We start from the raw sequence: 71,413 nt of genomic DNA, 5'->3' as shown, positions 1-71,413 counted from the left end.
GAATTTACGTATCCTTGAAACTGTGATTTTCACTTTATCCACGAAAATTGATGCCCTTGAAAATTAATGAAACCACAGTATACAGTTTTTATATTGATATTTTGAAATTAATATCAAATTATGTAGTAAATATGTAATTGATAGGATTGCAATCAATATCTTACAATTAATGGAAGATCTGCTTCGTGAGCTGGCGATACTGTTGCTTCTACTGCGTTCGGTCTCTCTCTGAAGTACTTCCAATGACCTTGGTCTGTATGGTACATCAGGTTCCGCCGGAGTACTGTCTCTCGACACTCTGGGGGGTGTAGGTACCCAAGATGGTGTTCCATCTCGAGATAAACTGCTAGGTGTAGATGCATTTGAACTTTGTCGAGATTCTTGAGATGTTCCATCTCGAGATATTACGTCAGCTGTTGCTGTCTGTGGGCTCGGTTGAGATGATTGTGGAGAGTTGCTGTGAGATGAATTTGTTTGCGATGAAGCTCGCGGTGCTCTTGACACACTTGACAGGGTGCCACGAATGACATTCTCAAGGCGTCGTCTGAATGCGGTTCCCAGAATACTGGATACCCTCTGCTGTTCAACAAGGCCTTGGATTTCTACCACTACAGTCTCTGGACGTATTTCATCGACATCTTCCACATTTGCTGGAACATTCTCCTTCCCTGATTCTAACTTGGCCTCTTGGACCTGAAGATGCTTGGCAAAGAAGCTGTCAATGGCGTTCTTATGTCCTGTGCTTGTCACTGGTCTCTCCCCATACTGGATCTGGCGCAGCTCATACATACGATCACTAAAATATTGGAGAGCAAATAAATTATAAATAAATGAATGGTTAAGCTTTTTAAAAAGTCTTTATCATATGATCTAATGTTTAGCAACTGAAAATTTAACTTTTTTTTGGTTGGAAGAAGCTATATATATGGTATATATATAGGCCTATATGCCTTCAGCAGCTGTTCAGGCCTTATCAACATGATCAAGCAATCTATATTCAAGTTATCAATTAATTTCACAGTTCAATTAATATCGATATAAAATCATAACGTACGTTTTTGCCTTCTCCAAAAACGCTGACAACTGCAGATCTTTGTCCTCTCTCCCTTCTGCTTGTTCCACAACGGCAGTGGGTTCCAAATCCGGATTCGCGCAATCTCCGGTCTCCATATTCAATAGATCTAATTGTTGTTCACTTTCGCTAAAATCTGTGCAACCACCTTCTGCCATCCTGTTCAACTAGGTCTTCTGACTTTTTATACCTGGGTAAAGGTAAATATAGAGTAATAATCTATTCTTAGACATTACCGCTAGTGACTCACTGTTTTGACAACAATCGCCCGAATTATTTCGGTGTGTATCGTGACTTTTTCTCTTCCGGCTAGGAAAACTCCAAAGAACCTTGACGTCAATCGGTCAGTATTAGCAGACGCGCGAAGTACAAGCAAGAGAAAATGTCAACGAATTTGGACGATCTGTTTAATCAGATTATACATTCTGAACTACATGCACAACAGAAGAAGAAGTATCTTCATGACTGTAAGATTCTTATCCATCCACCCCCCTCACTATTTCTTGCAACAGACATTTTCCTCAATTATATATATTTTTAGGAGAGGAACTTGTAAGTTGCAAGAACTTGTTTCCGATCCTTTTGTGTTACTTACACAATAAAATATGTTCAATTCAATTATATATAGGCCTATATATTAAAATTAGACCGTTTCATCTCGCTCTCTGTAATGTGTGGTTACCGCTCGTTACATTATATATAGAGAGCGAGATCAAAGGTCTAATTTTAATTAGATACATATGAAAATGAAATAATATGGAGTCCACTTTTTGTGAACATGTAATGGAAGTGAATATACATTGTAGGCCTATTGAAATCAACAGAGATATTGAAGCTTAAGAAATACTGCTCTCTCTCTCTCTCTCTCTCTCTCTCTCTCTCTCTCTCTCTCTCTCTCTCCCACGAATTAGGATTTATTTTCATAAACTGGATCGGAGAAGTAGATATAACTGGTTTTTTTCTTTGCTTGTCCAATATTTTTTTCGATAAGGCTGCCCCCTTCAAAAACGATACTACGTGCCTGACAGTTTTATAGTGAGATAGGGTCCCGAAACGTCTAGAATTCTATACGGTAATTGTTTTTTAATTCTTTTTCAGCTGCTCTATACTGACAAAAACTGAAGTATATCATCCTACATCATCCGATACATACTCTGAGTTTGTCTTATTTCAATCTCACCCACTCTGACACTGATGTTTTACTTTTCTTTCGTGTTGAATTTGTGCGGATTTTTTCTTGCTACATGTACATATACATAAAGAACACAAACTTTACGAACGTGCGCGAACCATACCAAGTTTCCAATACCATGTTGGTATAATTTAAGTACCCTTAACGTATTAGATGAATTGACCTTTGCATGAAAAAAAAACGAATCGCCAAAAATATCCCCCACCCCAGTACAGTGAAAAAATTAAACAAAAGATCATGCAGTGTGATTGATGTTTCCAGAGCAAATTATCGATCATTTTTGGGGGGTTGGTGGGTAGGTCTAATTTTTTAAAAATGTGGCGAAAAGAAAGTTAAGACGAACATACTTCACTTCGTTATGATATTAATTTCCACGTTTTCAGTGAAGTGCAGAATTCAATCAACTTTAGCAAGAGGAGATGGGCTACAGAAAAAGTACAATGAACTGAAAAAGGAACTGACGTTTAAAGTAAGTTAATACATTTTGATAGATCATTAAATTAATGGAACGTGACCTTGAACTTTTTTTAATATCATATAATCCCTTTTCTATGTCAGCTGTAGATCGAGTAACAAGCAAAAATAAAGACCTAACAATTCTCTGTCAAGTATTGTGCCATTTTTTTTAATTATTATAAAGTGTGTATACATATTGGCCGAAGACCACGATATGAACGAATCTTTTTTGAGGGGTTTTTTTTGTGTTTCAAATTTAATGTTAACAAATTATTTCAGTTAAATGAGAGTTGAATTGCTTACCTGTTTGAAGACATAAAAGGAATGCAAAATTTTAACAATCACAGTTATACATAACTACGTATAAGGATCCTTAAAGACTGTATTAAAATAGGAAACACCCGTCAGTGCTATAAATGCCGCTAATACCATTGATTGTACTACTGTTGATATCGTGACTTAAAGTCCTGGTGGTGCACTGCATGTCCGATTGGATATGCATCAGAATATATTATTATGATTATTATCTAATCCGCATCGGTGGGGTCGAAAGCAAATGGAAAGTTAGAGGGGGGGGGGGGGGGGGGGGCTAGACTTATCAGAGCTCTTGACAGCAAATATAAAAAAATAAGAAAAAGAAAAAGATTATGGTATGGTTATAGCTAACATTGCAAAAATAGAGGAGAGGGGGCTTAACACCCCCCCCCCCCCCCCCTGGTTCCGACGCTTATGCGCATCATAGAAAAAAATGTCACCATGTTGATTAATAGTTTGTAAAAAAAAAATACAAAATTTAGTTGTTATTATTGCACTCTAACTTACAAGAATTGCACAGAGAGAGAGAGAGAGAGAGAGAGAGAGAGAGAGAGAGAGAGAGAGAGAGAGAGAGAGAGAGAGCGAGAGAGAGAGAGAGAGAGAGAGATATGTGACAACCTTTGAATTTTTTCATAAGCAAATCTATCTGTTAGGGAAAGTGAACCCCTGAACCCCTATACTGTATAAAGAGTTTTATTTTTTTCTTTGGAATCTGTTGAGTTTGGTTTTGTAGAAATTTTCTGTTAAAATTTGTATCTGCAGTAAGTGCCTCTTAATAAATAAATAAATAAATAATGTAAAAAAAAAAAAATAGCCAAGAGGACTGCACTCTTTGTGCATTCCTCATCATCAAATTATCTCCGGTACTGCAATGATTATGGTATTATTATAACACAGGGGATATTCTTAATAGACTGTGGCTCAGAGCAAAGATGAATATCCGGGTACCATACTACATATACGTGTTAATTTTTCGGGTACAAAAATGATCGATGCCAAATAGTATAATGTACATTTCTTAGGTATTTAATCATGAAGTTCGACAGGTTTTCACCTTACATCAAAAAGTAGCTAGAACATCGGTTTATTATATTCACGGTTGGGAAATTGTTTTGAAAAATCCTGGGGAAATTACTTTGACTCGCCCGATATTAGGAATACATAAATAAACGTACGCTTCAAAACTATAGATATAGGTCAAACTTAATTATAGAAAATGTATTAATATGATAGATGAATTGTATTTAAATATCAACATTACAACTCACAGAATTACTGTTAAAAATCTAGGATGTACCAGATCTTAACGACGGAATAAATTAAACTTGTTTTCAATCTCATTATAAAAATTACATTGTATATTCTTAATCATTAGTGAAAAATCAATGTTCTAGAATTTAGATTCTTATAGTTATGTTAAGTTGTAAAATTCAAATTTACCGGGTGGCAGTTGTGTATCTTCTGCCACCTGGTAAATCCAAATATTCAACATGACAGTTAGATACGTCTCGTACCATTCATGCAGTGAAGTACAAGGAATCTTGAGTTGAAACTTTTTGATATGTTCAGTCCATGTTTTTTATGTATGCTTGATCCTTTTAGACAAATTTATTGATTCAAGAAGAGGTCAATTTGAACACTGAGGAAAACAAAGAAAAAATCCTGCAAGAAAAAGTTTCAGCTCTAGAGAAGGAAAAAGACGATATTTCTAAATATGTAGTAAGTGAATTGACTCGCATTTTCACTTTTTACTTTCTCTACAGCTAATCGTTTGATTTCATGTATATTAAAGTTTTGATAATATCAATTTTGAGTCCAGTTTTCAATGAGTGATATCCAGTTAAAAATGTTTATACAATTTTTTCCCTTAACACAGACTGACATGCAAAACCAGGGGGAGAAAGATAGAGAACTGTTTTGTCAAGTTGTAAGGACATTTATACAGAATTATGGGTTACAAAGCGATGGTCATGATCGCAGAAAGGAGGAGCAGAAACAAGCCCTAATGGAGGCTAGGCTCACTGAAGATGACCTCAAAACAGGTAAATTGTTTTTGTTATCTCTTTATTTTCATTCTCTCCCATGGATTGATCGCAACTCTCTTTGCAATTAAGTGCGAGGTAAATACTTATTCGATGATAAAGAAGATGGGGGAACAAAAATAGCGCTAATGCCCATTTGGTTTTATAAAAAAAAAACCAATTTCAAATTAATTTTTTTCCAACCAAATATACTATATGATGTTATATTACAAGTTTACAGAAGCACGATTTCTAACTATATTCAGTTTTGAATATTTTAACAAACGATAAGAAAAAAAAAATGAATTATAAAATTTAGGTGATATCGAACCCACAACCTAAAACCCTAGCTCTATAATGTTACCTAATGTCTGGTGCTCTAACCACTGAGCCATTTCAGTCACAACAAACTTCATTGTTAAATGCTAAATGCAACTTCAAACACGAATTTACGTACTTGTAGTATTTTTTTAAAACGTTCAATTGTTGGGATACAAAATAACATTTTTAAAGTATAGTGGGTCATCTCTCCATGTTTTTGTTGATTGAAATCGGTTTGATTTCCTTTATACCTCATACAGACTACGACAAAAATATGGAGCCCAGACCCACTCTATAAAAGAAAAGGCATTGGAGTTCTGAAAATGACACTATTTGGAGGTTTTGACACGCATACGCCAGTTTAAATCAACCTACTCTAAACATTTTGCATATTTAAAGGTTTTAAATCGATGTCATGGTAAATATACATTCGTTTTTTAATAACTGAGAAAAAAATTATGAGATTTGTTCATATTTTAATTTTATAGTATCTTATATATCCTCATATGGGCAGTTTGCACGACTTATTCACCCATCTTCTTTGTTTAGCCCATTGTACAATTCTTAATGATTCTCCAGGAATCTTAAACGACAATGCTGTATTTTTTCTGTTTTTCAATACTATTCTAGTATCACTTTTTCATTATAACTTTTTTTCGACGAGCATTTTCATTGTAAGATTTTTAAAAAATGCGAATCAATTATTCATGAGAAAAATCCATCCAAAGGAGAACTTGCATCTCTGTGGCATATTGCATGTATGTGGTTTCCCTTTTCTGCAAGAGCTTGAAAGAATCACCGAGAAAAAGAGAGCAGTTCAAGAACTGAGAGCTCAACTTGACAGAGAAAAGCAAACTTCCCAGCGTCTTCAAAAAACAGTGAAAGGTATTACAGACAGAAATACAGCGAAACATTGTTACAGTAAAGGAACACCAGCTGCAGAAGTTATGACAACATATTTCAAGATTCTCACAATTGCAAAAAAATATCATAATGAATTTCTTACACTTACCTATCAAATTCTATTTAAATTGCTTTCAGTGTATAGCAAACGGTAAAATCCATTTTTATACCGTTTAAAATATTGTTAAGATATATAAAAGGAATAACTAGTTATAACTAAGACATATTGTATAGTTAGGGTGTCCGTAACAAAAGATCAGGCACAACCGATGATTGATATACCTTTTTGCAATCTAAAATTTAGAACTTGACCAACAGCTTAGACAACTCAAGGAACAGACTGGTAGCCTCAGTGCAAGGAAGTCGGAACTAAACGCTATTCCTCACAGAGATCCAGAGTTCTTAAGGTACGTGTCAGGATCATGTCTGAAAACAGAACCTTAGAACATTGCGTCCATCAAGCAAAACATTTATAGATTGAGTTTCCCAACGTTTGGGATCGTAATGTCTCAAAACAGTGCCAAATATAAACCATGCATGATTTTTTTCTTATGATTAAATTAAAAAGTTAATTTTTTTGTAAATTAATTTTTGTGTGTTCCTGCAAGTTTGTCCATATATAGTTTTCTTTATTTTCTTCCGTTGAACTATAAACAACCATTTGCAATTGCTTGTAACTTGTCAACCGTAAACTTTACATTAAAAGTTACTCTACATGTATTTTAATTCTTATAATAATTATAAACATCGTGGTAATTTAACTATTCATTTAGCTTGAACAAAGAACTGGAAATTCTGAACGAGGTTAGCATGGAGAACAAGTGTACTGCATTACAGCACGAGCTTCAGCGTCTACAGCAGATCTGGTGGCAGAAGGAGATACGGGAACGTAAGCGGGCCGTGACGTCATCACAACCAAAGGCCTCAGCAAATTTAAAGGTAAAACTGCAGTTTATCGCGTCATCTCAACCACAAGCAGTTTGATTGGTCTCTGGTTTTTTCTTCACATAAACATCTCTTTTAAACTTGGGAAAACATCTAATTTAAAAAAAATAACTTTATAGTATGTTGTCATATTGTATTTCACATAATAGACCTTCAAGACTGACCTTAAAAACAGTTTGGGCTCTTATTCGAATCGAAGGGACCTAAACACGATTTTGAAATCATTTTGTTTTTTGTTTTTATTTATAAATTTGAATGATAGACGAACATTTTAGCTTTAGAAATCAAGGTACAAACGAGATACAGAGTTCAGAATTCATTGTTATGTAAACAAAGCAAGCTTGAGTCTCTCATATTTGTTTTACAAATCTTGTAAAGAAAAGAAATTACCATTTATTTGAATAATGACTCGTGGCAAACTGATTACATTGTAATGTGTTTATAAATACTATTATCAACAAAAGAAAGCAAAATCTGATCGATTCAAACTTTTACGAATGTAACACATATGGAAACAATAACAAGACTCGAGCTTTTTTTTACAAAATAAATTAGTCCAATCTCTTTATCTTACTTGAAACACAATTTCTTTGCATTTGATTTTTGACGTATTATTTAAAATACCCATATTAACCATTCTAGTCATTGAGAATGGAAAAATTAAAATTTACAAATACTGAGCTCAAATAGTGTCCAAGTCCCTTTAACAAATAATGCTAAAAGAAATGTAATGAATAATAGAAAACATTAAATTTAAAAAATAGTTTATCTAAATGTTGTGGGTCTTAAATCGTCACCTCTCAGAAAAATAAGAAATGTAAAATAAAGGAACGAATTTTATAAGTGAAATATTTTTAAGGTGCCATTTTTATAAAAAAGAGAATGCTATCGGTGCTAATTGATTTAAAAGCCTTAAACTAAATTTCATTTCATTAAATATATTTACGTTTCATCTGAATCACTTAACTCGATTCAATTTTTGTTTTGAAAAAATAAATGATTAAATATACAACTTAAAAAAAGATCTGTACTTCCATGTGATAATTGAGGACCCGGCTTACTTTGCTTCAAATGGCTTATAGAACGGTGATTTTTATTCTAAAATAACAAACTTTGTATGTCCGTTTTTGTTCCACCATCGTAATTTCCTGTTTCCTATTTGGGCTCATTAGCTGAATATTGACAAAAATAAATTAAAAATTATTAAGACATATGATTCGGAAACAATTTTTTTTATTTCTGTTTCTAATTTGCCGCTTTGTCAAGTGTCAGTAGATGATGTGAATCTATTTTAAGGGAGTTTGCGGGTTTTATACCATTATTAGTGTTTATTGTAATATTACAAACATAGAAGGTCCTTCATGTTTTTCCCAGTCAGGACTTCCTTTTCTCTATAGGTTGCATAAACATTGACAAAACTATTACGTTTAACTCATGGGTTCGATTCGAATAACATTCTGTTATAAAATAAAATTTAATGTAGTTTTTTGCGTTACAGCTGTCAGTGATGAGAGTGAATTCATGATTAAAGAACACAGGCAATTTTATTGAATCGAGCTCTTAAGTTTTGTCGTAATATTTCAGAGGTGTTGTTATGTACTAAATATAGCAATCATTCTTAAGGGAAGAATAAGACACCACAGAATAAGTTTTCTCCATCTGACGGTTTACTATCAATCAAATATGAAGTGTGTCTCGTTTCATGGTTGCCGTAATTATTTTACGTATACAAAGTTGTGATTTGACAGAGACTGTCAGTGCTTCATCCTAAACTTCAGTTAATCAAGATTAAGCGATTCATATACATTATGCACGTGTTGCATGTAATTATTCTTTCCATGTACTATTAAAAATAAACAGTGTGGTTGGCTCAGCTGAACTCCAACTGTACGGTTGTGAAGGGGCTCTTGAATCTCGTATTTCATATAATTATACATGTATATATACAACTCATTTTGGAACCAGAAATATATTTCCTGTCTTTTTTTTATGCCATTATATGAACTCTAACTTTTGTATTCTTTATACATTGATTGTATTACCTTATATAACTATAAAATACTATTTTTCATCATGACTTATAAAAAATGTTATCATTTATTGTAGTTACCAATGAATGAGGAAGAAGCAGGTGTTAACAAAATGACAGTATCAAACTTTCAAAGAGAATAAAACAAACTCCGAGTTGAATAAGAAACACTGAGAATTAATTGATAGATAAGTCAATTTTTTACTTTATTCATAATGATTACTTAAGTTAAATAATCTTGAGGAACCAAGACAATTTGTCTCACATTAGTATTGAACCATTCTAATGATTTTAGAAGAAAGACAGATGTTGGGACGATTCAAACATCAACCTACATCCTTATTTTGTTAAAAAAAACCACTTTCCATTATTTGCATATTCTTGAAATATTATCATAATTAAATGAGTTGTTTTCTTGTTATAAAAACTATGATGCACAAAATTGTTTCCTCTTCCTTGAGTCGTACGATTTAGGTATAATATATTTGAAAATATTAATTTTATCATCAGTCATACAATATTTTATTTGGAGGGGGGGGGGGGGGGGGTAGTATCCGATTAATCTAAATTTGCATTTTCGATTACCCTTTGAAAAATGAGAGAACATAAAAAACCCAAACAATTGTTATCTTTGTATGACTACGGAAAATACAATTAGATAGATAGATAGATAGATAGATAGATAGATAGATAGATAGATAGATAGACGAATGGATAGATAGATAGATAGATAGATAGATAGATAGATAGATAGATAGATAGATAGACAGATGATAGATAGATAGATAGATAGATAGATAGATAGATAGATAGATAGATATGGTGTCTGATACCGAAAATAATTATATAATAAAATACAATAACTTTCATGGAATCATTAAGGTTTAGAAGTTAGTTCAGTTATGTCCTGCATCCTTTGAGTTTTATAACTCCTGCTTAGTTCCGAAGCGTCCTGAATTTAACAGAGAACGCCCCCTCGCTTTGATCGTAAGCTGCATTGTCTATGGCCATTTTTAACTCTTTTTGATTTCTGTCTATAAAGAAATTGAAACAGCCTTCACCGGTCTCGCATCGCCTTCCTGCTTCCAACATGAAGAGATTCCTGGTGTGAAAGCCATATCGGCGTATGTATTTAAGCGGCCACTTAATCTTGATTTCTTGTCTGTTGAAATCGCCAAGGTCTATTGAATCCTTAGTGACAAAGAGTTTGTAATTTGCACCGTTTTCCAAATTCAGTCTTCTTGAAGTTTCTGTTTCCTGCACGCCAACATCAAACACTTGTGCTGAAAAATAAAGCTCTCGTTAAAGGGCTTATTATATTTGTTTTTACAATTGTGTCTTAATAATTAGACAAGTATCTATTGAATAAATTTAAAACATGGAATTATTAGTTTATTAAAAGCGTTAGTTTATCATTAATATTTGAGTATGGAAAATGAAGGGCATAGAGGCAAAATTATTTATGTTTTTAGCACATAAACTGGACGAAATTAAGCCACCGATTTGGACACCTGGAGTAGTCGAATCTCCTATTGAGATTTTTTTCAAATCTGAAAAGAAACCCCCAATTTACCCCACCCATCTGCTTTATAAAAAATAAGTGGATCTCGAGAGAAAAGTCAACTATTCATAAGGTCAAAAATAGACAGAGCCACCCCACCCAACATCCCACGCCAAGGGGAGGGAGTTTGTTTCATGTTCAAGCACCTGGGGTTTTTTACTTTAATTATGAGTTCTATTTACTGACGACAATTTATGCCAGTTCGAATATTTTTATATTACAAAAACCATATTATTATTGAATCTCGCATTTTAACACAATGGTACATGTATATTATAATTTTGCGTTACCTTCCCACTCGGCAACGAAAATATTTCCGCTGTTCATGCACAGAACACGAGGAAAATGTAGGTCGTTGTGTTTAATATCGCGGAGGAACTGTCCATCTTGATCTATGATGTGAATACACTGGCTGTTACTGTCTGCTGTCAGGATCTGACTCTGGCTATCTGTTGCGATGCCACTTGGAAAAAATAATCCCTTGGTAGTACCCGGAGAACCAGTATATATAAACCGCAGTTTACCGGTCTGATTCACTACAACTATTGCACCTGCTCCATAGTCAGATACACATATATCTAGGTTCTTATTTTCACAAATGAATTTGTTGTAGTACCCGAAGGAATAGAGAGGCTTGCCATTACTGTTAACACGAATGGTTTGTTTTTTGGATGAGTCGGTGTAGCGCACAACTTGTGTTTGTTTTTCATCATAACTGACCTCCAGAACCAAGATGTCACCAGTGTGAGTTCCACATATTGATCGTGGTGTCCAACTTCCTAGTCTTGTCACCACCTGTATCTGATTACTCCTTACTTTATTCACAGTTCTATCTTTTGGGTCAGTATACAAGAGGTCTCCACTCTTTGTGATTGCTATATCCCAAGGCCAGTTTCCTGATTTGGTTTGAATTGACGAAAGTAATTCACCTTGCAAGTTGTAAAGCTTTATGGTGCTGTCTTGACCAGATGTCCAAACTTCATTATCATTCAAGCAAACCAAACTATTCAAGACCCCTTGACCGGCGTTTCTAGCAACTATGATTTTTGGTTCTTTAGGCATCGAGGCTTCTTTTCCTTTTACATCACACACCAGATTTCCCATTGCGAATTCATTCTCGTACATTGAATCAGACATCGATGATAGAGAACCAAATTGTTCTTGAAGCTTTTTTGTATCAATCTTCTGAGAATGGAACCTCGGTAAGGAAACGTTGACTTCAGGCGGCAAGTTCCTAAATTCCGTATTCCTGGATTTGTTACTGAAGACAAAGGACATATCATTTGAGACAAGCACTTTCTTCAAATTAATAATGACTTGCTGTATTTCAAAAATAATTTGATTTATTTCTTCCTGTTGTTTATCTAGCACACCAATTTGATAGGATTCTATCTCGTTAATTTTAGATTTTAGAATCTTGACAACAGCGTCTATTTCTCTGTGCCAGATTTCTCCCTGAGTGTCAATATCTGTTGTCAATACATTTGTCTTTTCTTTAAGGTTGGCCTTTTTTATTTGGATGTTTGATGCAAATTTCTGATGATTAGGGTATATTGATTTTTCTAATTCTTTCAAATCTTCTTGCAAGTCTTTATTTTTTCTTTCAAAAATTGTCATAATGTCAACAAATTCATGGCGCCTGTGATCTTGAGAAGATGCACATTGCACACAAATAGGAATTTTACATTGTTCGCAAAAAAGTTCACAGTGCCTGGTGGTGTGCTGCGTACAAGTAGGATAATTAGGGGTAGAACTCCGCTGTTCGAAGGGCACCACTTTATGAGATTTGGACAAATCTGAAAGATGTTCACCAACACAGCTTTTACACAGACAGATATTACAAACATCACAATGCATCGAGGGGATAGAGATTGCACAGATGGAGCACCGTAAGACATCTTGCGCTCTGCACTGAGGATCCATGGTTTTATGACTTTTCTGGACATAAATATTTTTAAAATTAACCTGTAAGAGACAATGGTGTATTCATTTATCAAGATATGATTAAGATTTTTAAAAGAATAGCGAGCATATATCTAAAACATAAGAAAGAGAATATGAATTCTCACCCTTCACATATTTGTGCATTAAAACATGACATTGGTAGAAGATAAATAATCCGCTTTGTGAATAAGTGAAAACGTTCGGAAATCATTTATCGACCGTATAAGATAATCAATAATACCCGACTGTATAAATGAATGATATTTGATATACAGCAAACCAAATAGTTTTATATCAATCTAAAATTTACAAACCTTTTCACTACATCATGATGAATCACCCTACTCTTCCTGGTGTAGCGACCTACAAAAATAAAATATCACATGATGTAAACACTTAATATAAACAAGTATTTTATCATCCTTTTAAATTAAAAGCCATTATCTGTGTTATACATGTCAAAGCTAACTCTGCCAGTGTTTGTCAATTATGTAACATGAACATTTCAAATTAATAAATCCAAATTAAGGTTAAATTATTCTCTCATTATATAATTATATTGTGTTACATAAGGCACACTAGCTACTATTTTTATTAGAATTTAAAATGACAGGAACAGATAAGTAGAATTGGATTGAATGATAATACATATATATTTTACAGGAAAACCGACTACATTAACATATTTTATTATAAATGCATAGGTTTATCAAAGGCTTGACGCATTTTCTTTTATTGAAAGAAAAAAATGATACAATTTCAAATGGCAAAAACTGAACTTGTAAGAGATTTATGTGATGAAGTGAACTATAAACAATAATTCAAACATCTATGCTACTATAATAAAATAATAGACTCGAATTTTTTAGCTTAAATACCGAGAAATCGGAAGACCACTGTCTTTTGTTTTATATATTTTTAAAATCATTGGTATTTGGAGATTACCAATATGTTTTTATTTTTTCTCAATCAGGCTTCGCTAATTAAAAATCAAAGAGAATTCCTTTAAAAAATCCGGAAATCGTCTAAATTTTTCGGATTTTACAATCTTGCGCATGCGCGTTACATTCAAGCTAAATCACGGGATGCTCTTTAGTTTATGTTTCCACAATATCACATTTGCATGGATAAACTAAAAAACGATACATGTAATACAAATACGTGTAAATTTTCATTCAAAAAGAAATTACGGGAGATAACTCTAACTCAGTGCGTTTAATATGAAAAATTCCAAGATTTCTGAATGTCAACATGGTGTGCAAATTTGATGTATATATTTCGTAAATGCCCGACATAATATGCAATATGCCAACCCGTGCACGCACGGGTCTAAGTCTAGTATTTGTATATTTTCCAAGCAATTTTTACGTTTGACTTGTTTGCCTCTGCACGCAAATGCAATGTGAAAAAAACCGGTTAACGCCTTAACTTATAACGAAGCGGGGCTACTGTCTGTTTGTATGTTCAACTGAACACGTATTGATCACGTAGATTCGATAGCTAACTTGATGCGTCAGTCATGCTATGTATATTGTAAGCACATCAATTTGCCTATATCGAAATCTATATTGCAAGTCTTAACTGCACTCCGATGCAAATGCAGACAATGTGCTTAAACTGAGCCAGCTACTGGAAACTCGATCGTCCTTATAAATAAACCAGAGTGTAGCGTGCACATTTATGTTGCAGTTTGCACATTTGATCCATCAGTTTAGCTCTAATTCTTAACAAAACGATTATCGGTCTGCCAATATATACCAAGAAAAAAAAAACCTTAGATAATTGCACTATTTTATACAGCATATTTAAATGTGCATAAGATACCAGTTAAGATTGGATACAGTATTTGTTAACTGTGTGCCTAAACAGACCAAAAGGATCACGAATTGAAAATAAAACCCACAGTAGCCATTCTACGGAGAAGTGAGCTTAAGAACACTCTTTCTAAATCTAAGTAAGAAGACGTGCAAGAAATTGAATAGAGTATACAGAAGGAACCCAAACAACTGGAAGACAACCAGAGACGTTGTGATTCTTAGGTTTCAAATCTTAAGAAAGGACTATGTGCGGTTTTATGCATTTTTTGCCCCCAAAATCAAAGTTTTAGAAAGAGCTTTAAAGATAAGGCGAAAGATAGTTAAAATCATATTGGAAATATAGGTGTAAAAGGTTATCACCACAATGATGTCATTATGTAGAAATGACGTATTGAAGTTTGCATTATTTTGATATACAATGTAAATTGATGTTTTGTAGCAAAATATGGGTGTTTTCCGACGGTTTTTCGACTTGGAAACATCGAGCGTAGGCTTGCTCATGTACCATTTTTCAGTATAATATGTATAACTATCTGATGAAAATAATATGTTAAAATCGCACTTGAGCAGACCTGCGCTCTATACTTCCGATTGCAATATATGGAACAAAAATGAGAATATTTTCATTTTTTGCAAATTTGCGGGAATTAGGTCATTTAAGTGACGTCATTATGAGTTTCATAGTTAAACAGCGATTGAGCAATAATGACCAAAATTAAGATTAAAGTTATAGGCCTCCTCTATACAATGATTCGTGAAGATTTTATTTTTATACGATACCGTTTAAAATTTGGTTGAAATCGGGGGCAGATATTTGACCATACCGCACATAGTCCTTTTACGAAGCTGTTGTGTCAAAACTTAATGAAATTAAAAAGAGAACTGAAAACCCACAAAAGGAATATATGGAAAGAAAAAATGCTGAAGTGAGAGAGAAAAAAGCAAATCTCGAGAAGAAGTAAATGAATGGTTGTTCGATCTTGTTAAAGTTCTGGAAGAAATACACGGTACTATATCAGATATAGTTTTGATAGACAACCTCAGAGATTTAAAAAGACTCATGCCAATTAGAGAAAGAGATGTTCAGAACAGGGTTCATTCTGTGCAATACAGAAAATGGGAAATTGGGGAAGGATTACTGGATTCCGTTATGGGACGAACTTACAATTTAGATAATTTGAATAAGAAGACCATCGGGCATGGTGCACAATAATGCTATTAAATGAAGTCAATTTAGTAAAGAGATGAATAGAAATGATTTAGGGGCATAAGTATTGGTGTCTTAACTGTCAGTTAATATTATTTGACATATTTTGAACGAGTTCACATAAAAAAGAAAAACGATATAGCTATAATATAAATGGTACGTGTGTATTTATCAACGGGGATGTGTATGTGGCTGATCTTATTGTACCTCTTAATTTCACGTCAGTGCCCGTAAGGCTTACTCTCCTCAGCCCGGTGTACAGTTCCTGATACTCATAGACATATATGCCGATTAACAGAAATGGGAATGATGGTCGCATCAAAGAGATGTCAACCGGACCCACACAGCAGACGTCTGGTCAGACAAGTGACACTGACCGGTGACGTCATCTGTAGAAACGAGAATCAGGAGGACGGTCAAAGCAAGCTTTTTATTATACAAAATTAAGTCTATCAGAACGGAAACACTATTAAATGTGTTGTGAACTTCAAAAGCAAAAATTAATCAAAAAAGTTATCCAAAAAAAAAAAAAAAACGAACTTGCAATTATACATTTTAATCTATTCTTGATGTCTAAAGTTGGTTATTTATTTTTTTTTACCTCATGGGTCATTAAAGTAACACTTGTAGTATAATTTCAAGGACATAAATTGTTATTTAAAATATAATTTCAAAAAAGGTAAAAATAAGACAATTTAGAGTTTGATATTTACTTAAAATAAATGTATACTACTTTTATATTTAAGAAATGAACTGAATGTCTACCCAAGTTATACGAGTACAACCTGGGTTGGGGCAGTTTACGTTTTACAATCCGAAAGCGGATTATTAAAAAAACATAAATTGCTCCAACCCAGGTTATACGAGTATAACTTTGGATCATATTTAGTTAATTTCTATGATATATAGACATATATGCAGATTAACAGAAATGAAAATGACGGTCGCATCAAAGAGATGTCAACCGGTCCCACCCAGCAGACGTCTGGTCAGACAAGTGACACTGACCGTTGACGTCATCCGTGGAAACGAGTATCAGGGGAAGGTCAAAGCAAGCTTTTTATTGTACAAAATTGAATGTGCTGTGAACTGCGAAAGCAAAAAATTAAAAAAAAAAAAACAAAACAAAAAAAATTATATTTAATTCTTGATGTTCAAAGTTGGTTATTTATTTTAAAGGAAAATTTATATATTTTAACATTAAAATTTGGTAATATTTTCCTTTATTTTTAGATAGAGCTCTTCTTCTAAAGGAGATCAATACAGTCTAAAATGGCCACGGCCATCAAGTCCTCTTAAAAAAGATAAAATATAAAATCGAGGGATTGTTCTTGTAACCTTAACCTTTAAAACACCTTTTAATGGTGTATTTGTCTACTGTATCATATTATGGTGCGGTTAATGCTTTTCAGAGCATCTTGACACATATTCTGCTGTCTCAATTTTGTTATCATGAGTGAATGATTTTTAATCTAATTTAACGAAATATGTTTGTAGAACATAAAATTCTGTTAATACTGTAGTTTAAAAGCATTAAATAATGATCTGCTATTTGAACGGTTTATAATAAATAAGAAGAACCGTTACAATATTTTTTCAAGCAACGGAAATATCCTAGAGCCATTGGAATTCATCGTTAGATTTTTCTGAACATATCTCTCTCATGCACACATTTTAAAGATCCACTCAAACACGCATATGGAATCAACATATATAATAGTTTTTTTTTTGTTCCAATAGTTAAATACTACATAAGAAATTATCTATTTAAACAATCTTAAAAAAAAAAGAAAGTCAAAAATGATTGGCGGTGGTATCTGGTTTGGCACCTAATTATATGATAGCTTTAGCCCAGCATTGAATGAAAAACCTTGGTTTTCTATTTGTCACATTTGTTTTCAAATAGTTTTAAAGAAATTTGAAGTTGACAGAGAACGCCTCATCTTCTTTGTTGACCCTTGTTGCCTTATCAAGGGCCGACGTCAAGTGTTCTTGGTTTTGATGTACTAGAAAATTGAAAAATCCTTCCCCGGTTTCACATCGCCTCCCAGCTTCTAACGAGAAGAGAGTCCTGGAGTGGAAGCCATATCTGCGAATGTATTCAAACCGCCACTTGACTTTAACTTCTCGTTTGTCATAATCCCCCAGACCTATTGAAGCCATAGTGACATAGAGTTTGTACTGTCCGCAGTTCTCTAAATTTAGTCTTTTTGAACCTGCAGTTTCTTGCACGACCACATCAAACACTTGCGCTGAAAAAAATTGAAATCTCCTTAGATTTTCCCCCATATGACCATACTGACAAAATTAATATATTAACAGCTCTAGCCTTTAAATTTGCAGTTATCGCAGTTATTGCAGATGTAATGCGTACAAGGACTTATTAAATGAAAAGTAAGGTTATTTGCACATTGTTTTTGAAAACTTTAAATATGGGGTCATCTTTTTAATTTTGACCTTGCACACAATGCCAATGTTCTTACAGCATAAATACTGAACTGATCATTACTTGAATTCTGTCATATAAGTAATTCAATTAGTTTTAGCATGTTTCAAGAAAAGATTTTACCTTCCCACTCAGTCACAAAAAGTGTTCCACCTTTGCTTATACACAGAACACGAGGAAAATGTAAATCTTTGTGTTCCACATAGCGAAGAAACTGTCCATCTTGATCTAAGATGTGGATACGTTGTTCGATACTGTCTGCAGTCAAAATTCGACCTTTGCCATCTGTTGCAATGCCATTTGGAAAAAATGATGCCTTTGTTGTACATTGGTAACCCCTGTATGTAAACCGCAATATACCAGTCTGATTAACCACTACTACTGCACCTGCCCCATAGTCAGATACACAGATATCCATGTTCCTATTCTCACAAATGATTTTTTTGTAGCAGCCGGGTGAATAGAGAGGTTGACCATTCTCATTAAATTGAATGGTTTGCGTTTTGGAAGAACCGGTGTAACGAACAACTTGTGTTTGTTTATCATCATGTCGCACTGAGAGCACCAGGACATCATCAGTGAGAGTACTGCAAATAGATCGTGGTACCCAACCTTTTACTATTGGAAGAGTCCATATCTGATCATTTTTTGTTTTGTTCACAGTTCTGTTTTGTGGGTCAGTATAGAAGAGATCTCCACTCTTTGTGATTGTAATATCCCATGGCCAGTTTCCTGACATGGTGTGAATTGAAGAAAGTAATTCCCCTTGCAAATTGTAAAGCTTTATTATGCTGCTCTGACCAGTTGTCCAGATTAATTCATCATTCAAGCAGACTGCAGTATTCAAGGTTCCAGTACCTGTGTTTCTGGCAACAATCATCTTTGGTTCATCAAGAAGCGAGTTTTCAGCATCTGTGGTCTTTACTGTTGAATCATTCTCGTATATCGAATCATCATCAGACACTTTTGTCTTCATTGCGAATTCATTCTCGTAGGTTAAATCAGGCATCATTGACAGAGAACCAAATTGTTCTTGAAGCTGTTTTGTATCAATATTCTCAGGGATGAACCTTGGTAATGACAGGCTGTGGTCAGGAGGCATTTCTCTGAATTCGTTATTCCTGGATCTGTAAGCATATACAAAGTTAATATCATTTGAGTCTAATGCTTTCTTCAAATCAAGAATTGTCTGTTCTATTTCATCCATGATTTGATTTGTTTCTTCTTGTTGTTTATTTAAGACAACCATTTGTTTGGATTCAATCTTCTTGACTTCAGATTTTAGATGTTTCATTATGACGTCTATTTCTCTGTGCCAGACCTTCCCTTGAGCATCGATATCTGTTGCCATTATCTTTGCCGTTTCTTGAATATCGGTTATCTTTATTTGGATGGTTGATGCAAATGTTTGATAATTATGATATAATGATCTTTCTAATTCGTCCAAATCTTTTTGTAAGGCTTTTTGTTTGCTTTTCAAATTTTTTAGCATGTCAACAAATTTATGACCTCGGTGACATTTAGAAGATGCACATTGCACACAAATAGGAATGTCACATTGTTCACAATGAAGTTCACATTGCCTTGTGGTGTGCTTTGTACATCTAGGATAGTTAGGTGTTGCGTTCCGCTGTTCGAATGGCACCACTTTATGAGATTTAGACAAATCTGAGAGATGTTCACCAACACAGCTTTTGCAAAGGCAGACATTACAAGCATCACAATGCATCGAGGGGAAGGATCTTTCACATATATAGCACCGTACGGCATCCTGGGCTCTGCATTGGGGGTCCATGCTTTACGTCTTATTTGAATGTAGACAATTGTAACTAACCTTTAAAACGATAAAGTTAGATTATGCACATAACATTATCTAAGTAGATCATTAACATTCTAAAAGTATCGTCTTGTTGTGTGCTTAAGCAGGAAATGTATCATCACAAAATCACAAAAATCGAAAGAGCTTTCTGAAAATAATGAACCAAATGTATTATACAAATGTAGATAATTGTGTGGCATGACATCTATGAAATTGCTAAAATATAGTCATAAAATATATACATTTACAAGCTTCAAACCTTGTCATTCATCATAATGTAAATCCATTGCGCTAAACTTCCTGGTCTGGCGATACATAAAAAAACCCTAGATATCACTTGACAATGTTAGGCTTTACTCGTTATCAGATTATAATGTGTTGCCGTATATCAAGCATTCCAACTGCCGCTAGAGTTCGGCGTAATGAACGAAATCTTTTAAAAGGAAACTGTTCATAGCACGATTTGTTAATGTTTTGCTTTTTTCACTGTTTATCAATACAAGGCAAGCAACTTCAGTTTAAGCATATTAATGTATACTAAACTCTTTACTTACAACACTTTCATAACGTAATATATTAAATTTACTCCGAATAATGCATGTACACTGCCCTATTTTTTCAGTTTTACAAACGAAGATTCATTTTCTTCCTTTTTACGTGTAGTGTAATAGGCATTAGAACCTGATATAATTCTAGTTTTCCTTTTCTTGCAATTGGTGGGGGAAGTCATTGTGGGAATTTACATTATAGGGATATCAAAATCAGCTTGTTTGAACTTGAACTGTAAGAATCGTGTATCTGCCGCACACAACAAAGCAGGGGTATGAGAAGTGCCAGTTGTAATGGCAAATAACTAAATCACTAGACTAGCAAAGGGTTTTTGATTTGATCAGTAGATTAATGCATATTTGAATTATCAATACTTGGGACTTGGTATATTGAATGCTACCTTGTATGCTTTGAATTTTCAGAATATTTAATATAACAATTTCTTCAATGCATGTGTATTATACAATATGAATAATGGAATAATTGTTTGTTTCATCTTGTAAAATAAAGAAAAACGACATTCTTTGTCAATTTGTTTATGTGCATAGTAGCATGCAGCTATAAATTATACATATATAGATATGATATATCCTTGGATTATCTTTCAAACTATAATATGTAAACTAGAAGGACTGTGAGCAAGCTCATAATGATATCCTCGCTAAGAAAATATAACAACTCAAGTGTTTCTTTATTTGAAAGTAACAGATGCCCCATTTTTCTGACAATGACCTTAAACTGGCATTAATTACCGAACCTCATGGTCAGGACGTATACATGTAAAAGGTCACAATCTTTGTGATTAATGTTGACCTCTTATAATTTTTCATTACAGGATATGGCCTAGACAGGAATTAAACAGTTTCTTTTTTAAAATAACATTAAACTTGCACAACTAACCCTGGGTAAAATTTTTGACACGCCCTTAGGTCATAAGCAATTTTTATGTAACGTAGACACTTCCGATGTTTTTCATAAAAGTATAGAGCAGACACAAATTATGAACTTTTTTAATGACCTTGAACGTTCCTAAATGACCTTGGGTCAAAATCATGACATATCGCCTAATAAGCAATCTTTGCGTAAAGTAAGAGTTGTCAATGTTCCTCAATAAGAAAGATATGGACCATACATGATTGTACAGACAGACGGACAAACAAAAGCTACATTTATGTCTCTTGACTCAGTCAATTGATAAATTTATGCAAATATTATAGCGGTATTAGTTTTTAATCTCGACTTATACAACAATTTAAGCATATCACCAATGATGGAGGAAATCATATGCTTTTTTAACAACTCATTGGCTCTTAGGGTACATCAGGCATAAAAAAAAACCTCTTTTCGAATATTTTTGAAATATGTCTACTTTTCGTTTTTCAAATAGAGAAATGTGGTTATTATTGGAAATACTTTTTCAGAATGGATAGAAAAAAAAAATTATATTATATTGCCTTTTATATCTGTATGTTTTATGATGACATCGAGGCTCTGTCGATCCGATACTTATTAATTTTGAAAAAGAAAAATTAAAAATAATATTTGTTTGGAATAATTCTAGACATAGTGCTATAGATGCAATTTTAAAGCAGCATTGTGTAGAAGGCTTTGTCATTAGTAATTATCTGTTTTAAATAGTGATATCAGTCAACTGCATTACCTGTGTGGAGACGAATGTTATCAAGACATGAATTATTTGGTTTTGTTTTTTAAAACAGAATTGAATCTTTCATGCAAAAATTAATGAGAGGAAAAAATGTGTCTTATCTGAACTCCCTCACTGTTTGAAAATGCATCGATTTTCTGTCAAGATATGTTTGTGACGTGGTTTATTTGTACAAGTTTTTGATTCGTCATTAATAAATGACATTATTTTGTCAATGCCTATTTAGTTGTTTTTTAAGGTAAAAAATTAACAAGCTGCAGTTCATAGATGGAACGAAAGATTTAAGTCTATTAATGGAATAGGCTTTATTGGTAATTGTTAAGATTAATGTATGGGCATGAAGATATTTAGTTCAGTTACACATTTTATTCACTGTCAAAATGTTCAATATTAGTTGCACAAGACATTTAAATCAAACAAACAGATAAGTGCACAGATCGTCAATGCTTCCATGCACCAAGTCCATTTGTTAGAACTTTGGATAAGCTGCTTTTAAAATAGACCTTTCAATGAATCATGCGAAATAACTCATTAGCAATGATGAATAAGAATGAATTTAAATATGAAATGCAAACAAGTATCTTCGTAAACTTTTACGAAGTTGATTGCCTGCATGTTTTAGAAATACCTATTTATCATAGATGACCTTTTTGCATTCCCTATGATACTTTAGTTTGAAAACTCAGATTCGACTACTAGTATAATCCCGGATAGCATGCTAACATTAGGCCACGAGACATGATCAATAATACATGTATCTAACGAATGTCAATGTTTTAACAACATGTTTCATCTGTTCATGAAAAATATTGATATATGTACATATCCACATTATTAAATCTTAGTTCCATAAAATTAGAATCCTAGGAATGTAATCATCTACTCTCCTAAGTTTACTCCGCTTCACTTTTTTCCTCGTTCATTCCTATGCTATTGTCACACGCATAGTTCATTTGTATTTCCTTTATACAGAATAAAATAGTCCATGTTTTACAGAAAACAGTATTTCAGGTTTTTTAAATTCATCATACCCATTAAACGATAAAGCTACAATCTTTCTAAAGTTGTAGGTATACATCAATATATGTAACCGACCAACAAAATTAAAAAAAATTTACCTAAAATTGGTCCAACTTAAGCATGCTATCTGGGTTGCAATAACTACATGCATTGTAATCTAACAGAAAAGATTATGTATAGATTGCTGGTCTAGCCAAGTCACTTTAAAGGGACCCAGACGCAATCTGAGCTCAAACTTTTCAAATGTAATTGTTTCCATTTTCAATATCTAGAGTGGTTAACATGGGTATTTTTTTTGCCTCGTCAAAATAAAGTCCAATATCGAGTTCCAAACAAGATACATAGTTTGAAATTCTTTGTTTTGTAAAAAAACTTGAGTCTTCTAAATCTTGATTTTGTTTTGTAATGGTATAAGTTTTAATCAAATTTAAGCTGTTTTCTTTTTGTTAAAATATTATTTATGAACGCATTGAGTCAGTTCATCTTGATGGTCACAGGTCATACAGTAAACTGAGTAAAGTAATGGCAATTTCTTTATTTTGCATTTTTGTAAATAAAAATGATACTCGATCTTTGTTTACATAACAATGTTTTCTAACCTCTCGCTTTAAACTTGACTTCAAATATTTATATACTGGTCAATCATTCAAAAGTACGAGTAATCTATTTTAATCAATACTACATGTATAACAATTGAAATTTTGATCTCAGATCGTTTCTAGGTCCCTTTAAGAACTCGAATTGGGTCGTCATCTATTGCTCTACTGATGATAATGTACTATCTTTTAATGCTTCGACGTAACTGTTGGGCATTTGGGAGCAATCCATTTAGAAAAAGTGCATGAAGATTATTGACTAGCTTTCAGAATGAAATATGTGACTTTTTTTTAATTTATTTTTTACAAAATAGGGAAACACTCTGCATTCATGAACGTGATTTTCACGAGCGTCCCACCAATAATCAGTCGACACCGCGCCAACCTAACGCTCTAAGATCAGCATCTTACCATCATTATCTAATAAGATTAAGTAAAATTAAAGAACTAGTAATACAGAATTTGGTCACTGTTATTGTCATCATCGTTGCACAAATATCAAACGATATCCAATGAAATTTAGTAAAACTAAAGTTATACATAATTTGGTCATTATTATTAGCATCATCGGTTGCACAAATATCAAACGATATTTTTCTTTCGCATCTATATCACAATGCTTAGCATGATACTCGTGCAAACAACAGTAATAAATGTATTGATTTTTACCTTTAAGACAGATTGTTGACAATCACAAGTGTTTACAAAAAAAAAATATTTACAGTCCTTCACAAATTTAGATTGTGACCTCATAAAAAAGTTTACAATGCACGATGAATTTTCCAATCATCTTTACAATACACGTATTGCTATATAAAAAATAAAACACCATTGAATAATATTTTCACTAAAATTAACGGCTATTTTTTTTTCGTTTAAAGATCTCTCAAAACATGTCTAAATATCATAGACGATATTACGACAAAAAGAATTCAGCCTTTACGTTTGAAATGACTCCTGTTGTATCAAATTATATGAGATATGTTTACATTGTTCTGACATCTTTTTGAAAGCGAGTTGAAGTTTAACAGGAGTAAACCATGTTTTTGATACGTCTGTAACCAAATACATGTAACACAAAAATCCTTTATGTTACATTTAGGGGGGATTTACATGAAAGAAGTAATATAAAAGTAGCAAAATACACAGCGTTTATAAACATGCCAAATTCAAATAGATTAACTACATGTTTTATGAAAAGTTTTGATTATCTTTTAATGTTTACACAAAACATACAAAAATATATCTCATACACAAAATGTTGTTAAAATTAAACTTAAAAGAGAAAAACAAAATAAAACTGTATTTTTAGAGCCATGCTCTGTGGTAATATTTATATATAATAATGGAATGCTATTAATATTACATAGTGTTATAAAGTGACAATACTCTGATACAGAAAACCAGGTGTGACAATTGTCTACAAAGCATTAACGTAATGTACTGCTGACTAATTTATACTCCGCCGTGTTACGTAGCTGAGTATATAGGTAACAAAGCTTTTGCAAAACTTTAAAAATCACCATTTTTGGGTATCTGGCCAGCAGAAACAACTCCTCATTTTATCATGAGATTTTCAGCTAGATCTTGCATATTTAGGTAAGCTGATCACTTTACACATTTGGATCAACGATAAAAAACTTTTAATGGTCTATTCCTCCTCAAACTTAACATTAAATAAAAAATTGCGAATGATCATTTTCCTGTGTACTTTATTATTTCATAGTTATAATGACTAGTATATAGACCTCGTTCTAAGAATTAAAAGGCAACATGCGTGTGATTGTCAGCCTTTGAATTTAGACCAGGTATGACTTAATCCTAAGTATATCCAATTATACCAGTGCAGGGTATAAGGATGCTAAGCAGACGGTTCAACTTAATTTGACAAGCATCGTGATGAATACCATGTCACAAAAATAATCTTTTGGATAGGAGATGGGCATAAAACCACAAATATACGCTTAATTTACTGATTCTCTTACAACCTAGCCACTCTGAATTTAGTCAACAGGGAAGAGCTTCTCATCTGAAAAGTTGCGTAGCCTATTACATAATTTGAATTGACAGTTTTTAATGTGCACTTGAGAAAGAGATCCAAGTATGGGTCCAACCAAAGATTTACACTGCAGCTCATGAGCTACACATTTTTACAACTATAGGTGCCGTATGTTGTCTTGCATTTAAAAAAAAATGATATACAATATTATTCATGTATTGTAAAATACATGTTTTTCTTTATTGTATAAAAAAAATGATTGTGAATAATTCAAAAAGCATCATGTCATTGGGCTTCCTAAAAAAACAAGGTAAAATTTAAATGTACAATAATATACACAAGGTCTAGTTTTGCAAAATATGAAGTAATTAATTCTTTATCTTTTAAAAAAATAGACTGAGACACTTGAATAAATTAAGTAAACGTAAGTCAAAACTGATTTTTATTTACACGTCCATTGAACCTTGTTATTTCGAACTGAATGGGAGTAGGAAACACTTGGGAAAAATAGTAATTTCTGTTAATTTAAGATATATTAACGGTTTAAATTGTAAAAGAAGCAGTGATATCCCATGCATTTTTACATATCTGTTGTAATAGATATATTTAAACTTAAGACACCAAAGTTCAAGTGTATCTTTAAAAAACATTTAACCAAACACTTCAACAGATGAATTTCTTTTTTAAACAGACGGGGTAGTGGGGACTAATTTGTCTCTATCATCTTCCTTTTCCAAAAGAAAAACCAAACCAAAAAAAAAACAACATCAGAACTTCCCCTAGGCTAGGAGGAAACGGAGACATGCTATCTATACTTTACACTTGACAAATCTCTCAAGTACTGTACATGTGAGAGCACAGAATAATTTCTTAGAAAAAAGATCAACTTTTGAGTTTCCTGTGTCATAAAAGGACATTTACATATCTCATAAAATATCAAAGTAAAAAAAGGATCTAAACTTTGGGAAAACTAAATTTAACAAAAAGCATCTAATCTATATATCGAAGATGAATTAGACTTAAACGTAATATATAGATGCTGATACAAAAAACATTGCCTTATCTTTTCTGTTTAGTTTTCAGTTTAATGGTTCAAAGAAAATTGTATTATACATTTATACATGTCCAGGAAAGCTAAAACTTACATGTACCAAATTTACCTGAACATGCTGCTACATGGCGTTTAACATAAAACTGGTTTGAGGTGATCCTTTTTAAGACAAAAATAGAACAAAGAGGTGCTCTATATTTTGACTGAGAACAGGTAGTCAACAATCCAATTAAAATTAGATGTTTTGGGTCCATTACTCTACTCAAAGAAGCTGCTGAGTGAGAGGCAGATCGATTAAAAAACCCATCAAATTTAAATTAGATTGTCTAGGCAGGAACCACACTAAGGTAACAATACAATCAAATATAAATCATGATAACTTGTGTGTACTAATAAATGTAAATACAAACATATCAATATAATTACACATGTAAACAAACGATTAAATAATAACACAATCAATTTACAGCACTCAAATTCTGCTTTGACTCAATATTCCACTGTAAAATGTATTTACAGTAACTGTTTTACAATGTCTGTGACTGAGAACCATATTCCTCTGTAAAACCTGTTTACAGCAACTGCTTCTCTTAACAGCAGAAACCTGTCTGCAAAAACCAATCATATTGTAAAATATTACTAAAAAAAAACTTTAAACAGACAGAATAATTGCTGAGGTCGCATTTACAAAATGCCTATAAATCACTCATTTTAATAACGGTTGCATAAAAAGGTATTCAAAATTAAATTGCTTATTATTCATTTTTTGAGGCATTTTAACATGAAAACATTTTTAGATTACAAATGAGTGATCTATTACTATATACAATCACATTTCATTCATTTCCTGACAAGTAATCTAACAAATCTTCTGTTAAAATATTATACTGTATGATTTTTATACAAATATTACTATAATTAATATATTTATGGTAAACCATTTATATAAGTGTGCTGAGAAGAAAAAAACCCAAGTATTGAACTTGCAGCATCAACAGAATATCTAACCAAATATTACATTTATCTTAGGGTGTAACTTTTCGATTTTCGATTTTCAATGTTTACACTACGAGACGTCTTCATACAGCTGGGGTCGGGGTTTCGGTGTTGGTTCTGTACGGACACAGGACATGGCGTCGGCATAATCCTCCGACGGGTTCATGGTATCTGCGTAAGTGTCATCTTCATCCACATTTTCAAACTCATAGTCATTTTCTTCTTCTTGCTCTGATGGCTTTGCAGCTTTCGCAGTCACAACTTTTTGTTCATTTTCTGGAAAGTCGGCACACGCATAATCATCGTCGTCAATATCTTCAATTTTCTTCCCTGAACCGATGCCATAAATATGCTCCGGCAGGGCCAATGCTTCTTTTGGCTTTCGTGGGTTGGAGTTCTCAGCTTTCAACTCCACATGGTCATATGTTTCGTCATCATCTTCCTCCTCCTCATACTTTCTGTCTGGAATACTTGGCATGTTCCTACCATCTTTTGTTGCAGTTTCTTCCACTCCCTGTTTCTTCCGACTAGACTCTGTTTTCTGTTTTCCTGGCTCTGTGTAAACTGGTGGCCTTACACTGGGAACTGTGTTATTATTTTCACCTGCCTCATCATATATTGGCTCAGATTTCTTCACCTTAACTGATGGTTTACTGGATACAGGTACTAGAGGCTCATCATATAGATCTGTGGGCTCATTATCAGTTCCCTTACTGTTCTCACTGCCTTCCAGACTTTTGTTGGAATCTTTCTTCTCGCCCTTGTCCTTTTTCCATGGAAACGAAAATCCCCTCTTCTTTTCTTTGCTGCTACCCTCTTTTTGAGGTTTGGGTGAGGTTGGGTGGTGACTAATGGTGGCCTCTAAGGAGTTTTTAAAGCTAAGGTGTAAATTGGAAGGTGTCTGAGTTTCATCCTCAGATTGACTCCCTTTGGAATTTTCCAAACTTAAGGAATCAGCGGATTTCCTTGTCAAAGGCTCTGAAGCTCTAGATTTGACTGATTTTGCAGAGTCTCTGACTTTTGCTGGTGGCTCTTTGGTATTGTCGGGTTCAATATTCCTTGTTAATGTGGAAGTAACTGTTCTACTTTGCTTGGCTTTTGTTGCATTGTCTATGGCCAGGGTTAATGCTTTTGGGTTACCCACAATGTGGAAATCAAATGTTCCCTCCCCAGTTTCACATCGTCTTCCTGCCTCAATTGTGAATAAATTCCTTGATTTTGTGAACCCATAACGACGGATAAATTCAAAATGCCACCTGCATTTGATTTCATGGGTTTTTGAATCTTCAAGGCCTAGAGATGCCATAGTAACAAAGAGTTTGAATTTTCCACAGTTTTCTAAATTCAGTCTTTTTGAAGCTTCTGTTTCCTGCGCCACAACATCAAACACTTGTGCTGAAAGATAGAGAGAGAGAAGTTTTGTTAAATGATACAGCAGGGCAATTATTTTTGCAAAATAAAAGCTGCTTCTTAATTACAATAAATAGGGTGGGTGCTCATCTTCCAAAAACTTAACTTTAAACAGTAATTGACAACTTGATACAAAAAGGACTATATTTGGTATGGTTCAATATCTGCTCCCAATTTTAACCAATTTTTAAATAGTGCCGTATAAATATCAAAGCTCCATGAATCAGTGTACAGAGGATGCCTATCACTTTTATCTTAATTTTAGTCATCATTACTCATTCGTTGTTTATCTATCACGTCATCTAAATGACACAATTCCCGCAATTTTGCAAAAAGTTAAAAATTTTGTCATTTTTTTTCTTTATAGATTTTGCATTCGGAAGTACAGAGCTCAGGTCTGCTCAAGTACGATTTTAACGTATGTTTTTCTTCCAACAATTACACACATCATACTAAATGACGGTACTTGAGCAAGCCTGCGCTCGATGTTTCCCAGTCGAAAAACCACTGGAAAACACCCATATTTGGCTACAAAACTTGATTTTATCAAAATAAGACAATTTTAATGACGTCATTTCTACATTATGACATCACTGTGGTGATAACCTTTTACACACTTATTTTCAATATGTTCTCAACTATCTGCCACCTTATTTTTAAAGTTCTTCAAAAAACTAAAATTTTGGGGGCAAAAAATGCATAATATCGCACATAGTCCTTTATTGTATACTTTGAAAACTAATATTAAGTTCATCATCATATATTATACTGTAAAGGAACTGTAAAATTCATAAAACAGCTAACTCTTATTGTCTTGAAGTAAGAAAATACTATACCTTGGGAACTAATTCTTGACCCTCATTAACTTTAACAACCGTTTTCAATTCATCACGCATGCAATGATAGACAGTGTAAAGCAATTCAAAATTTATGGACTTGATCAATGGACTTACATGTATTTACTATGATACAACCAAATAAACCCAGCTAAAAACCAATAGCTTATATATTAATAACATCTTCTTTCCACTTATACCCACCACTGTCCTCCGATTCATACAGAAAATTTTCCTTCAGATCATCTTCCTCAAATGCATCCATGTTAATGGCCTGAACGATGGCGTCGTGCCACAAGGCAAGTTCCTCTCGGCTGTCAAACATCAGACACATCTTCTCCTTCTTGAATGGAATATCCAGGTAGTACTCCTTAGCCTGGTTCCTTTCCACTTTGTCCAGGTCATCTGGTTTGATGTTTTCCAGTTGGTAGACTTTCGGTTTGTGTTTGTTGGTAGGGGTCTCAAAGTGTGCCTTGTTGTCATGGACTTCAATGAAGCTGGCAGAGGACTCATCTCCCAGACAGACAACTATGTACTTAACCTTTTTACTCTGAAATAGGAAAAAACTTAAAAATAAGTTTTGCATGTGGCATGATTTCAATCATCAGGGCTGCTGAACGTTATATTTTCCTGCTAAGAAAAGCATTCCGTGCTAAGGTTGCAAGTGTTCACATGATTATATGGTACGATCAAGTATAAAATTCATTACCTGCCTAGGTATCTCAATTAAGAATTTAAGAATTTTTCTTAATGAAATAATACAACCAACTGAGCAGTCTTTGGTATAGCAAAATATGTTTTCTCATGTATATTTTGATTTTAATAAGGCCAAAAAATATTATTATTTAGTTTCTCAAGCCAATGTATTCTGAATTTAATGCAGCTGACAGGTACATGTATTTCATGTCGAATTTGATAAGGGGAATAACTCAATTTTCATATCTAAAAATTTGAGGCATTCCCCTTTTCAATACAGCAATTTAATGAAACAATGCAGCAGCATTTGATCTAAATGTGGCAACTGTCTGAGAAACAGAACAAACATATAATTATTTTTGGCCTTATTATATTGAGCAGTTTTTTTTATTAATTTGTACCCTTTCCAAAATTGTATATCCCTTAAATTGACACATTCCTATTTGTAACTATTGACGTATACTTAAAATGCTATTTAATTTTCTTGGCAACCATGACTAGTGAGTTGTGTGTGTGTGAGGGGGGTGGGGGGGGGGGGGGGGGGGGATAGTCCGATTCTGCAACTTATATCATCTGTACATGAATATCTAAAATTGGATTCTATGAGGCGCAGTAAAATGAAATCCTCATTGAAATATCTTCCATTAATAAACTGCTGCTAATACCACACCGAAACAACGAAAAAAGTAATTAAAGTGTGTCTCACTGAATGTTTATTGTTATATACAAGTAACTGTTTATTTTTTTAGTGCGGCAGCTTAATGTTGGCTTAATATGATCCGCTTGTGAAGCAAAATATGAACTTCCTGGTAAACAACACATTTGCACCCACGTAAAAAAAACCCTCTGAGTAGTATGTCGATTTAAGTCCTACATACTACAATACTACAGAATCTACTTCCTCCACTCAGCAAACAAAGCCATTATACACACAGTGAAGCCTTTTGTAATGGTGGGGTTTTAAAAGTTGTCATTTTGATAGTAATCTTCACATTCTACAGCTGGTGTATTTATAAAACCACTGCATTATTGATATTAATATTTGCTAGATTTCTGTTAAAAATTAATGGAAATGTTGTCAAATGATCCCTGGTTGATATTAATAAATATATAAATAGAGATATTTAGTTCTGGTTGTTTTTACTCATCCAAATTTGAACTGATTGTTATATCCAATTTTTTCCTGAATTTGAATGAGATAATTATTTTTGCCAATGTGTATGCCAATTCTTTTGTTGCACTGTTTATATGAATGTAATACCAACAATTTTAGGGTAAAAAAAACCATTTGGGTTTTTGGGGGTTTTTAAACTGTCCAAATTGCATTAATTAAAGTTAATTGCACTGAATTTGTCAACTGCAGAACAAATCATTCTATAACAAGAGATGTTTGTGAAACACTTATGCCCCCCTCCTGTGGAAACATCCACAAAGAAAATGAACGTAAACTGCAAATAACTGGAATTTTTTTAAGTCCAAGGAGTATAACTCTGTCGAAAATTGCTTTATCATACCCAAAATCAAACTTGACCTAGAAATGAGAAGAAACTGCAAATAACTGGAATTTCTCTATGTCCAAGAGCCATAACTCTGTCGAAAATTGCTCGATCGTACCCAGTATCAAACTTGACCTAGATATTATCATGATAAACCTGTATACCAAATTTCATTTGAATATGTTCATCCTCTGTGAAGAGAATGAGCAGAAACTGCAGAAAACTGGAATTTTTCTACGTCCAAGTGCCTTAACTATGTGGAAAATTGCTCGATTGTACCCAATATCAAACTTGACCTAGATATTATCATGATAAATATTTATACCAAATTATTTCTTTCCAATTTGATCATCCTCTGCGAAGAAAATGAGCGGAAACTGCAAATAACTGGAATTTTTTGATGTCCATGGGCCATAACTCTGTCGAAAATTGCTCGATCATACCAAATATTGAACTTGACCTAGATATTATCATGATAAACCTGTATACCAAATTTCATTTCAAAATGTTCATCCCCTGCGTAGAAAATGAACGGAAACTGTTGGTGGACCGACCGACCGACAGACAGCAGCAAAGCAATATAACATAAATATAGCATAAAAATTTCAGTAATAGCTACAAATTGTTCTTTCAACATGTTTAAGACTACTTTTTCATAACAACCACAATAACTGCGATTTACGTACTTTAAAATAACTAAATAAATGTTCCTGTTACATGTAATTTTAAAATCATTTGTTGCATGCAATTATAAGTTTTTAAAATATCCTCATTAAACCATCGAAAACTCTTCAATACATGATCTCTGAGTACTCTGATTGTACTATTTCTAGCAAAGTCACATCCCGATCCTAAGTTTACTCAAAATAACAGGTATATAATTTACATGTACTGAATAGAGATAATGATATAATATGACCAGCTGCTCAAGTGTGTTTGGGCGAGTCTCAATAATGATTCATTTAACATTGCAAATATATATAAAAACAAGAAGAGATTATATATACGGTACATGTAAGTATGTACGTATGGCACATTGATAGAGCATGCGCACGCTTATAAATGATAATCATCTGAACAAGTACAATAATCTAGCAGAAATAAATTTGTTCAGAAAGTGAATACACGTACTTGCATGAAAATTTTGTAAAATTCTATATAAATGACTTTCAATTTCATTGAACGATTGTTGCTACCTAATAATATTTAGACAAATATATGCATTATCATACATGTAAGTTACATTGTACCAATTATCAAAAATGTATATATTAAAGAAAAAAAAACCACAGCTTATAATTTCAAGGGAAAGAGAGAAAAAAAATTGATGTATATCAGGCTTGGGGCGAATTACATTGTAAAGTAATGCATTACATTACCATTACTTCATGAATTTGGGCATTAAATTACCATTACCATTACTTGATTTTCTTGAAGTAATGCATTACATTACCATTACATGAGTAAAGTAATGCATTACCATTACCATTACTTTTTTTAAAAAAGTAAAGCTAATAAAGAGTTTTTGCAAATGTTTCAAATATACAACACTCTTTAACATATCTACAGCTTCATGCTCAGTATCAGGTTCAAATTCAATGAATAAACAAGAGTCATTCTTTATTTGCTCAATATATAATCATATTGTGGCAATATGAACAACATATTACATATTAAGTAAAATTATATTTATAGACATTTGGCATGATACAATATCAGATATGAAATAGAGACACAGGATGACATGCGTAACAAAAAACAATTTATGAAATAATGTTGCGGTTTTTAAAAGCTAAATATAGATATATCCCCAGATTACACAAATCTTTATAATTTTGGACACTTAACTTTATTAATTTATAAACAGATGATTTTCCTAGTTATATTTCTTAATATATTTTAATCGTATTTCTAAAGGACACTTTAAGACAAAAGATTGCTGTTGCACTTATGATCGAAGTTTCAAAGGGTTCATCTTTTAAATGCATCCATCTTCCGGGCTATACTAAATAAATGTTTTGCAGGAGCAGTCAAAGCTTGGGCTGGAAAATACTGTTTGACGATCTTTATCTTAAGATATATTAAGTGCAATAATAGATTAAATACATAAATCTTGTATTTTCTATCAGTCCAAACTGATGTACAGTGTAATTAATATACAAGAGAGAGAGAGAGAGAGAGAAAGAGACAGAGAAAGAGACAGAGAAAATAAGTAAGATTATTTTCAAATGGGTTATAATATTGGAAGTGATATTGATATTGACATAGCGAAGGGAAGGGTATTGGGGTGTTTAGCACTTCTTATAACAATAGATTGTTTTGATACTTAGATTATCCTGGGGGCATAGTGTGTTGTTGACACATTTCTTATTGAAGTGCAAACTAATTGGAGTAATTTGTTTAAATGATTAAAAACTCTTAATAACAACACTCTTAAAAATGTTATGAAATTGTGCTGTTATCTTTAGTAATATAAACAATTCAAAAATGAATTTTAAAAAACCTTTTTTAAGTAAAACATGTCCAATTAAAACATTTTTCTCTTAATTAGAATTATTTCTTTCTTCTTTAAAAATAAATTTAATCAAATTAAATTTCAACTATTCATTTATTCTTCACATTTTTTAAAGTGAACATGCATAAATATGCATAGTAATGCAAAGTAATGCCATGTAATGCCAGCATTACACTAGATTTTGGAAAGTAATGCATTACATTAGCATTACTTGTAATGCTAATTTTGAGGCATTACACATTACTAGCATTACTTTGAAAACATGTAATGCATTGCAATGCATTACCATTACATTTAGCATTACCCCAAGCCTGATGTATATATTTCCAACTTTTTAAGGTTTTATTTTAACAGCTTATATTTCTTCCTCTCTGTGTTAAACTGCCCCACCCCAAAATTCTCATTTGATGATACTGTCATGCGTGTATTAATACACCTATAAAGTGACATTTAACTGACACCATATATTCCATGGACATTGTACAACCAACTTCCCTCAAGTTAGGCCACATTTCATGAACACTCAACATTTCAAGTACAATTGAATGGACCTGTAAACCAATATGTCACTAAAATTCAACTGTTAATTTATAACCAGTACCAAATGTGATCATGCTGTAAAATTGAAAACTGTGTCTCAATTGGATCCACTGGGTCCATAAATAGGAGCAATTCAAAAATCCAACAGAAGCATCCAGTACTATTATGATTTAACCAGAGTTATTACACTTACATATAAGGCACCAAACAAATCAACAGATTTATTGCTACTCAAATCAAACAAATATACAGATATGTGACAGTCAGACAAGCAGCCAGATAAGCTCAGTTGGTAAAGCACCTGAAAGAGATTCAGGGGGCCCAGATTTCAATCCTGGTCTGGTCCGTCAATATTTATTCCATCCCGTTAATATTTGGTGATGTACCATCCCCTTGAACTGACAGGTTAACTCCTGCCAGGGGAAAGAACCTGGGATGACCTTCAAGGGTGAAGATCATTTAAATGGGGGAAGAATTTATTAAAATTGATGGTCAGACTGGTTTCAATTCTGGCACCTGATAGCTCAGTTGGTAGAACACCTGACTAGAGATTCAGGGGGTCTAGGGTCTACAATCCTAATCTGACCCATCATTATTTCTCCCATTTCGTTAAATTTGGTGCCAACATGACCAAACATTTATTTATCTGAATATGATCATTTGTCTATCAAAATATGGCCGATTTTTTATTTCTATTTGTAAATCATTATTCCAGACAAGCTGCAAAACACAGACACAGAATAATTAACATATTTAAGGCCCCATAAAATTAATTTTTAGATTCTCATCCCCGACCGCCCCTCTGAAAATGGGTCACCCGATGCATTTTGTCTTTTATTTTGAAAAACAAGTTGTGTTAAGAAAAAAAATTTTAGGGAAAAAAATTCCGGCTCGGTATACAAAAAATTCCAAAACATATTTTAATGGCTGCCTAAACAATCATGTGGATTCATGTCATGTTTCTTATCATAAGGATACAAATGTCTTCATGCATTAACAGTTAAGATGAAATTATAACAAGAGGCCCATGGGCCACATCGCTCACCTGAACAGCAGTTCCTTGTAACATTACATTTCGTAGCATATGCTTTTTCTATTTCAAACATTGAACCCCTTTCTCGGGACCCAGTTATGGTCCGAGGTTTATGGTTGGCTTGAACAACATAAATAGTAACATAGGAATGAAAATGTGAAGCACTGCGGTGGGACCGCACGTACACAACCTGAAAAACTGAACATAGCAGAGTTCCACTTCAAGAGGAATAACTCTCAGACTGTACAGAACACAAGAAAGATAACTCTTGGTTCCTCTACATTAGAGTTTACACAATTTGAGGATCCTTGCATAGTAATCTCACAAACTGTAGCATTATAGTTCTCGAGAAAAACTTTTTAAAAACATTTTCAATATATCTTTCTATGTTAAACTTTGAACCCCTCTTGGGGCCACAGTATTAGTCCAGTGCTAAAGTTTTAATTATTTGGAATCTACATTATTTAAGGATGCTTGCCTAGTTACCTCACAAGCTGAAGCATTATAGTTCCCTAGAAAAAGATTTTTCAACATTTTCCCTCTTTATTTCTATGCTAAACTTTGAACACCTCTTGGGGCCCCAGTATTAGATTGAGATCACGGCTTTTATAATTTCGAATCTACACTATTTGAGGGTGCTGACGTAGTTATCTGACAAATTGATGCATTGTAGTTCTCGAAAAGAAGATTTTTAAACATTTTCCATATATACCGGTACTTCTACATTTAACTTTAAACCCATTTTGGGTCTCTAGTATTAGTCCAGGGGTCACTATTTTAAAACTGTCGAACCTTCATTATCCAAGGTTGTATGCATGATAGTAATCTCACAAATTGAAGCATTGTAGTTCTCGAGAAGAAGATTTTTTAACATGTTACCTTTATATTTCTTTAATAAATTTTGACCCCATCTTGGGGCCCCAGTATTGGTCCGGGGGTCACGATTTTACCAATTAGGAATCTACATAATCGAAGGATGCATGCATAGAAATTCCACAAACTAAAACATTGTAGTTCTTGAGAAGAAAATTTTTAAACTTTTCCTTTATGTTTTTTAAAATGTTTAAATTTTGAACCCCTCTTGGTGCCCATCAATTGTCCGGGAGTTACAATTTTTTGAATCTCCATTATTTAAGGATGTACATGTATGCATAGTAATATCCCAAACAGTTGCACTATAGTTCTTGAGAAGAAGATTTTAAAACATTTTCCTACATATGTTAAAATCTAAACCCCTACTGGGGCCCCACTTTTTGTTCGGGGGTCACAATTTTTACAATCTTCACTATGTATACAACCTTTTGTGTATGTATTGGCATTTTTGGTGAAGTGGTTCTTGAGAAGAAAATTTTTAAACATTTTTCATATGTAGTTCTATGTTAAACTTTGAACCCCGCCTGGGGCCCCAGTCTTGGTCCGAGGGGCACGATTTCTACAATTTAGAATCTTCATTATACATACAAGCTTTTGTGTAAATATTGGCATTTCTGGTGCAGTGGTTCTTGAGAAGAAGATTTTTTAAACATTTTCCTAAGGTATTTCTATGTTAAACTTTGAACCCCGCCTGGGGCCCCAGTCTTGATCCGAGGGGCACGATTTTTACAATTTAAAATCTTCACTAAATATACAAGCTTTTGTGTAAATATTGGCATTTCTGGTGCAGTGGTTCTTGAGAAGAAGATTTTTAAACATTTTCCTATGTATTTCTATGTTAAACTTTGAACCCCGCCTGGGGCCCCAGTTTTGGTCCGAGGGTCACCATTTTTACAATTTAGATTCTTCACTATGTATACAAGCTTTTGTGTAAATATTGGCATTTCTGGTGCAGTGGTTCTTGAGAAGAAGATTTTAAAAAAAATTTCCTATGTATTTCTATGTTACACTTTGAACCCCGCCTGGGGCCCCAGTTTTGGTCCGAGGGTCACCATTTTTACAATTTAGAATCTTCACTATGTATACAAGTTTTTGTGTAAATATTGGCATTTCTGGTGCAGTGGTTCTTGAGAAGAACATTTTTTAAACATTTTCCATATGTTGTTCTATGTTAAACTTTGAACCCCGCCTGGGGCCCCAGTTTTGGTCCGAGGGTCACCATTTTTACAATTTAGAATCTTCACTATATATACAAGCTTTTGTGTAAATATTGGCATTTCTGGTGCCGTGGTTCTTGAGAAGAAGATTTTTAAAGACATGCACCCTAAACTTACTGTTTCGCAATTATCTCCCTTTTGAAAAGGGTTGTGCCCTTTATTTTAACAATTTATAACCCCCTTTCCATAAGGATGCTTTGTACCAAATTTGGTTAAATTTGGCCCAGTGGTTTTTGAGAAGAAGTTGAAAATGTGAAAAGTTTACAGACGGACGGACAGACAGACAGACGGACGGACAGACAGACGGACGACGGACAACGGGTGATCAGAAAAGCTCACTTGAACCTTCGGTTCAGGTGAGCTAAAAATGGAATTAAAAGATTACAACTGGGTTTGTGTACTCACATTAGCATTTACATTACTTAAAAGAATAGAGCAGTTGTTATTTCTAGAACATGAATGGTGAAAAAGGTGTTTTTTAAAAAATAAAAAATAATTTAAAATAAAATCTGCCAACCCGCCTCATATTTTTTGCAAATCAGGATGAGAATCTAAATATTAATTTTATATGGCCTAAACATGGTCTACTAGCTACTACTACATGATGTATTGGCTATTTAAATTAACGTTCAATTTAATTTGCTTATAAACTGTGTTAATCAAAGACATTTCACCTATTTGCACCACTTTGTCTATACTTCTTTGGTAATTTGCTTGTACTAAAACAGAGACATTAAAATTGTACATGTATATGTTTTAATTCAGCTATGACAAACATTTGTAGACATTAATGAGATCTAGAAGGCACTAGTAAATTAAAACATGAAAATACCAGTAACCTGGAAATACCGAATTTAACAGTCTCTGTTGTGATTTTTTCAAATTTAGTATACTAGTCTACATGTACTTATAACTGGTAGACTTTAATATATATATAGTAGGCTTGACAAAAGCTATTTTTAAATGAACAGCTGTAAGTTAAAGTACTTAGTAATACAGCCCCTGCGAAAACATGTTCTAGTGTTCTAGAACTGTTCTTGCTTGGCTAGAACAGTTCTTGAACTGTTCCTAACAGGTTGTTTGGAACTATAATCCTTGAAATACTTGAGGAAAAATTTCAGATTTTTTATGGAACTTTTGTGGGATGTTAAGAATCCGATTTTTATACCAGAAATGTAACAGAATGTTTTTTGAACAGTTCTAACACTAAGAAATGGAACAATTGTTCCAAAACTGTTCTATATCAGACAAGTGAATACTTAATAACAATTTTAGTTAAGCTGTTTTGTGTGGGAAGATGTTGAAGCAGCACATTCACTGTGTGTATATTATTAAGTACAGTGCAATTATAACATGTACATGTATTATGTAGATTACAGAGATGACTTTATACTCTTCAAAACTTGAAATAATTATGGCAACCTAATTATTTCAGTGACTTCGTGAGCTAGTAAAAAAAAATGTCATTTATGTCAATTTGTGACTACTCACTTAATTAAGGTGGTATAATATGGGACCCCTGTCGATGTTAAAGGGGATAAAAGTACATTATAATCCAAAAATTGCTACCTTTTTAAAATTTTACAATTTTTGACCAAAAAATATGTTTTAAAATTTTTTCAAATGTAAAAACTATATAAGCCCAGGCGGATTCGAACTCATGACTTACAGATTCATAGTTTACACTCTAAACCATTGCGCTAAGCTGTTTAAGGTAAACATTTTCGGGAAAGAAAAGGTTTATAAGATATATGCTTGATTTTATTGTTTATTTTGATTGGAGGTATATCAGTTCAATATGACGGCGTATCTGATGATACCACCTTAAGCGATTACAAACAGAGTTGAGCTGTTATCATTTTCCTAATTTGTATTAAAATACTGTACATTTATTTATTCCACTGAGTGATCTTATTGGTTGCGAGTTTTAAAAAAAAGGGGTAGGGGTCTGATTTTTATTCATTTGAAACAGAAGTTGAGCCAGTAAGAAGAGTGTAAAAGGAAAAAAAAGCAGAATCAATTAAATAAAGAAAAAAAAAAAATAACAAGTCATGAATACAGAGTTAAGTCACTTCAAGCTTATAAGAAGCTGTTAATTCATAAATGGGTACCTATTATAGCATATTTAAAACAGTACAAATTTCAGCCGATTTATCTATTTATCCCCAAACCACCCCCACCCCTCTAAAAAAAAATAAAAATAAATAAAATTGTTGTAGTACATGTAGTCTGTGAATAAAAATGTTACTCAATTAATGATATTTCTTAATTATAGATTTTTTAATGGCTATACCATATCAAACTTTGATCCTCATATAACGAGATCAAATTCCATAAACAGATGTACAGAATTGACTATATTACATGTATTAGCAACCATCCAGTTTCTGCAAAAAGGAAGTAGTTAAAGGGTTCTTCCTCTCCTTGTAAGTAACATGTGTATCTAAGAGTACACCAAATCTGTATTTTGCATACGGGGTTTTCAGAAAACCAGGAATTTCCATTTAAAGTCTGACTATTAATATGGACTTTTACTTGAAAATAAATTGAATCTTCCTCCTGTAAGTCATATATATTATAAATACTGCTCACATTATAACTTGACAAAACTTATTATCATGATAAATCTGTATCATTTAATTTCATTTGTGTAAGTGCAATCCATGCGAAGAAAATGAACAAAAACTGCAAATAAATAGAATTTTTATGCATCCAAGGGACATAACTCTGACAAAAATTGCTTGATTGTACCCAAAATCGAAATTAATTGGCCTGAGCTAGATATTGTTAATGACCTCTGGGAAGAAAATAAATGGAAACTTGGTGGACCAACCGACAGACAGACACTCTCCAAGCAGCAAATCAATAAGCCCTCCCTTCTTTGAAGGGGGCATAAAAATAGATTAATCTAGGATATACATGTAAAATTACACTTTATTAATTATACTTATGACATTGAATGACACTTAGATATATATTCATAAAATTATATCTTCAAATTAATAAAGACTATCAATTGATAAGGATATATTTGAATAAATATCCTCCCAGCTACCATGGTATATGTACATCATAGACAAATGTATCTCACTGAAATTATAGCTCTAACTGCTTTTACATTGTTATATACATGTACATATGTACATAAAATCACATCCAGACAGCATAAAGCATTGAGGGTTAGGGGCAATGAAACAAAAGGACAATAAATCTACATACATGTATTATAAAATTGAATTTTGAATGAACTGCATGGTTCGATCCCCACTTTAATTAATTGTGGTAGCATATATTAAAAATTATAGGGAAACTTAACATTTAACTGTACATACACTAACTTAAAGAATTTTTTGGCCCCCATGATCTCTCCACTGCATTGTTTACATGGAAAATAAATGTATCAGGGAAGTCCCTATTTAAAACAATTTGAAGTTTCAATGGGAAGTGGCTTAATAATGTTCTTTAGTTAGGCATAAAAAAATATATCAAATATAAATTTCCAACCAATGAAACTTAGTTTTCATATAGACATAGTCACTTATTCGTAATTTCTGATATAATATGTATTAAAAAAATTAAGTGTTAAAGGGAAACAAATAAAATTGAATCAATGAGATTATTGATGTCAAACTAACAGCTAGCACCTGCCAAAGGTTTCCGATCCATAAAGAAATCAAACTCATTTGAGTAGACAAGGTCTAAAAATATTTACTGGTATATGTCCTAAATGTATATTATTTATTTAGAAATATCAATTAAATTAAAATTGAAAAATTTAATAAATTTTGAAAACTCTTCTTATAGCCATAGGGACTTAAAAAATATGGAATATATCACCCTATAATTATAGTTCATTATTCATGTTTTAACAATAATTTATGAATATGTATAGACCTCATTATATTTGGTTCTTCTAATGATAAAGTTTTTTCTCCACTTATAAGACTGGTTAATTATAGCTCCAAGAAACAGTTTCAACTTACACTTCATCTTGAGTGGTACAAAACTCATAACCAGGATTCAGCTCACACATACATACAGAATTACTATTCCATATTACATGTAATAGGTAGTAACAATTTAATTGGATGGTACAAGTCCCTTAATTTTTTTTCAAAATTCAAAATCAAAGGAAAAAAAATAAAAATTTAAGTTAATCTTCTTAATGACTGCATGCGTCAACAAGGAACCTGAATTAATTGGCCATCCATGAAAATAATAAATTAGTCTACAGCTACATGTATAGGGCATTTTGTAAGACCTAATGGTGACTGCATGAAAAAAAAGATGTAGGAAAAGTAGGTAGATTCAAGATGTTTCAATATTTTAATGTTTCCAGATTGCAAACATATGTAACAGAATGGGAGAAATAATGATGGACCATGAAGACCTAGGTCCAAATCCAGTCTCCCTGAATCTCTTGTCGGTGCCCTTAAGCTACCAACTATAAAGCTATCTGGCCCTGACAATCTTAAACCAGTCTGACTAGCTGCCACATTCCTCCATCTTGTTTGATCTGAATACCTTCAAGATCAACATCCCTGAGGTTCTTTCCCCTAGCTGGCAGGAGTTAAACTGTCAGTGGTACGACACCATTATGTGATGGGATGGGAGAAATAATGACAGATCAGATCAGGATTCGAACCCATGCCCCAGAATCCCTTGTCTTGTTGTATACTAATGGGGCTTCGATTAGATGCCGGTTATCTAACCAATCTGACCCTCACACACATAAAAATAACCAAAATAACAAACAAAACAAAATAATGCAATGTATATGTATTACGTTGTAAATATGTAAACGATAAGCTTGATCTCTTTCACATGACAATGTGATAAAATTTGCAGGCAATAAAAGAAAATCATGGGCCCTTTTGCACGACATGACTACCTTTTTCGTGAGGTTTAACAAGATTTATCGTGATTATATCCCAGGTCTTTTTAATAGGCCATAAAACTTTGGATTTCAAAATGCAGTCAATGTCAAGATAAATTGCACCTCTCAAGTTGAACCCTTACTCTATTATCAGTAAAGTAGTCTCAGACTGTATCATACTGTATTTTTACAGTCAATCAAATACAAGACATTTCAATTCAGACTGTAAAATACTGTTACAGTATTTTTACAGTCAATCAAATACAAGACATTTCAATTCATAAAATGAAAACAATGAGTAGATCGAATATATGGATATTTCCGTGGATGTCAATTTGAGTCTGTACCTAAATATATCAACATTATGAACATGATGCATTTAAATTACTGGTAGATTGAATAAATAGAAAAAATGATGAGGCCATCATTCAAATAAATAGAGATTTCTTAATCATTATATATCAAGAATATATTATTTTGACCTTGTTACATGAGTTATTAGGATGTATTTGTTCAGGTAACTATACTTAAAAATTTATCTATATCTTATCATGCACTTTGTTGCCCAAATTCATCCGATTATTTTAGATTGTAAAGAGAAAAGGGACACCTTATGAGTAAATTTGTAAACATCAGATACTGATAAAATGCTGATGATTTACCAAGCATATTTATTATGCAAGTGTATTGGCTACTTAGTATTGGATGAATGAGATCATACACACTTATCTCTGATACTTGATCTATGTACCAGTTCATCACTGTTGAGTCAAAACCATTATTTTTAACAGCTGACAATTCTATTCTGAGACAATTAAGTGAGTTAGGTTTTTTTTTTAAATATCTCTTATGGTGTTCAAATAGAAAAGATAGACATATTTCATGCTTTGACTGTGCTCACTGTAACAATAGCACCATAAACATATTAAAAAGTGTGCCATTTACATGGAAGGTAAACAACATGATTGAACAGACCAGGATTTTAAATGCTTTGTCAACATGGCCAACAGTCTGATTAAATTATGTATCATACTTTTCGGTCTTATTAAAATGATTTTTGCCGATCAAAATGAACAGGTTTTTTTTAATGATCTCTTTGACAAAGAATAACCTGCCGGTTGAGGCCTTATCAGTTAATTATAGGTGGTGGTCATAACACTAAATGTATCAAGAAGGGAGAGAGCATGCTGGATCCAATCCAGATTTAAAACTTGACCTTTGAATCTCTTCTCAATTACTCTACCAATTAATGAATCTGATGCAAACATAAGAATTGGTCTGTCATTTCATTTGTTTTGGCCACACAAAATGCACAACAGACGCATGTATCGAAAGTAGCAACTTATTTACGCTAATATAAAATGGCATGATGTCAACTCACCTGTAATCTTCCCTTCTTCACGTGCACTTCACCGGCTGCTAGCTGCGTTCGTCTGGACATTTTAGAGCTTGATAATCCACAACATTTCTGTAATTTCCTTCTTGGTCCAAGTGTTGTCCCCAACCAGGAAGTAACAACGATTTTACCGAGAAGGAAACAATGTCTTGTTTCCTGACAAATGTCTTGATACGGTAGCCGAGAAAAGATTTTCCCTAATACCGTGCAATTATTATTTCATTTAATGTATTGGTGTTGTCCCATTTAAATCAGAGAAAATACTTGCAGATAAGAGAAAGCCTTTTTCACATCGTATCGTCTATTTAGATAAGTTGTTCTTTAAAGAAGTCGGGTATTTAAACAGGTAAGATTCATTATGATTGATAGAACAAAATTACAAATTTAAAAATTTTAAAGTTCCAAATTAATTTACTTTCCTTTAAATGATTTTGATCTGTAACTACGCTGGGAAATATGATACCTCAATTTTTGTAGGCTTAAACCACGTACAAATTATCAACTCATTCATTACTTCCCGCGCATGCGTCATAAAAGCGTACCGAGCAACAACGGATCAAGTCTGACCAGGCTTGCAATTTTCAACCATGTACCGCAAAGAAAAACCTTTAGTTTTGAAAAGTAGCGCTTCGTCTCTAAGTAACAATCTTTCTGTGCTTGTTGCGCTAGAAAAGGGAGTCTTGAACTACGCTGTGGTTCACAAAGCTGTTGTGAACATCATTTCGGCATCCACGGATGGTTCGACTGTTAACAGCCGAAACATTGTCTGCAAAGAGCCATCAGCTGCCCAACAGAGCACACCAATGATAATACAGGTAAAGAAATTGCATTAATTGCCTTTCATCCTCATAAAATCGGAAAATATTTGCATAAGAATATATAGCTCGAATTTCCTCGTATTAATTTTAAAAAGTATTCAATGAAAAATTATTTGTTTAAAAATTAAAAGCAGTAACAAAACTTTGTGTATATTTTGATTTTTCTTTACCAGGCAAAATGGGTGTGTCTGCCTTCACGAACAGTGTTTGTCTTGACTTCGTTAAAAGGAATACAGGTACAGTATATTTGTATGAAGATGCAAGTAATATGAAGTCATTATCTCATAACCAAGTGGACCGGTCACAAAATATTGATAATCTTGTGCGATTGTCAGAGCAATTTGGATACTGGCGCCTGATAACTCTGTTGGTAGATCTCTTGACCAGAGATTCAGAGGGTCAAGGTTTGAATCCTGATCAGGCCCACAGGGGCCATAAAAGTTAGACGAGGTCACTTTTGATCTCAGTCTCACTTTTCCACTATATATTCCTTTTTTAAAAGTGAGACTGAGATAAAAAGTGACCTCGTCTAACTTTTATGTGGCCATCATTATTTCTCCCATCCCATTGCATTTGGTGCGTTACCAACCTCTTAAACTGACATGTTAACTCCTGCAATTGGAAAGAACCTGAAAATGTTGATCTTTGAGGACAAATATTATTTATGGAAAGGAATGTGATGGTCAAACACTTAATTGCTGGTGCCCTGAATAGCTCATTTAGTAGAGCACCTGACTAGAGATTCAGGGAGCCTGCTAGGGTACAAATTCTGGTCTGTTTCGTTATTATTTCACTCATACTATTAAACTGAAATTGGATGAAAACTTAATCATGATTGTAAAAAAATCAATAATTTATATATATGACCTCTATATCAAAGTTATACATTTTTCCTACTGCATATACAGAACTTAGAAGTGCTAGAAGAATTTGCCCTAAGGCTAATGATAAATAAACAGTTCATATAGGTTCATATAACACATCTTCTTCAAATCATGAACTAATTATTTCTTTTTAAAAATTATTTTGAATTAATGTTTCCACAGATGTTTGAATCGGATGGGTCTGCAATGATATACTGGCATGCTTTAGGAGATGTAAATAGTACAGATATATCAGGTAATGGTAATCATGTAACAAGTTATTTGTAAATATTTTGAAAATGATGCAACTTAATTGATTATTCTTTTACATTGATCAATGACTGTAGTTGTGGAAATTATATCATTTCCATTTAATCATCATTTTTATAACCCAGTTAAATAAAGTTTCTTGTTTTTAATGCCCAAAACTAATATTTAATTCATGGCAATATTTTAACAGAGTAAAAAATATATTGTTCTCATATTTTTATATGTTGAAATAATCTTGAATGTGGAACATTTTGAAATATTTAGCTTATGTCTTTTCCATAACATTCAAACATTTGATGTCATAAAGGAAAGAGGCTACAATTCAGAAGAAATGATGAAATACTTTCAAACAGTAAATAAGAAATTGATACACATAAATTTGAATGATTCCACAGTAGTACTGTAGGATATTTGATTCATTGTGAACTTTGCTCTCTTGTTATATTTAAGACCACCTTTATGCTGTTATGTGTTGCATTGGGATGAAGTTTTAATATTTTACTTTAGATTCAGCATATATTCATTTATATAATTATTTTATATCACAACTCATTTCAGAACATGCCAATTTTGGCAGAGGAATCACTGGAATAGGAGAAAACTTCATTTGTATTGGTGAGGATAAAATTAAATCAACTTCACATAAATTTTTAAAATTATCATTTTTAAAAGGTTCCTTAGCATTTAAATTAAATCATTTTAATGTTTACCTGGTGAAATCTTCTTGATTTACTTAATAATACTAGTACTCTTGAAAATACATGCAATGAGATGTGATATTTGAAAATTATTGGTTTTAAAAATAATGCTATCAAATTGATGTGAATATTTAACCAAAAATTATTTGCAAAACACATTCATGTATTAGTTTCAATTGAGGTACAATTTTGTTAATTGATGCATGTATAATAATTATTAATTTAAAGGAACTCAACTTGGAGAGATTCATGTCTTCAATGTACCAGCGAAAGGAACAAATGTTACACAGAAGGAAAGTTTAGTAGGTGTGTATTCATGCAGATGAGTGTAAATGACACAAGCCATCAACAACATATCAAATGGATACAGTCAATTTGTATGCCCCCTCCATAAAATAACATAGTAATAGTAATAGTAATAGTAATACCCTGTTCCACCATACCAGCATCATTAACTTTTTAAACTTCATTCTGATCTTGGAAACAGTTACACACACTCAATCAAATTTGATATATGAATACGTCATGGAATTAAGCATATCAAGTTCTATCCAGTTCTGATGATTAAAATTAGGACAGAAATAATGTATTTAGAACTTAGAAAAAAGAATAAGGAATTTTCAGTTTCCACACTCTACTTTTAAAGGGATGTAAATATAAAGTTGCAATTGAATATACAAATATTTTACCAGAAAATATAGGTCAAGTTTGAATTTGGACCAGGTCAGATGATTTTTGACAAAGTTATGCCCCTTGAAAATACTGTACAAAAAAAAAAAAGAAATCTGTACACACACATGTACCACTAAATATGGCATATGAAATTTTGTCTCCCAGCGGGGGAGTTTGTGGCGTAAACAACACCTTTAGTTTCTGTATATTTTCACAAAATTTTCATGGAATTTGGTGCAGCTGTCCAAATTAAATGACAATACAAAGATTGCAAACCATTGGAAAAGTCACACCAAAATGTATTGATGATATTGACCAGAAATATCTTTCTTTGCCAGGAGTAGTTTAATCCTTGACCTTTGACCTCATGATCTAAAAATATAAAAAGTAGAGGTCGTAAACCATAGGGAGGTCCCTGTGCCAGTGTTGATGTCTGTCTAACACAAAGATCTTAAGATATTGATTTGACACAACTTAGTGTCCTTGCAACAACAGATATACACCAATTACATTGTACCAGCTACAACATGTGCATTCAACATTGAATATGATTAAATCAGATTTCTAATACATGCCTATTTTATTCATTTATATGACTACTATATGAAAGTAGATGAGTAATATACTGATAATGAAGTTATTTTAGAAATTGACTTATACATTGATAGGCCAGACTATCAGAAAAACTTTGATTTTTATTTTTTGTTTATTGCATGTAAAATAAAAATAAAACCTTTTATAATACCCTTTTGTCTTTTGTCAGGACATAGGTACCCTATTTGTGACTTGGCCTCCAGTGGAAATCAAATGGTTAGCTCAGATGAACAAGGAAACATAATCATTTGGTCCCTTTCTGGGTCGTCATTTAAACAGACCCATTCCATCAATGGCTCAGGGTAAGTTCCTCATGGGTCTTAACTACACTTGAGTGTTAGGAGTAACATAAAACCACAGCCAAAAGGTTTTGGAATATCTCATTTGGTAAATAATCTCATTATTAACAGTTAAACATTTTATGATTTATTTTATTTGTAATAGAAAACAGAAAAAAAAATTTGGGTTTCAAAAAAGATATTCTAGAGCTTAAAATTTTCTGTTAAAAATCATATCATACTATGATCAGGTCTAGGCAACCTCCGTTTTTGGAGGATAGCTCAATTTCAAGATGGCTGCTGATTTTTACCATATATGGAAAGTCACTTTGCATTGTGGGTGAAATTATCCTCCATTTTTGGAGGATAGCATGGGTATATTTCAAAGGCTTCGTGCATATCTTTAATGAGAAAATGCAAGCACCAGACCATATGGGAATTAAAGTTAAGGAAATAAACTAATGATTGTATGCGGCAATTTGAAATTCTATGTATAGTATTTTCACAACATGCTTTGAAAAATTGTACTTCCTGTGTTCAGTTTTACAAATGACATAGACTATTTACATCTGTTTCATTTAATAAAAATCACAAAATAGTGATGTTTATTCCTCATTAAAACATTAATGAGTTCATTCACATTTAGAGACACATAATAGATATCTTGATCTGCTATATTGTACATGTACAAAGTAAATGTTTGCATATACCTTAGGAACTTTGTAGCTCTTATTCTAATTAATTCACAGGTTATTAAGTATCATTTAAATTTAATTCCTTCACACAAAAAGACATTGTTAAATTTTATTCATCAAAATGATACCATTTATAGATATCAATTATCCTGAATATTGAAAAAAAATGTGAGAGTCTTCATATAAAATATTTTTCTTTAAAATCAGCCCTGCAATTATTTAAACTTAAATATTTATTAAATATTATCAATAAATATAATTAATAATAGCTAAATAAGGTGATATTTCTATTGTCTAATAATTTTATTTTATTAGCTCACCTGAGCCAAAGGCTCAAGTGAGCTTTTCTGATCACAATTTGTCCGTTGTCTGTCGTTGTCGTCGTTGTCGTTGTCGTCGTCGTCGTTGTTAACTTTTCACATTTTCATCTTCTTCTCAAGAACCACTGGACAGATTTCAACCAAATTTGGCACAAAGCGCCACTAGGTGAAGGGGATTCAAGTTTGTTCAAATGAAGTGCCACGCCCTTTTTAAAGGGGAGATAATTGGGAATTATTAAAAATTTGTTGGTATTTTTCAAAAATCGTCTTCTCAAAAACTATTCAGCTGGAAAAGCTTAAACTTGTGTGGAGGCATCCTCAGGTAGTGTAGATTCACGTTTGTTCAAATCATGGTCCCCGGGGGTAGGGAGGGGCCACAAGAGGGGGATCAAGTTTAACATAGGAATATATAGAGAAAATCTTTAAAAATCTTCTTCTCAAAAACTATTAGGCCAGGAAAGCTCAATTTTGAGTGGGAGCATCCTCAGGTAGTGTAGATTCTTGTTTGTTTAAATCATGGTTCCCAGGGGTAGGATGGGGCCACAATTGGGGGATCAAGTTGTACATAGGAATATATGGAGAAAATCTTTAAAAATCTTCTTCTCAAAAACTATTAGGCCAGAAAAGCTCAAATTTAAATGGAAGCATCCTCAGGAAGTGTAGATTCAAAATTGTTCAAATCATGATCCCCGGGGGTAGGGTGGGGCCACAATTGGGGGATCAAGTTTTACATAGGAATATATAGAGAAAATCTTTAAAAATCTTCTTCTCAAAAACTATCAGGCCAGGAAAGCTCAACTTTGAGTGGAAGCATCCTCAGGTAGTGTAGATTCTTGTTTGTTAAAATCATGGTCCCTGGGGGTAGGGTGGGGCCACAATAGGGGGATCGTGTTTTAAATAGGAATATATTGAGAAAATCTTTAAAAATCTTCTTCTCAAAAACTATTTGGCCAGAAAAGCTCAACTTTGAGTGGAAGCATCCTCAGGTAGTGTAGATTCAAGTTTATAAATCATGGTCCCCGAGGGTAGGTGGGGGCCACAATAGGGGGATCGTGTTTTAAATAGGAATATATTGAGAAAATCTTTAAAAATCCTCTTCTCAAATACTATTTGGCCAGAAAAGCTCAAATTAAAATGGAAGCATCCTCAGGTAGTGTAGATTTAAGTCTGTTCAAATCATGATCCCCGGGGGTAGGGTGGTGCCACAATTGGGGGATCAAGTTTTACGTAGGAATAAAGATAGAGAAAATCTTTAAAAATCTTATTCTCAAAATCTATTAGGCCGGATAAGCTAAAATTAAAATGGAAGCATCCTCAGGTAGTGTAGATTCACGTTTCTTCAAATCATAGTCCCCGGGGGTAGGGTGGGGCCACAATTGGGGGATCAATTTTTACATAAGAGTATATCGAGAAAATCTTTTAAAAAATTTCTTTTAATAACTATTTGGCCAAGAAATCTCAAATTGGCGTGTAACCATCGTCAGATAATGTAGATTCAAGTTTGTTCAAATCATGGTCCCTGGGGGTAGGGCGGGGCCACAATGGGGGATACATTTTTATATATAGAGAAAATCTTTTAAAGTCTTCATCTCAAAAGTATTAGGCCAGGAAAGCTCAAATTTGAGTGAAGGCATTCCCAGATCATATAGATTCAAGTTTGTTTAAATAATAGTCCAGGGGTAGGGTGAGGCCACAATTGGGGATGAAATTTTACATAGGAATATATAGAGAAAATCATTCAAAATCTTCATTTTAAAGACTATTTGGCCAGAAAAGCTTAAACTTGTGGAGAGGCATCCTCGGGTAGTGTAAATTCAAGTTTGCAAAATCACAGTCCCTAGTGATAGGGCGGGACTGTGATGGCGGTTTGAATTTTTACATAGGAATATATAGAGAAAATCTTTAAAAATATTCTGGGAAAGTTTTTTGGTCCAAAACCAGGTTCTTAGTGTGAAAGCACAGGTTATGAGATTAAAGGTAGATTTAGGTTTGATGAAACCATGATTCCCTAGAGAATAGTGGGGCCACGAAATGGGGGGGGGGGGGTATGTAGGAATAGAGAAAAATCTTAGAGGTACAACAACAAAAGGGGCTTAGTATTTACCAAAAAATAAGAGGTTGATAAAAATTGGCAGATTTTCAATTTTTTTTTAGCAAGATCTACTGTACTCAGTTGTCATGATATTTTGATACTGTAATGCTAATTTGATCAGAATTAAGGCAATTGTTGCTCAGGTGAGCGATGTGGCCCCTGGGCCTCTTGTTCATAGTTAACTCCCGTTGTAAAAACAGTGTTAATTGCCCTTCATCTGAAAAATTCCACCAGGGGGCGCAAACATCTATCCTCCAATTTTGGAGGATAAAATCTATCCTCCAAAAACGGAGGTTGCCTAGACCTGATGATTATCAAATAAAGCCTGTCAAGGAGTGCAAGATAGAATTCTAATGCTTTTGAAAAAAAGAAGTATATTTATGGAAATAAAAAGAAATTAATACTTGTATTGTCAACAATCTATATCTTTTGAAATGCAATCTGGATGTATAAGCACCAATTTCATACAATGTTTGGTACTATTTAAAGTTTTTTTTTTTAGATTTCCATGTAGCACCATCCTTATGTGGAAAAATGTGATTGTTGCGGGCTTTGGGAATGGTCAAATCAGGTTATACAGTGCAGAAACGGGAAAACTGGCTGCCCAGGTCAACGCTCACGCGCGATGGGTCACAGCATTAGACGTGGCCTCAGACAATGGAATGGTCAGTTTGCCGTGAATTGTATTAATAAATCCAATAATTCTTTAATGAGAAAAAAAATTAACCCTTGCTGGAATACACAAGTTTTGTATTACATTGTAGTATCATTACATACTTTTCAACTTCTCCAATTCCACTGATTTGAGACAAAATGTGTAGACTGTGTATGGCCAAAAAAAGTTTGTGTTTCATTTCTCAAGCATTGCCTCATCAGACCAGGGAACACAGTCTCACCTTTGACATCAGTCTTATTTTTCCACTATGTATTCCTTTTGTAATACTAGTGAGATTGAGATCAAAATTTATTTCATCTTAGTTTAATACTCTGGAGCCTAGGGGGAATAACTCAATCTTTCAATTCTACGTTAAGTAAAAAAATCGATTTGAGTTATTCCCCTTCAGAAGTTTTAAAATAAAAACTATCATCCACTTGCTGCATTATGTCAAAACCTTTTGGCCTAGCTGAGAAAATTTTTATTTGGGCTTATACCGGTAGTTCCCATAACTCTTTATTCTTGAAAATGTTATACTTGCAGGTATTAAAGATTATTCCACATAAAATGCTGTTTTTCAGTTGTTATCTGCGAGTGAAGATTCTTATGTCCGAGTTTGGCAGTTGAAGGAAGGCAACCAAATGCCTGAGGTGAGTTTATTTTTTATCATTTTAATAAAAGTACTTTTACAAAAAAATTTCAAAAAATAGAAAGAAATGAGAGAGAAATCGTTGCGTAACAAACACACTTATAGCGTTTTTGGGCTCTTAGTAGACGTTCATTAATTCTTTGGATTAATGATCACAAAAATCACTTGATACTTATGATTTTTATTTTTTTGAAAAGATATTCTATTTCACTTTTATAATTTTGATTGAGCATGTAATATCAGGAAGATTTTTTTCCTGAATTGTGCACAGGAACTCTAAAAGATAAATTGATCAAGTATTATTGATGTTTTTATTCCTTTTTTAAAAGATAAATTGTGCAACACTTAAAGCTTATGCTTGTGCATGTATTTGAATTCATTTTTTATTCATAACACATGGTTTATACTTCCTTAATACTTCATTTGAATGGTCTAGTGAACCCATTGGGTTCCAAAGGCTCAGGATATCCCAGAAAAGAAAATTAGGGAAGAAAATCTTGATTTTGATAAGGAAGCAAACATATTGCAAAAATGCAGTCATTAGTACCAAAAAGAGCAACTTGTATGATCTTTTGTATATACTTTTAAAATTACAAGCTATAAAAAGAATAAATGTGAAAGACTTAAAAACATTTAGAACACTTCAAATATTTTATAATAGCAATAGCAGTTTTTCAAATCAAAAATACATATAGTATACATGTATGTACATGTATGTTTGTTCAAGTTTAAAATACATTTATTTATTAAAGGAATGAATTCTGTACCTTCCAATATACAGATATAACTTAGGTTGGAGATAAAGATGGAAAAAAGTAAAATGTTTCATCCCACCAGTCATTATCTGTATCAACTCATAAGCCATTAATTGCAAATTCATTTTTTATGATGCAATGTTTTATAAGTGCATACAGAAATTAACACAAAACATACACCTAAAATTTAGAGAAATTAAGGAAATAAATTATGAAGGAGAGGAAATACTATTCGCATATTATCAGTGCATACAGAAATTAAGACAAATCATGCACCTAAAATTTTAAGCAAATAAATTATGAAGGAGAGGAAAATTCGTATAAACTAATTTATTTAGCCAATCAAATTGCACGTTACAAGCAAGCTTTGAATTATTCACAGATTGAGTATGTAAACCAGGAGTGTGTGACGGACCAGCAGCTGGTGGGGGTTCAGTTCCTCCACCCCCAGGGTAAGGCCTTCTGTACCACAGGCTATGACAGCTGTGACCTCTCCTTCTACGTTCAGAGTTGATGCACCATGGTATAGCCTCCATTGTTTAGAATCACAGAGAGACTTTCACTTTAATACATAACTGCATTGCCCAGAGATTATATTCCACAGAAGACTTGTGGCTGAGTTACATTGTGAATGTGATCGTGTTTGGCGTTGGTTGGTCTGTCTGTCTGTCTGTTAAGCATTTTCTTTATCAGTGTGAACTGTTTGTTGTTGTAGTAATCAGATTTAAATTTGTCTTTTATTGTAACTGTTTAGTTCATCAAAAGTGATCTCCCTTGAGAAAATGAAGTCTGGATTTTTATAAGAACAGGTGAAAGGATTACTTCATGTTATGAAATAGAAATGATTTTGATTTGATGTGCATGTACATGTGATATGAATAAAGTGATTCATGACTTTTCACAACAGGTATGAATTTTCAAACTGGTATATAGAAACTTAAAATAAATATTTTATATAATTCAATGTATTGTAACTTTATATGATGAGAACATATTTTCTTGTCTTTTGAATTATTGTGCAACAGAAAAGAATCATGTGTTCAAAGTTGTGTATTGACTTTTTTTTACACGCAGACACCCGTAAATAAATGACATATGACTATCTGTGACTGATGCATATATTACACAATAGGCCCAATGATTTTATTGTACAGTTGTTTTTTGGGGGTTGTATAGTGCAGGATCTGATTCTTTTAGTGTAAATGTGTATTGTCTGAGCAGGCCTTGCAGAGCAAGGGTTTTTTTTTTCTTTTTTACTACAATCTGTTCATTATTGCAATTATCCTACTATTTATTATATTTTCTTATTTAAAATGCATGATATCTTAATTAAATGCTATTAATGTCTAATTTTTCAGTTACAAATTGTTTAAACCGTTGATGATGATTGTGTATGTAGTGAATACTTTATCATTGAGATGAACATTATCGTAATATTGTTAGTGACCATGGTAAATTAAATTTCTACGTTCAGTGTGTGCATTCTCCGTCCATTCAATAAATGTTTTTATTGGTCATCCATGTCTGGTTTTTTGTAGCTCACCTAAGTTGAAAGCTTTAGTGAGTGTTTCTAATCACCTTTTGTCCAATATTAATATGTCTGTCTCTCCATCTGTCTTTCCATTAACATAGTAAAGCTTCAAAGTTTGCAGAATATTTGAACCCAATATATGACATTGTAGGTCAGGTGAGTGATGTGACCCATGGGCCTCTTGTTTATTCATGACGAAGGACAAATACATGACAGTACATAGGCGATTGAAGATCCTAGATATTTTATTTGGAAATCTTGTAGGCATCGAAATAATATAATATGTTGTACATAACCTAGTACAATCATGTACTATAGAAGTGGTTATTTATATATACATGTTGATGGTTAAGTACCCGGTATGTGTTTTCTATAGTCAGAGTATGCGCAGGTATTGAATATGCAGATGTGTAATTTACCACTGACACTGGGGTGCTGACTTTTTTACCACACATGCAGGGGTATTTTATGTGGTTTTAAGCTTAGCATGTAACTAGGGTAAATTTCTCCTGAAACGTAAATAACCCTTTTTACAGTATGCATTTATTCCATAGCTGTATTAAAAAGGGGATCTCAATTTTCTTCTTTTGAATTTAATACTAAGTTATTCCTAAGTTTTAAAATTCTTGCATGAAAATGAAGTTCCTGTTGACTAGATAATATTTTGAAGTTAAAATCTAAGAATTTAATTCTTTTGGCCATTCTCAATTATAGTTGCTACACTGTACACACTCATGTATTTTGACAAGAAAAATATGCCTCGACTATGTTGCACAAAGAATTTATTTGAAATCCTTTTTTATAGCGTATCAGCTGGAGGCATTTAAACAATGAAATGCTTTCTTTGGTGATATGTTCGGAATATGAATGTAGCAACATTGTAGAAAAAATACATAAGCCGCTAACGCAGGTTATGTAATTTTTTTTCTGCAATGATCGCTACCTTCATAACCCGAATGAACCAACAAAGAAAGCATTTTATTGTTTATATTAACATCTTTATTTTAACTAATTAATAATTTGATTATGAAAAGTTAGTAAAATTTACTAAATTACTGTTAACGTACTTAAGTACATTAGCTAAAAGAAACAGCCAAATCGTCTCCTGTGAGACTTTAATGAAGCTGACATCATCATGATTATTTCGGGCAAATCGTGATTTTTCTTAGGTCGCTATAGTTTTCGACCAATCGATAAACAGGGCGTGTCAATTTTAGTCCTGTCAGTTTCAGACGCTGTAGATTTTGACCAATCGATAAATGGGGAATGTAGATTTCTGTCTGGCTGTTTCTATAGACTGAGCAATGAATAACTATAAGTGTCAGTAAGAAATAGAGGAAATAATACTTGGTAGATGTAAATATAATAATATGAATGCATATCACTCATGACAAAAGGAAGATCTTTAAAGTTTTTCCAGACTTTTTTATGCTACTACATGTAGTAGATACATTTTAATTGGTCTATTCACTGTTTGTTTACCCTATGTGCCATTGTTTACACAGAAAGCATACTTGTATTTGGAAGATGTTGTATCATCAAAATTGGTTTATTAAGTTGTAAACATTGACTTGTTAACATCTCCAAAAATACTTACCGGTAACAAATTTTAATTAAACTTCACACAAAAAATCTGTAGGTGAGAAAGCTTGTTCAAATGAAGGGCCATGCCCTCTTCTAAATGAAAAATAGGGTATGAATTTTTAAAGCCCTTTCATCAATTTATCCAAAGATTTGTATTCAGGAAAACTATATTTCAAATCCTACATTACCTGTAAACAAAGTGTACAAACCATAATGATCAACAAAAACTTTGTAATTTTCTTAAAAATAATTTATTTTCTCAATATTTACATCATAACAAAAAAAATTAAATCACAATGCCATAGCCCCCTGTAAATTTGTCAACAACAACACAGGTATGATGCCGCCATGTACAATACAGGTATATGTAAATAGATTGGCTTCATAGAACAGGATGGACAAAATTACAAAGTTTGAGAAAAAAACACATTGAAATAAGCTATAACAAAACAAGATATAAATTACACGTCATCATCAGTATCAGTTGTACAAGCTTCTTAAAAACCAATCATATTAAAATCCAGTTGAAATGTTTTACTACAGCAACTAGATTTTGCGTTTCATTAAATTAATTGAATTGCATGATCAAATTATTTACAGGATTGTTGTATCTAAAACCACACCAACTCCTTAAAAACAAATTGTTTCTAATCTTGTAGTTTGCACTTTCACAAACAATATACAAAGCTTTGTACATGTACTATGTAATTCACTGGGAAACTGTAATTTTGATTTCAAATGCTGTTCCAAATTGTAAAAATGAGTAAAAATTTCTTTCAGTACAAAAAATGCTCATTTTTACTCCCAAGTACATTGTCAGTTCCATCCATATGCTACATCTGAAAGATTGTACAGTAAAACATGCTTATAACGAAGTCCCAGGGATGGGCAATTAAACTTCGTTATAAGGGTAATTCTTTATATCTGTCAAGTTTACAACATGAAATAGTCTTGGGGAATGAAATTCACTTCGCTGTAAGCGTCAATTCATTATAAGCGTGTTCGCTATAACCGTGTTTTACTGTAATACTATTTATGTGTTATCATGCTTTACTTTTCACACTCAATCTTTCTTAATTTTTTTCTGTCTGCACAGCAGGCAAAGATACCATACAATAATTTTACATATACAAAAATCCATATGCCTGATTACATGTAGCAGGGCAAAATACAGTACTAATTGCTTTCTGCAGAGCTGATTGGATAAACAAAATAACAGAAACAAAGCAATGCTTACAGATATAACATCCTGATTGGTCAATACAATCAATCAATCATCTGATTGCTGATAAAATCCCTGACAGCTGATTGGTGGAGAGTGTGTTGTGACAGCCTTTGGCTACCTTTTACCTGTCATATGACAGGAAATTTAGCTCCATTAACAGGTGAATCAGTCACTAGATATCCTGAATCACAGGAAGCTATAAATACTATCTGCTCTCAAACATAGTTTGTTCAGAAGAAGACTTGCTTGGCATCTGAGGGCAGCTGCTCTACTGGACAGTATGGACACTTCACTCTTAAAACATAAAATGAATTCAAATTAAGGTGGCTCCGTATAGTTTCTCAAATCAAATCAGCAGAAAATTACTGAATTATGATAGACAGCATGATGCAATCAAATAGGTGATAAATAGCAATTTTGGATAAAAATAATACAATTTCAACAAAATTAATTCAGAAAATATGAACAAAAGCCAAAGTTCGATTTGAACTTGTGATTTGCGGTTCAAAAGCCCAAATCTTTAACCTTTATTTAAAGATATGATGATATTCATATCAAGACAATTAATACAAACAATGTAACAAAACATTTAAAATGCCATCTTGTGACGTAGTGTCTTAAAGAGTTAAGTCTTGATGTAGTGAGGTACCTCAATATAATGCATAGAAAAACCATATTTACCATGAAACTTGAAAAATTACTTTTGAGAGAATTTTTGTTTAATCTGTGAGTACTATTAACAGATCAAAATATGGTTCAATGATGACCGGAAGAATGCTTACTTGTTGTTATTTGAGAGTTTGCCGAGAGCATCGCGAGAGATCACATGACCACAGATTAATCTCATTGGTGGATTCACTTCTGTGCTTTGCTGTCGTAGGATCGGGCAGGCAAATATTGAGTGGTATCTGTATTCTCTGCCCAAGTCTATCTCCACCTACAATCATCATCATCATCATTATCATCATCATCATCATCAACATCATCATCAATATTTTATCCATTTAAATGTCATTATTCCTAGTATACAACTTAACACATGCAAAGGTAGGTCACTGCTCATTTATGACGCTGACCTTACTTAATACAGGTGCATGTATCTTGATTCATAATTACTTTTTAATTCATACAATAACTAAAGTCAATTCCATTATAATGACATCTGTCTATGCACAATTATTCTACGCATGTAATACATTAAAAATTTGATAATGACCCTTTTGTTGACCCATTTTAATCTTATCCCACATAAACTCATATTGGTTGACCCATTATAATACAATATATTCCAAAAATAGAGACTGTTCTACTACAGACCCTAGTTAGGTAGTCTTTAAACTGATTAAACTGAAATAACTTTAACCAGTTTTATTCTGTTCAAATAATACAGACTACAAAGTACAGTTGACCATTGAGTGGTCCTCATTTAAAAGGATTCTAGCTTCTGCTTGGGGCACTGACCCTAGATGACCTTCAATACACTTGACCCCAGTTGAACTTTGACTGACATACTGACCGGTAGCTCTTCCTTGTTGCTCCACACTCCAGACACCTGTCTCTGCTGCATCACCTGCCGTATGTTAAGTAGTGGGGGGAGGGCAAGGCAGCCTGCTCGAATGCTGAAAGATGAGATTAGTATAAGAGTAAGTATCACACAAGATCAGAAGAAATTACACAAGAACTTGCACGTTTTAAATCCAAATGTACTAGAACATAACAAAAACAATGATGAAAAAATAAATAACTAAATGGAGGATGATTCTATGAAAAATTGTCACATCAAAGTTTTATGCAAATACATGCACAAGCATACACATCTATACAATGGCATAATGTCTTTATTAACAGCGTTTTATCAAATCTGTTTGATGGTTTAAGAGGAACTGTGCTGATAAAACATGGGAATAACTGACCGATAGATGCATAAGTCAAAACATTATAAACCTGCAACTCCTTTTTCGGGTATAAATACATGTATTTTCATTTAAGCTGTCATTGTGATTTATCTTCCTTACCTGACACTCAAAGGACTTTCGACGGACATTCCGAGCAATGTGCAGGCATCCCTGGTGAACACATCACAGATCTCGTCCCAGTAAATGGGAGCCAGGAGATGAGAGTAGGGTGAGTTTTCTATCCCCTGCTGGAGGTACAGCATACTTCCCATCAGAATCTGAAGGTCTACAGTATTAAAACAGGAAAAAACAGTTCAAAGATGGGCTACGAGCGTAGTCAAACTTTTTTGTACATAGATGTTTGCATAATAATAGAAATGTTCGAAGCATCAATAAAAATTTTGTATTCCTTAGTTTTACATTTATTTGATTTAGCTAGATAATATGAATCTGAAATTTTACACTCTGAAATTTTACACTCCTTTTCAAAGACTGATTCAACTGCATTTGAATATACCCCTTGTGTGTCTGTCTGCAAATGCCTCAAAGTTTCGGGAGTACTGCAAGGCCTGAGACTGATGGCTGGGGCCCTGCTTTAACAGATCAATGAACCTCAGGCGATGGAGTTTAAACTCCAGGGAACTCCGAATCTCATTCAGATTGTCCCGGTTCTCCTCTGCCCAACTAATTAAAGGAAAAAAATTGACAAAATATATAAAAATTGCTACCAAACTGCAAAAACAGGTTTCCACTCTTAAAATAAATTTATTTAATACTAGTAAATAAATATTAAAGAATCATGAAATTCAATGATACACATATCTCTAAGCAGCATAGCATCAAGGCCATCGGTATACCGTAATGCAGGGATCAGGTCTCTCTGTTTTAGGGCCCCTAATATCCTGTGAAGCTCCAAGAAAGGCTCCTTTTTTTCGGCAGCTATCTCCAAATCTGCATCCTAGAAAAATTAAGGAAAAACCAACATTTTAGGATCTAAAATTATTTCTTCCTTAGTTAGGAGAACTTTAACAAGATCATAATTTTCAAACCCCATTCAGTCTCGTTGATTTATTTTATTGTACCCAAAAGGGAGCTTTACATGTGTTGAATATTTACAATTAAAAAAAAAAAAATTGGTATCAATATGAAGAACAGAATATTTGTACAGTTGATTTTTTTTCTATTTTTCTACTGTTATAGTGTGACAAATAATTTTTAGAACCATTTTGACAAGACCTTGGACTTTCAGTAGGGCATAGCTATTTATTCCTTGTGTCAAAACAAGTTAAAAATGATGTGGTTTCAAGTGAAATATTCATAACTGCGTAGTCTTACGCTTAGCTCAAAAGCCAGACAAATCTTGTTGATTTCAAAGAGCCATGGCTTAGTGGATAGCAATGAAATAGACAGGCCTACGTCACATTGCTGTTTGACACAACTACCTAAAGTCCAAGCTCTTGTTAAAATGGTTCTAATTGGACTGCAGACATCTGACAGACTATTCAATCCATTGTAGCTCTTCAGTCTTACCAGCATAACAATTTGTTGAGAATTTTAATACATTCACAAAACTTCCAAAACAAAAGACTCAACCAATAGACTATGCAACCCCCATATGAAGTACATTTTACCTCTATCAAAGCATCTGCAATATGTAGCATGCCCTGTCTCATGAAGTGCTCAGAAATAACTTCATTCAAAAGGAATCTCTTTTCTTCCTCCTCAAAGTTACACTCTTGAGATATGGAAGTAAAATCTGTCACAAAATTCTGGGGAAAAAGAAATTAATATTGACATACAGAAATATTAGACTCAGTTGCACAATGTACATGTACATGTACTGGTAAAAGCACACGAAAATACTGTTGAGAATGAGTTTGTGGAGTAATTCCATGTATCGGCTGCCTGTAAACTGTGATGTCACCCAGTGGAAATGCATGGGATGCTTCTACTGCCAGTTCTGAGGTCTACAGCTAGCAGTCCTAGAGTTAGGACGTGCGTAGTCAAGACAGGAACTGTACGTATTAAGACCCAATATGCATAATGTCCTGATGGCGTGTATTTTGTAAAATAATGATTTGAACAGTGAAATAAGAACAATATTTTATCTAACTGCATAGATCGTACTATTTTCTCTCAGAAAAACACAAAAAATAAATAATAACTTCTTTCAAATTATTTTTACAGAGCATATAATTTTTTCAGGGGTATAATGTCCTGATTTTTTTTTTGTATAATGACCTGATGATTTTTAAAAGTCCACAACTATAAATTCTAAGCTTTGTGCTTCATTATTTATATTGACATAGTTTGATATGATCACCTAAATGAAAATTTTAAAGTTTGAACAAATATAGATGGTTACTTTTTTCAAAAATCACTTTGACCTAAAACACGGGGTATAATATCCTGATTTCAGAATGGCCTGATTGACCTGATCAAGTAGATAATGAACCGGATACTATGATTCTGACAATTTAAGAACGAAGAAAACATTCCAATAATACATAATAAACTAATTCAGATTTTTTTTTTTAAATCTTAGTTATTAAGACTGCTCTCTCTCTCTCTCTTTTCTTTTTTTTTTTTTGGGGGGGGGGGGGAATAAGATGAATGTAGGTATTATAGGCTATTAGTAAGTAAGTTAGTAAGTAAGTAATCTTTATTGTTCAGAAAATAAACATACACTGTATTATATAAACTATGCAAACTCAAGGTTCTGAAGCAAGTTTTATACTCATACACTGTACATGTATATTTTCAATCATATCTTTGTTTACCGCTTGATGCTGTGTTATTTTCTTTTCTTTTTTCATGTATTATGTGTTCAAAGTGGCATATAGGCCCGACGGGCTGGGTGTTTAATCTATGCTGACTGTTGTTAATATTACACTTGGAAATGTATACACATGTCAGTATAAATAAATAAATTACGTACTTATATAGGCTACTGAATATATACAAAGGGGTACAATCTGTCAAACACTTTACGCACCATACATAATCTGACACATAATACCAGAACAAATAATATATTGAAACATTTATATATATTAAAAAAAATTATCATAACAAAATAAAGAACATAAAAAAATATATTTTGGATAGCAATATGTGGGTTTATCCCGAATAACTTTAATATTGTCCCTAATTTCATTTAATATATGATCAAAGAAACATGAACAGAGTATATGTGATTTTTATACATAAATTAATGTTCATTTTGATTCAAGTGCCCACAATTTAGAAATATGACATCGTAAAGACGACCTTTTCCCGTCATTTCTGTCATAAAACAGCCTGTTTTCTAGCAGTTTTTCTTTCAGAAAACATACAGCGCATGCTTGAACAATTAAACAAAATATTTTAATCAGAGATGTATCTAGCCAAGACTAATCGGTAACAAAAAAATTATTCTTGTTCAAGCATGCGCTCTATACTTCCCATTCGTAAAAAGATCAGAAAAGTGTCAATTTTTGACCGATTTAAATTGAATTTGAGAAATAGCGTCACTTCTGACGTCATATACTGCAAATGAGTGCAAATAAATCAAATAAATATGTGAAAAATATATTTTATATCAACTCTTCTAAAAAATAACATAACATTTTATTGTACCCGAAACACTTTAAAAAATGGCAAATTTTGGGGGCCAAATTTAACTCATCATAAATAGTTCTTTATAAAGATCCCTCTTTTATACAATTTTTCAGATATATAGCTGAAAAATGGTGTTTGGTAAACTGTTGAAATTTATCAGGTCACCAGGTCATTACCAATTAAAAATGAGGTCATTATAACCCTTGATGTTTTTAACTGCTCAATAAAAATAATTTAAAGGAATATTTTTGTGGGTTTTTTTGTAGGAAACAGTATGATCTATGCAACAAAATAAAAATTTTGTTCTCATTTTATTGTACAAATCAGTATTTTACAATAAACATGCCATCAGGTCATTATACAAAAAATCAGGACATTATACCCCTGAAAAAATTATATGCTCTGTAAAATTTATTTGAAAGAAGTTAATTATTTCTTGTGTTTTTTTTGAGAGAAAATAGTATTATCTGTATAATTATTTAAGCATTGAATCATTATTTTTTGAAAGATATAGTCACATAACTGCAACGGTGTGTGCATACAAATTGAGTAACGCGCGCTAGGGCGTTACTCAATTTGTATGCACACACCGCTGCAGTTATGAGTCTATATCTTTCAAAAAATAATGATTTAATGCTTATATTTACATTTTTTTTTAACTTCTTGCCTTGTCTGCAAATGTGATTTATACGTCAAAATTAAGGGTAAGTTCAAATCAATGGAAAAGCCACTGTAACAGCCACAAGTGTGAACTTTGATTCTCGCTTGTGACGTTGCATTTTACAGCGTTCAACGTTTGTGACGTCATAATAAAACTAGTCATTCTAACCTTTGAGTACCCTGTGTGTGTTACGGTCTTATAACTGCAGTGTCTTTTCACACACTTTACAAGCAAAAAATATTTGGAAAGTAAATATGTAAAAATATTGTTCTTATTTCATTGCATAAATCAGTATTTTACAAAATACACGCCATCAGGTCATCAGGACATTATACACAGGGTGTGACATTAAGTTTTTTAATTACTAGACCAGTCTGGCTACCTCAGCAATTTTTCACTAGCCCTGACTCTTTTACTACTAGCCCCGACCAATTTTGACAAAAATAAACTAAAAGTAATGACAAACATAAAATATTAAATACCTGTTTCTGTTTAATTGTATTGATTTATCTTTACCAATAATGAATCATTCAAACACTATTTAAGGTTTAATTCTATTCAAACTGTACTAATAATAATACACAAGTATTTAATGGTTGACAAGGGACCAACAAAACTTTAGGGAGATCGACTTTATATTCTATTCTCCTTTACAGAGAAACATGGAGAAGTTTGAGAAATCTGGGAGACTTTTATTACTTGACAATGGCATAACAATAATGAAGATATACACAGATTTAAACTTTAATAATTTAAATTAGATTAGAAACAAGTCAATATGATTAAAAAATAAAACAAATTCTAAAAATTGAAAAAAAAAATATCAAGTTTATTTAATTTAAATTATTTGATGTATTCATACATTCTATAGATCATTGACAAATGTTTTGTAACTGTGTTAACTAAAATGACAAATAAAATCAGTCTCTGTTTTTTAGTGTATTTTGGTGGCATTAGTCCAACCCAATAACCATTATCAATATGTTGAGGATTTAGATTTTTTAAAAAGATATTATAACTGTAAACAAAGGGTTTTGATTATTTAAGCATAAATTTGGCAGTGTTATTAGCTAATTACAAGTTACCAACAAATTCACTGTTATATCAACACTAGCCTTAAAGTAATAAACATCGTTTTGTACAGCATGTGGTTGCATCACCCGTATTTATAACCCCTAAAGATAAGACAGACTAAATTAATCACAAGAGGCATAAACTGAGTTTTGAAGACGTCTTTAGAAGGAAATAGTTATCATTTTATTGCCCTTGGGGTTAATTTACACAATTATATGAACTCCGTGTATAGGGCGACTTGGACTTTTCGTTCGGAGGAAATTCCGGCGAAGTTACCGATCAAAAAGTATTTCCCCCATTTCATCCTCTTGGTTAGTCCTTGGCTTGTACCTAGATTACGGTTTGTAGAATTTAAGCCTGCTAGTTAGGAAAAGGTGCTTTTACTTCTATTGATATTAATATTACAGAAAAAGTATGTGCACACTTTTTTTTCACACGACCAGTCGGGCTAGTACACAGACATTTAACCCGACCGGACCTATCATTTACTAGACAATGTCGGTCGGACGTGCCTTAGTGTCGAACCCTGATACATATCAGGTTATTATACAGTCCCTTCAAGACACTGCATGGCAAGTCAGGGTTCCCTACAGATTTATAAAGTGCAGAAACACTAAATTAGGGTCCCAGCATCCAACTGCTTTAAAGATATCTAGATAGAGGTTCTAACAGAGGTAGTTAGAAGCATCCAATGCAGGTGATGTCACAGGCTGTTGACAGCCCTAGCATGGAAATTCTCCACTGAACACTACAAAATCTTAATTATGTGGTTGCTTTTTTGGGAGTTGATTTGAATCAATTAACACTCCTACGCAGTTACTCTGGCAAACCGAAAGTGAAACAGTGTTTGGACCTAAGCACAAATCATCACTGCTGACAAGACTTAAATCTTCAAAATGATAGATACATTCGGTGTACTGTATGCTGTACCATTGTTTTTCAAAAAAAGTATTTATAAATACCTTGAAAATAGTCAGATTTTATATAATATGAACAATTTAATTGTTGTTGTTTTTTTTTGTAGTTGTATGTATTCCTACGCCAGAGTTCAATATAGTCTCGTTCAACCAGACGCTCGGCTGTATCCGTAAATCTCCGAGAATCAAAGAGTCTCTCTTGGTAGTCGGATATTAACGGAGACATATTAATCGAGCGTCTGGTTCAATATTGCTTGGATCCAGATGTGTATATTACTGATATACAGTTTGATGGAATTAATTCTATCTTTAAATATTACACAACATGATTCATATGGGGTTATAAATATGCACATAATTCGAATACAGATTAGAAACTACTTGCCAGGCAAAATAACATATCGTTGATTTTAAAATTGATAATAATAAAAAAAAATCAACTCCCGACAGTACTTCAGTACTTTGATCTTACTCTGTCAACAGACTTCCCAACTTTAGACACTGTGCTATGCAAGTCCTTGTGTTCTTGTCCCATTCTCGATATGGCTTCTTTTATTTTACGAATCGTCTGCATCAAGATGAGAGACTGGGTGGGTGTGATTTCATGTTCTTCTGGAGCTAAAATTCGAGGCAATTCTGGTTACGTCATACGTATTGAACTGTTTAATGCAATGTGTTTTTCAAAATAACATTTAAAATTTTGTTCTAGAGTAAAATTATTTATTTCCGATGTAATTTATCTACTATGTGATGTGCAAATTAATTGTGACATATTTAGAGTTTTGAACAAAGGCATTTACTTTTCTTTTGTAAACAAACAAATCTAAACAATAAAAATGATTACCATCATTCAATTCTCTTTGAATACTCTGAATAGATGATATCAGTTCCTCTAAATTTTTCTTTGAATGGTCCCTAAGACCACCAAACTTTGACAATACACGATCAACTTCTCTCTCAACTGCATTACACGACTCCATCTTTGTTTTTCGTCCTTCACCTTCTGCAAATTAGGGGTATGCGGTGTTTTCTAGGAGGGGAAAATACATTAGGCCTATTTCGCATAAATGTTAAAATCGCGATTTTCAATTTATATTTAAATATCATGTTTATGAAATATTTGATTTTAGCCCCAAATTTTGTGCACTTAATTGATTTATTTGTGTGTTTCATTATTAGAGTTTAATAACTACTCCCTAGGGTTCAAAGGGCAACACATGATTTGATCCGGCTCGACTGTGTAGCGGTCACTGTCAGTAGCTGAAAACCTTGGTATTCCTTACAGGAACCATGTCTTTCGCCAGTTCAAAGAAAGATCCCAACGAAGAAAATGGCACGGAGATTGTATACGACAAGGTGAAACTGGCTGATATTCCGAAATTCTCCGATTTAAACCAAGAAGTGATGGCCTTTGTGGATAAATGCACTTGGATGGATAAATATGGGGTAGACTGGTGCATAACTTCCCTTGGCTTTGTCATGGTGTATGTAGCGCTGGTCTGCATGCAGTCATCCAACCCCCTGACATTTTGTTTAGGCGTGTTTATATATGGATACTGTTTCCAAATGTTCTCTGTGCGCTGTGCACATTCCAGTGTGCACAACGCTTTGTGCGAGTCCCGCACATTAAATCGCATTTGGGGCTATTTCTTTGGAGACCTATGTGGTTCGTTTTCATCCGACGTCGGATATGATATCCACATCCGCATACACCATCCGCACACCAACATAATTGGCCTGGGTGACTCCAGCAGTTGGAAGGTGTCTTTCCTCCCAGCTCTCTTCTACATGTATTGCGCCCCTCTTCTCCTTCCTCTGATGTCAGTACCTGTCTCCATCAAAGAGCTCTGGGGACAGTGGATGAAAATGGCCAGATATTGCACCCTAATGATGATTGGAATAGCCATCAACTTGATCCTGTTGATGAAAATTTCAGGATTTTCTTTCATCGGAGCCTGCTTTTGCATTCACGTGTCTCGTGCCCTCTTATCTATACCGTACATCCATGTCAATATATTTCAACACATTGGGCTTCCAATGTACTCACGGGACCACAGACCAAAGAAAATCTATCAAATGTCAACGGGAGTCCTAAATCTGCCCCGCAATCCGTTTTTGGACTATACCTTTGGACACGCCATAATCAGCGCTCACGTGGAGCATCATCTGTTTCCGCACATGTCCGACAACATGTGTCTAATGATCAAACCCATTGTTTCCCAATTTCTGCGGAAAAACGACCTGCCATACAATGAGGATAATTACCTGAGCAGAATGTGGCACTTCACCGTGAAATATAGAGAGTTGATGGTGAATGCACCACCCATTACTCATTTCGTTGGAATCCAGTAAAGAACTGTTTGCCTTTTGAACGGCTGTGGTAAACACATTAACTTGACATCCATTTGAACAATGCTTGCTTTAATTCACTTTATATATAATTACAGAAAAGATAGGAAGACTTTATAACTTTACATGAATTTTATTTGCTGAAAATGATATGATCAGAAATGATTTTTGCTTTCTCGTGATTTTCACACATTGAAAGTTTTTCAAACATTGAAATTTACATAAAGTACTAAACAAATTCAAATCTTCACTCAAAATGAGTTTTTCTGTATGTCAGTGAAAATCTGCAATCGCAACTTCTTGAATTGCTCTTAAATAATATTTTTTGTTAATATTGATCTGGTTCAAAAACCATTTTGTGAGAATTAATAGATGGAAATCAAAATATGGATGTATTGCTGTATAATGGGTTATTTTCACCCTATGTAATGTAATTTTTGCCATTCACATGCAAACAGTTTGGCCAATCTTGAAGTTGCGCAGACACACTTTTATGTTTAAGGAGAGATGATTTGAGACATTGGAATTTTTGCCCAATGACAACGTTGGCAAAAGGGGCGCAAACAAAACGAGGGCGTGTATTTTTGTGTATACCGTATTTATTCTCTGATTAACTTGATTTGTTTAATACTAATACAGTTATTATTTCATCATATACATTTATGAATATTGTACATGTAATATGATATATGCAGTGATATTGAATTATTGATTGATTTTATTGTTTACGTTTGTTTATTCACAAAGCTTGAAGACTGTGATTCATGTAATTTTGATTTTATTAGTGATTACACATATACAACAATGTACAATGCAAACTCTCTGGTTTTAACATGTTTAATTGCTTCATTGTTTTATTTTTTATTGCTATGCATGATATGTCTCGGTGCTTTGTGGAATATTGAAGGGACCCTCCCCATGTATTGCATTCTGTCCCTCCCCCCTCCCCCCTTTTGAGTAAAAGCCATATTCGAAATTTATGCTTGATACTAATCAGAGATGAGGTGGATATCGGAAGTTTTAAAGGGGAGGGGGTCATATCTCATGTTTTCATTTACTTGATTGAATCTGTTGCATTCACAGTATTATTGTTTTGTTTTTCTTTAAGTATTATTAATCAATGTAATAATTACTAACAATTTTATTTGTTCAATTGCATTTTATTTTTGTTGATTTTTTAACATAATTTTAATGAGCAGGGCTTTCAGTATTATTTGTGAAAGAGATGATGCATGTAACACATTTGAAGACAGTCTAAAAAAAATTCCTTTGGATTACATGTACTTTGCCATGGATAAAAATTTGAATTCATTAAGGTGGCTACAACTTTTTATAATTGGCAAAGGGGAAAAGAACCTATATATTGCACAATGCATATCCCCTCATTGAAAGCCTTGCAGGATCGTAATTACTAATGCATTTTGGAAAAGATTGGACAGAGTTCAATGTATTAACTTTATGTTAATTATTGCCAAATGCTGGGAAATAAGAGCAAGTTCTTGAATTGGAAAATAAAACAAGACATAAAATTTTATATACTTTTGTTGTTGCCAATTATATATATATGTGTAAGATCATTGATAATGCTTAAGTATAATTTTATATGGAACACTACATGTACTAAAAATACTATGTCATATTCAAAATATTACAGTACTTATAAGGTCCTTTTAGTGATGGGGTTTAAATTTACACAATCATTGTCAGAAATAATTGTTTTTGTATTTTAAAAAAAACTTAGTTAGAGATGAAATGCTTTTAATGAAATGCATAGAAATCTATCCATTGTCCTAAGTAAATCCAATCTAATGGATATTTTTTTTGTTGGACATTAAGTCATGACAAATCAACTGTTCTGTTTATATCTTGTTATTAAATGATTTATGCCATTAACTGTATTTTTCTTATTAGAGAGAGAGAGAGAGAAAAAGAGAGAGAGAGAGAGAGAGAGAGAGAGAGAGAGAAGGGCGGTGTACATGTATGTGTTATGAAAAATTAAGAGATTATTAAAGGAATGTCCAGGGGACTTATGCATTGAAAACAAGTCTTCAAAACAGTTTAAGGACTAAGTACATTCGTGGAGATTTAATGACACCATTTGAGGACAGATTAAATTACTATTGGCATGATTGTGTGCACCCGTTTGACCTTGTTTAAATGTGTATTTCAGGTACTGAACAAAATCCAGGGCCACATATTTTATCAGATAGGAGAGCACAATCGTAGAGACACTAACCAAATAAATAAATCATCACTGATATGTTCAAACAATTTTATATATCGCACACGGCGCCATGTACGTACATGTATGTATATATACCGTCATGTCAAAGATTATCGAATTTTTGCTGGAATGTTTAATTAGTGCGTGTTTAAAACTGCTAGCTCACATTGTATACTTAATG

The 71,413-nt window shown here is 33.1% G+C and overlaps 8 protein-coding genes across 10 annotated transcripts in view; 3 read left to right on the top strand and 5 right to left on the bottom strand.

Moving 5' to 3' along the window:
- LOC128181408 (uncharacterized) overlaps window positions 1-1,287 on the bottom strand; it is a 4,786-nt gene extending 3,499 nt beyond the window's left edge. The window contains exons 1-2 of the mRNA XM_052849806.1: window positions 1,055-1,287; window positions 165-796 (exon numbers count right to left, since the gene is read on the bottom strand). Of these exons, the coding sequence (XP_052705766.1) occupies window positions 165-796; window positions 1,055-1,230 (808 nt within the window). The 5' untranslated portion in view covers window positions 1,231-1,287. The remainder of the gene's footprint in view (window positions 1-164; window positions 797-1,054) is intronic.
- On the top strand, window positions 1,196-9,696 carry LOC128181409 (cingulin-like). 2 transcript variants are annotated; one of them, XM_052849807.1, is made up of 9 exons: window positions 1,196-1,272; window positions 1,386-1,539; window positions 2,648-2,733; window positions 4,638-4,754; window positions 4,912-5,077; window positions 6,161-6,262; window positions 6,585-6,687; window positions 7,054-7,219; window positions 9,332-9,696. In XM_052849807.1, the coding sequence occupies exons 2-9, from the start codon at window positions 1,455-1,457 to the stop codon at window positions 9,395-9,397; spliced, it is 891 nt and encodes a 296-aa protein (XP_052705767.1). In that variant the 5' UTR covers window positions 1,196-1,272; window positions 1,386-1,454; the 3' UTR covers window positions 9,398-9,696. The 2 variants fall into 2 exon arrangements, with proteins under 2 accessions (XP_052705767.1, XP_052705768.1); XM_052849808.1 differs by lacking the exon at window positions 4,638-4,754.
- Window positions 9,697-9,788: 92 nt separating this feature from the next.
- Window positions 9,789-13,117, bottom strand: LOC128181407 (uncharacterized). The gene is made up of 3 exons (XM_052849805.1): window positions 13,074-13,117; window positions 11,106-12,780; window positions 9,789-10,537 (listed from the first exon to the last, which is right to left on the bottom strand). Exons 2-3 carry the CDS (start codon window positions 12,736-12,738, stop codon window positions 10,191-10,193), a joined length of 1,980 nt encoding a protein of 659 aa, XP_052705765.1. The 5' UTR covers window positions 12,739-12,780; window positions 13,074-13,117; the 3' UTR covers window positions 9,789-10,190.
- Window positions 13,118-16,402: 3,285 nt separating this feature from the next.
- On the bottom strand, window positions 16,403-20,596 carry LOC128179364 (uncharacterized). The gene is made up of 3 exons (XM_052846776.1): window positions 20,308-20,596; window positions 18,353-20,063; window positions 16,403-18,035 (listed from the first exon to the last, which is right to left on the bottom strand). The coding sequence occupies exons 2-3, from the start codon at window positions 20,022-20,024 to the stop codon at window positions 17,692-17,694; spliced, it is 2,016 nt and encodes a 671-aa protein (XP_052702736.1). The 5' UTR covers window positions 20,025-20,063; window positions 20,308-20,596; the 3' UTR covers window positions 16,403-17,691.
- Window positions 20,597-24,531: 3,935 nt separating this feature from the next.
- On the bottom strand, window positions 24,532-45,152 carry LOC128180063 (docking protein 1-like). Of its 2 annotated transcripts, XM_052847875.1 has the most exons (4): window positions 44,799-45,152; window positions 30,376-30,721; window positions 27,948-29,320; window positions 24,532-27,537 (listed from the first exon to the last, which is right to left on the bottom strand). In XM_052847875.1, the coding sequence occupies exons 1-3, from the start codon at window positions 44,856-44,858 to the stop codon at window positions 27,996-27,998; spliced, it is 1,731 nt and encodes a 576-aa protein (XP_052703835.1). In that variant the 5' UTR covers window positions 44,859-45,152; the 3' UTR covers window positions 24,532-27,537; window positions 27,948-27,995. The 2 variants fall into 2 exon arrangements, with proteins under 2 accessions (XP_052703835.1, XP_052703834.1); XM_052847874.1 differs by having other exon boundaries at window positions 24,532-29,320.
- Window positions 45,153-45,285: 133 nt separating this feature from the next.
- Window positions 45,286-55,693, top strand: LOC128180064 (WD repeat-containing protein 54-like). Its single transcript, XM_052847876.1, has 9 exons — window positions 45,286-45,628; window positions 45,805-45,867; window positions 46,678-46,750; window positions 47,323-47,379; window positions 47,691-47,768; window positions 48,898-49,030; window positions 52,616-52,778; window positions 53,350-53,418; window positions 54,555-55,693. Exons 1-9 carry the CDS (start codon window positions 45,401-45,403, stop codon window positions 54,684-54,686), a joined length of 996 nt encoding a protein of 331 aa, XP_052703836.1. The 5' UTR covers window positions 45,286-45,400; the 3' UTR covers window positions 54,687-55,693.
- Window positions 55,694-57,497: 1,804 nt separating this feature from the next.
- On the bottom strand, window positions 57,498-67,652 carry LOC128180939 (E3 ubiquitin-protein ligase RMND5A-like). The gene is made up of 9 exons (XM_052849150.1): window positions 67,504-67,652; window positions 67,132-67,277; window positions 62,039-62,176; window positions 61,265-61,365; window positions 60,925-61,091; window positions 60,528-60,693; window positions 60,029-60,131; window positions 59,295-59,449; window positions 57,498-58,806 (listed from the first exon to the last, which is right to left on the bottom strand). Exons 1-9 carry the CDS (start codon window positions 67,637-67,639, stop codon window positions 58,743-58,745), a joined length of 1,176 nt encoding a protein of 391 aa, XP_052705110.1. The 5' UTR covers window positions 67,640-67,652; the 3' UTR covers window positions 57,498-58,742.
- Window positions 67,653-67,859: 207 nt separating this feature from the next.
- Window positions 67,860-70,901, top strand: LOC128180940 (fatty acid desaturase 6-like). The gene has a single exon (XM_052849151.1). It carries the CDS (start codon window positions 67,950-67,952, stop codon window positions 69,009-69,011), a length of 1,062 nt encoding a protein of 353 aa, XP_052705111.1. The 5' UTR covers window positions 67,860-67,949; the 3' UTR covers window positions 69,012-70,901.
- Window positions 70,902-71,413: the final 512 nt, after the last annotated feature.

This window comes from Crassostrea angulata, chromosome 4 (genome assembly GCF_025612915.1).
Source record: "Crassostrea angulata isolate pt1a10 chromosome 4, ASM2561291v2, whole genome shotgun sequence".
In the NCBI taxonomy this organism is placed as follows: domain Eukaryota; kingdom Metazoa; phylum Mollusca; class Bivalvia; order Ostreida; family Ostreidae; genus Magallana; species Magallana angulata.
This window is presented reverse-complemented; position numbering and strand designations above follow the sequence as displayed.

What these genes read in the sequence shown, in the direction of transcription:
- LOC128180064 (XM_052847876.1), top strand. Translation starts at nt 45,401, where the DNA reads ATGTACCGCAAAGAAAAACCTTTAGTTTTGAAAAGTAGCGCTTCGTCT. An exon ending in CATTCCATCAATGGCTCAGG is followed by an intron (nt 49,031 to 52,615) that starts GTAAGTTCCTCA and finishes TTTTTTTTTTAG; the next exon opens with ATTTCCATGTAGCACCATCC. An exon ending in AAGGCAACCAAATGCCTGAG is followed by an intron (nt 53,419 to 54,554) that starts GTGAGTTTATTT and finishes AATTATTCACAG; the next exon opens with ATTGAGTATGTAAACCAGGA.
- LOC128181409 (XM_052849807.1), top strand. Translation starts at nt 1,455, where the DNA reads ATGTCAACGAATTTGGACGATCTGTTTAATCAGATTATACATTCTGAA. An exon ending in GAAGAAGTATCTTCATGACT is followed by an intron (nt 1,540 to 2,647) that starts GTAAGATTCTTA and finishes CCACGTTTTCAG; the next exon opens with TGAAGTGCAGAATTCAATCA. An exon ending in AGGCCTCAGCAAATTTAAAG is followed by an intron (nt 7,220 to 9,331) that starts GTAAAACTGCAG and finishes CATTTATTGTAG; the next exon opens with TTACCAATGAATGAGGAAGA.
- LOC128180063 (XM_052847874.1), bottom strand. Translation starts at nt 44,858, where the DNA reads ATGTCCAGACGAACGCAGCTAGCAGCCGGTGAAGTGCACGTGAAGAAG. An exon ending in TGAAGAAGGGAAGATTACAG is followed by an intron (nt 30,722 to 44,798) that starts GTGAGTTGACAT and finishes TTCCTATTTCAG; the next exon opens with AGTAAAAAGGTTAAGTACAT. An exon ending in GTATGAATCGGAGGACAGTG is followed by an intron (nt 29,321 to 30,375) that starts GTGGGTATAAGT and finishes TCTATCTTTCAG; the next exon opens with CACAAGTGTTTGATGTTGTG.
- LOC128181407 (XM_052849805.1), bottom strand. Translation starts at nt 12,738, where the DNA reads ATGGATCCTCAGTGCAGAGCGCAAGATGTCTTACGGTGCTCCATCTGT. An exon ending in TTTCGTTGCCGAGTGGGAAG is followed by an intron (nt 10,538 to 11,105) that starts GTAACGCAAAAT and finishes TTTATTTTTCAG; the next exon opens with CACAAGTGTTTGATGTTGGC.
- LOC128180940 (XM_052849151.1), top strand. Translation starts at nt 67,950, where the DNA reads ATGTCTTTCGCCAGTTCAAAGAAAGATCCCAACGAAGAAAATGGCACG.
- LOC128180939 (XM_052849150.1), bottom strand. Translation starts at nt 67,639, where the DNA reads ATGGAGTCGTGTAATGCAGTTGAGAGAGAAGTTGATCGTGTATTGTCA. An exon ending in TTGCAGATGCTTTGATAGAG is followed by an intron (nt 61,366 to 62,038) that starts GTAAAATGTACT and finishes TAATTTTTCTAG; the next exon opens with GATGCAGATTTGGAGATAGC. An exon ending in TGCAGACAGACACACAAGGG is followed by an intron (nt 60,694 to 60,924) that starts GTATATTCAAAT and finishes TTAATACTGTAG; the next exon opens with ACCTTCAGATTCTGATGGGA.
- LOC128179364 (XM_052846776.1), bottom strand. Translation starts at nt 20,024, where the DNA reads ATGGACCCCCAATGCAGAGCCCAGGATGCCGTACGGTGCTATATATGT. An exon ending in TTTTGTGACTGAGTGGGAAG is followed by an intron (nt 18,036 to 18,352) that starts GTAAAATCTTTT and finishes AATTTTTTTCAG; the next exon opens with CGCAAGTGTTTGATGTGGTC.